The sequence below is a fragment of the Periplaneta americana genome, chromosome 8, assembly GCF_040183065.1.
Source record: "Periplaneta americana isolate PAMFEO1 chromosome 8, P.americana_PAMFEO1_priV1, whole genome shotgun sequence".
Lineage (NCBI taxonomy): Eukaryota > Metazoa > Arthropoda > Insecta > Blattodea > Blattidae > Periplaneta > Periplaneta americana.
The window spans coordinates 179,077,867-179,149,955 of NC_091124.1; the positions used below are offsets into that span (position 1 = coordinate 179,077,867).

Here is a 72,089-nt window from a genome sequence, read left to right on the forward strand (position 1 = left end):
ATTTGAGAAACATTTTTAACTACTTACTTAGTCTAACTACTTATACTTACCTAGCCAAAAGTGCCTTTACCTGTAATAGGGAATACTTAGAAAAGTCAACTGTGCCCTATCTACATTGCATGTGGTATAAATAGATTAACCACATTCTCTATCATAAAGGTGAAGCAGGTGGCATTATCGAAAGATTAGAAAGATGTATAATCTATCTCCGCATCGATTAATTATATATTTATTTTGACTACAGAGTGGGCGGAAAGTAACTCCCTATTAGAAATCACTAATAACTTTCTTAAAAATTAGTGTAGTCTATTGTAATGAAACAAGTTTTGTCGTGGAGTGTAAAATGGTAGAAATCATCTGCAATTAAAATTAAAACTCCACATATGCACCGGTATTTTCCACCAGTGTTTCCAATCTCTTGGGGGATAACCTCGACTGACTTCAACAGGAACTGTTGTGGTAGGTACGTTAGTGAGGACAAGGTGAATGCGATCATCCAGTTCATCCAAAGTTCTTGGATTGGTGCGGTAAACCTCTACTTTTGTCCAACCCCAGAGAAAGAAGTCATATGGAGTGAGGTCGGGACTTCGTGCTGGCCAGTCTGTGGACCACGACGACCGACGCAACGTCCTGGAAAATATTGATCAAACCAGGCACGGACGTCGAGTGCAAAATGAAGGGGGTGGCATCATCTTGCATGAATATGAGATCATTGATGTTATCCCAGATGGAGTCAATAGGCCAAACTTAATTTTGTAGCATGGCTAAGTATCGTTCTGCGTTCATGTTATTTCGAAGAATGAATGGACTCACAACTTGGTTAAATATTATTCCACACCACACTGTAACCTTAGAACGGCTTCGTGACTTCTCATTCGTGGCTCCCGGATCCTCTGGTGCCCAGTAGTGACAGTTATTAACCCTCCCACATGAAAAACGATTTCGTGGCTCCAGATGATGTTGCTAAACAACTGGGGCTAGTCTTCGACCAACCATGCATGCTCTCACCATACTTCCACACTCATTTCGATGATCACAATCTTCCGCCGACAGTAATGCGGCTTCCACGGACGGAAATTTAATTCGTTTTTCAAAACATTTTGGATTGTGAAGCGGGTAAAATCACTTTCACGAGCGGCCTGTTGTGTTGCCTTTTTCGAGCTTCTGGTGAACATATTCCTCACCATTTGCAATGTTGCCTCTGTCCTGGATGTCGAGGGACGACCACGTCTGCAAGTATCCACCATAAATCCTGTGTCCAAGGGCTTCTAATGGCAATTCTTGATGGTCTTGGGATCCAGTGTAGCGCGAGGTCCGTGCACTGTCCGCCACCATCTCTGCACCGGTACAACGGAACGCCAGACTTCATAACGGGCTGCCACCTGAGCCCTTTCCCGCATATACCATTATGGATCACTTTCTACCTCTATAAAGAAACTGTGCACTAAGTTTCATAAAATTATTAATGCAGAGTGATTCATTATTACGTGTAAATACTTTGTGTGTGAATTGTAGAGGTGAAACTAAGACTAAAACGTTCTATACAACTTTTTCTCAGAACCGTTAATTCCAGAGTTCCAGTGGATAGCACCTACGTCGTAGTAACTGCATAGGCATTACTGTTCTCCCACACATTTGGTGTGGTATTGTGGGGAATCAGTTACTCGGACCTCGAGTTCTACTTCCGCAGTTGAATGGGGATATTTACCGCGCATTCTTGGAACGCGAATTGCATGGTCTGCTACAGGATATCCCTCTTGCAACGCGAGTGAACTTATGGTTTATGCACGATGGTGCTCCTGCGCATTACTGCCGCAACGTATCTCAATGCTGCGTATCCAGGTCAATGGATAAGGGCCAACTCCTTGGCCAGCCAGATCACCGGACATGAACCCTCTGCCTTTGGGGCCGCCTGAAGTCGTTTGTGTATGCATCTGCTGTACGTAACGTAGAAGTACTACAACAGCGAATTGGACATGCGTGTGGAATTGTTCGTAATGAGATGTACGTGCTGTGTAACGTTCAGAGATCAATAAGGCGGCGAGCACAGGTATGTATTCAAGTTGAGGGACAGCACTTTGAACATGCATTACACTAAGAATTGTGCAAATGTGTAAAGTCTAGAAGAAATTGCTTTACATTCTTTACTGTGTTTGGTTTTAGTTCACAATAGTAATATGCGTTAGAAGAGCGGTATGTTGACGTTTTCATGTTCGAGGAAAAGATTGAAAAAGCGAAACGTAGTTGGCTTTTTTAATTTCCGAGAACATGAAAACAAACATACCGCTCGTGTATCGTACATTATTTTGTGCGAAGATCGTTTATTACATACCTGAAAGACGAATTTCTAATTAGTTGCAATGAAATCACCATCTTGGTTTCTGTTTAATGACTGCAACTTTGGAATACCAAAATATCTATCTTCAACATTGTTGCTATAAAATGTTTTCTGTGTTTACTATACTGCAGCAGGCCGTGATATACGTCTGTCTTTTTTTCCCCCAGTCTATAAATGCGAACTTAAAACAAACGGTTAGGTTATGTAATGATTTATTTTTCATTTTAATATTTTAACAATATTATTTATATAACATATTGCAGTAATAACATCGGCATCTGGAATCTTGTTGATTTTTTCACGGCTTCCTTAATGTTACTTGCATCAGGAATGCAATAACTTTTGTGGAGTAGTACACTTTACTTAATTTTTGCAAATATTTAAAAACAATAATTAACATTGCAATTTAGGTGAAATTGCAGTGGTAAGTTTCCAATTTATAATTATTACTATGTTAAACGTCTCTAAAAATAATATGTTAAAAGCCTAAAGCAGTAAAATGAATATGGCGCTTAAGCAGTAAGAAGAGGGAAATTGTTATGTGTGTTACGTTGGGAATACTGAATGTGGTATTTCACACTTACCGCGTATTGGTTTTGTGCGGAAAGCAAGCAAATACGCACGATCTCGCACAAAAGTACATAAGTAGACTGCCGAGGATATGGATTTAGTAACTTTGGTTGTTTTTGTACTGAAGTCCAAATGCACTGTACGAAAGTGATAATTAGTTTACATTTGGTGTGTTATCCTTTCTTCGTTTGGAAGCGCAAATTCCACGCAAAGTGGCGTTAAAGGTTTTGAGAAAAAGTTGTATAGAACATTTTAGTTTTAGTTTCACTTCTACATTACACACACAAAGTATTTACACGTAATAATGAATCATCCTGTATATACATAAGTTATAAGCATTTTACAATAGGGAGTTACTTTCCGCTATGTATATTATTGGGGTTTACCTTGATATGTCTCTGCCTTGGACGATCAGATCCAACAAGTTGTAGTCTGTAGATTTGTTACTAACTCCATATGTTATTATGAAAGGGCGCACAAATGCAGACATCAAAACTGAAAAACAATGCCATATGCAGTTTCTTTATTACATATCTCTTACAAAATTAACCTTAACAAAACATATTTACAAAACAATATGGCGGCGACTTGGTGGTTATGGGAATGAGTGACTCGAGTAACAGTAAAACAGCCCGTCTTCCAGATATGAAACCGTCGTGAGAATGATCGCTGGATCTCAGAAATAATCAGTTATGGACGCTGGGGTTAAGTCTTCCTTCAGTTAGCATGATGCAGTGACCTCTTCCAAGGATGATGCTGTCATACTGACCTAACCCCGACCACTAGCAGCTTTGCTGTTAAAATATTTTATCTCTGAAACAACAAGAAATTTAAAATTATTCTCAAGTTTTGAATACCCTAGTCTTTTAAAAAATATTCCTCACTTTCACGTTATGTGATAGAAGGTGATGCAAGGAGATTCCTGAAATTTTTGTCTTTATCTAAAGTGTCGCAGATCTTTTTGGCACTTGTGAGGAATAAGATAGTTAGCAAGCGAACCTTTATGGTGGTGGTCCTCTGCAAAGATGGGTCAAGCAATGGGCTGGGGTAGACGGGGGATGAACAACGACACTAAGCAAAAGTATGCTAAGTTCCTTAGAAGAAATTGACCACTACGTGAGATGCCGCCGATACCTTTTAAATTAAAATATAGCAGGGGATGAACAAGAGAGATCGTTCTTAATTTATAAAATTTTATGAAAAAAAAAATGAGCAGAGTAGTCAAAAATAAGATACAGAGAGTAGCAGAGGAAAACAAAGGTGAAGAGGATTTTACCAGAACAGAAATAACATGGAGGTGAAGGGACATCAACGAGTGCATCAGGAAAAAAACGGTAGATGGGGAAAAGAGCGCTACCAATATTGATGGCTTTGAGATATGCGTGATACAACGAACGATTCACAAATTCTATCTTTTGCACAATTCAAAGTTATTACCCATTCTATGTGAAATCGCCCATCATTGATTTCGGAGGCACTAGTTTAAAAAGTATTTTAAGAGAGAGTTCAGAGAAAGGTCTTTCCATCATCTACACTACAGCGAAGATAACTATATATATATGGTTTAAAAATTTATATGATCCATAATATATTCCTCGTCCAATGTGTAAGTAGATACAGATAAAGAATATTGATGCTCCATTTGCGTATATACATACATACATACATACATACATACATACATACATACATACATACATACATACATACATACATACATACATACATACATACATAGAAGTCACAATGATAAGAGGTTAGGATGGAGATATTAATAATAATAATAATAATAATAATAATAATAATAATAATAATAATAATAATAATAATAATAATAATAAATTTACAGGAGAATGGAGAAAGTTACACAACACAGAACTGCACGCATTGTATTCTTCACCTAACATAAGTAGGAACTTAAAATCCAGACGTTTGAGATGGGGAGGGCATATAGAACGTATGGGCGAATCCAGAAATGCATATAGAGTGTTAGTTGGGAGACCAGAGGGAAAAAGACCTTTTGGGAGGCCGAGACGTAGATGGGAGGATAATATTAAAATGAATTTGAGGGAGGTGGGGTGTGATGATAGAGACTGGATTAATCTTGCACAGGATAGGGACCGATGGCGGGCTTATGTGAGGGCGGCAATGAACCTTCGGGTTCCTTAAAAGCCATTTGTAAGTATGTAAGTAAGTAATAATAAATTGCAATGAAAGTGGTAGTGATAGTGTAGTGGAAAAAAGTTCCAACAATAACAATAAATGCACTAGGAAGAGAAGGCATATGTCACTGTTGATAGTGAGTCGACCGGTCCGTCGGATGGGGACATTAAGCCTGGCGGCCCCCTTGGTGCTATTGGACAATAGTACGCTATGTGCCGGCACCGGATTTCCCCTTCTCCCTTCCTCACCTTGATCAACCTTACTCATTCCCTACATTACACTTACACGAACACTTACACATAAACTCACCCTAGTACACGACATAACTCTTCACTCATAATGCATCGTTTACAATGAAGCGACATTATATAAATTATGGCCATATAAGAAATCAGATTTCCATGACGTCACGACGCAGGTCGCGATGCGACGAAAGTTGAAATTGAGTTAACTTTTACCGCGCGACGTTACCGGAACGCGTGTGTGTTTTGTTTATGTTGGCGTCGTCTGCAACAAAATTGAATACTTTTTCAGATGAGATGTTGATAGAATTGGTTAAAGGATGCCCTGAATTGTACAGAGTGAACCGTGACTAATGCCATTAATTTCAAGAGGTTATTCATTCATATATATTTCAAACAAATAACTTTAATACAATTTTGCTCGTTTTTGCTTCATTTCCGAGAAAAAAATTATTTTATATTAAACATTTCATGGCGTATTTTGGGAAAGCCATTGAATTAACTTAATTCCCAATATGCTTAGTCAATTTAAGAGAGCAGTGTATTACGATAAAAAATTAGTTTTTGTCGTTTACATATGCAGAAATGTCATCTGAACAATTGTAAATTTTCGTTCTGAAAAGGAATTTTAAAACTTTACATTTGTTAGATCAAATTTCTGCGTATTTATTATGAAAATACAGTGCTCTCTTAAATTTACTGAACATATTGATAATTAAATTAATGGTTTTTCCAAAAGACGGTAAGACATGTTTCATATAAAACAGTTTTTATCTCGAAAAGGAAGCAAAACAAAAAAATAATCATACTGTTTTTTTGTTTAAAATATCTCAAAGAATAACCCTATGAAATTAATGACTATTTACGGTTCACTCTTTATATTACTGTTTGTGTACATGAAATACACAAATATTTCCATCCATGGCTCCCATGAAGTTCGGAAAATTTACTTTTTTCCTATATCCTTCTTCCACCTTCGTGAAATTGTCCTCAGAGAGCTTCCACTTAATGAGTTTTTTTTTTTTAATTTATCCCAGATTAGTACTTGTTTCTAAAACTAATGGACATTGTGAAAGTTACAATACGAAAATCGTAAAGAGAGAACTTAGGGAGAGAACCAAGTTCTTAAAGGGAAATATAACCTCAAAGTTACGCTTAGACGCTCTGCTGGATGCCTCCCGCATTGGAAGTTTTTGTATTTGAGGGCCAATGATATGCAGGAGATCATCAAACTGCAAAGATGTCATTCGCATAGGGTAGGGTGGAGTTAGTTGAATCAAGGAGCTAGTAGAATCAATTTAAGCATTTGGCCTACTGCGCACAAACTGTTGCACATACAGGCAGCCATTACCAGTGAGAACTTGTACAGATCGGTTGGCCGTGTTGTTCAAGCGTTTTTAAGTCATTACATACATTTTTCAAGCTTCAGGAGAACTTCAAAGACATTTAGGTAAGCGCCATTTGCTTTGTTTTTAATGCCATACAATCTTCAAACGTTAGTAAATAAGGCTTAGTGTTAAAATTATGTAGTTATTCCGTATAACCTATCTGTTATCAAGTAACCTACTACTTCATTCGTTCTTTTACGGTACAACTAGCGCATTCTGTTGCGAAACGTAGGAACTACGTGAGTTATACGTAAATCTAAAGGATGTGGTTAGTTGAATCATTTTTACTGGGGCTACTTGAATCATATGAAAAATATGATAAAGAATAATGTAAACAGACAAAAGCAAGCTAATTCTCATCTGACATCCTCTGAAAATATTGAGAAAACCAGAGCGAAGAGAAAGTTACAATTAGAGAAGAGCACACCTGTTAAGGAATCAAGAAACTAATCCACAAAAGGCAAGAAGATAGTTTGCAAAAAAAAAAAAAAAGTAAAAACCAGCAGTTCAGATGAAGAATCATCACAAGAAACGACTGAAGATGACAGTGAAACATGTGGTTTTTGCGGGGTTAATTATTTTGATAAGAATTCATTCACGAAAGGTGACTGGATAAGATGCCAGTCATGCAAAACCTGATACCATGAAATGTACGTAGGAGCAGCCGGGCGAAAACAATTTACTTGTTATTATAAGCAGTTTGACGTTCTGAGTTTATAATATTTTTATATTATTATGATTTTATTAGTTTATAACATTGTGGGTTTGCAGTTCAGTACAGTTTTGCAACAAAACATGTAATCCAAATAGCCCCACTAGTGATCCAAATTACCACACCTTTTGCGAAAAATCAATATTTTGACATGTTCTATAATATATTGTTTATCTTGGAATATACTTGCGTATGAAAACTAAATTTATTATTTCTTAATAGAAAACACCTCACTGCAATGTAAAATGATGTTCCAATTTTGAAAATGGGAATTCTGTAGCTGTGAATTGAGACTGAAGTAAAATTGATTCAAGCAGCCCCACCCTACCCTATAGTTATGACAAGTTGATTTCTTCTACTCCAAAAATAGAGAAGGCAGGCATCGTTTCATTTTAAGTTTCCTAATCAACATGAACCAGCGATTCAAGAAGCGGAGTTGTGAACACCATTCCGCGTCGCATAACGTGGCCCGCCGAAGTGATGTGCAGCTTGAAAATGAATCACAGACCTGCCATCTGTCCGCAGTATGCGAAACCCGAATCACTCAAGTGAAGTGGGTAGATATTATATACACACATAATATATGCACTGCCTGCAACATTTTATTAGATTTAGTGTTCGTGACTTATTGGCATTACAGGTCTATTTGCACGAGTTCTCAGTAATACTTCTACTGTCACGGCGATTGGCAGACGGGTATCAGTTGGGGGCTGCAGCTGGTTGGGAGACTGCATACAAGGAGGATAGTGACTCGCTTTTTTGCTTAATATTGAACATTTCAGGGGCCAAAAAGATCTGCGATATTTTTTATTCCATAAAACATACGAACCCCTGATAAATATTCACTGGACAACGAAAAAGCTCATACATAAGCCGAAGATGAAACACGCGTCATTTCACTTTGATGTTACTGCTTACTATTGTAGTAATATCCTCACATTTTGTATTTAGTTTGGCTCTTCTCTTCAGAAAACATTTTGAAAATTATTTTTGATATAAACTTTTTTTATTATCCAATTACTATCAAGACACTCAATCCTCCGTTTGTGGAAATGAGATTTCTTTTCAGGGCAATAATAATAATAATAATAATAATAATAATAATAATAATAATAATAATAATAATAATACATTTATATTTTGAAAAACTAATAAAAGAACATCCAGAAAAGTTATAAATTATTCAGAACTTGCTTATGGGGTTAAAGAATTGCACAAATTTTATTGAAAGCTGTGTCGATATCATTTACAATCTCTTCTGTGAATTGATTTATATTTCAAGAACAAAAACTACTGTGAATCATGCAAAACTGCTGATGAAAAATCGTTTTTAAAGACAAGAAGAAGCACCCTTTTGGATATTGCACATATTGCTAATAAGTTTATGACTAAGGATCAATAAGTAGTTGCTAAGATTATTTGCTTCTGTTATTTAAATCATGAAAAATAACAATGAGATATAAATAGTAATAATAATAATAATAATAATAATAATAATAATAATAATAATACTTACTTACTTACAATTGCCTTTTAAGGAACCCGAAGGTTCATTGCCGCCCTCACATAAGAACGCCATCGGTCCCTATCCTGTGCAAGATTAATCCAGTCTCTATCATCATATCCCACCTCCCTCAAATCAATTTTAATATTATCCTCCCATCTACGTCTCGGCCTCCCCAAAGGTCTTTTTCCCTCCGGTCTCCCAACTAACACTCTATATGCATTTCTGGATTCGCCCATACGTGCTACATGCCCTGCCCATCTCAAGCGTCTAGATTTAATGTTCCTAATTATGTCGGGTGAAGAATACAATGCGTGCAGTTCTGTGTTGTGTAACTTTCTCCATTCTCCTGTAACTTCATCCCGCTTAGCCCCAAATATTTTCCTAAGCACCTTATTCTCAAACACCCTTAACCTATGTTTCTCTCTCAGAGTGAGAGTCCAAGTTTCACAACCATACAGAACAACTGGTAATATAACTGTTTTATAAATTCTAACTTTCAGATTTTTTGACAGCAGACTAGATGACAAAAGCTTCTCAACGGAATAATAACAGGCATTTCCCATATTTACTCTGCGTTTAATTTTCTCCCGAGTGTCATTTATATTTGTTACTGTTGCTCCAAGATATTAATAATAATAATAATAATGATAATAATAATAATTTCTTTTTCCGTGTTAGGTTTATTTTTGTGTTAGGACTCCATATGAAGCTTGTCTCTATTTTGAAGGATTGAATAATCATGCGCGTACGACCGCATAGGTTTAAGGGCCAATTCACAATGAAAATTAAACATAACGTGAGTGTTAGCTTAAAAATGTAAATGTTACTGTAAAATCAAAAAGTCATACCATCATTCACGATGGTAGCATAAAAATAAGCACAAAAATACTTGGTAACTATGAAAACATAACAACGACGTCATTTCATCATATTCTGTTGTATACTTCAACGCTGTGCGATTGTGTGTTGTTTCCAAATCACGTAAGCATGAACACTAAAGTGTGTAGTTTGCAAACTTTCATGTTAACGTCTTACGGTAATGTTAATGTCAGTGTTTATGTGAATCATTGTGAATGATCCCATTTGGTAACATGACCGCAAACTTCTGTGTTTACGTAATGTTTATGTTTAATTTTCCATCTTGAATCTTGCGTACACTAATTTTAACACTTAAATATAAATGATTGGTTGATTGGCGAACTTACTCGTGTTAAATTATACAGGGACATCATTTTATTTTTACTTCAATTTTTATTGTACCTGAGTTTTTTAATGTACTTCACTCCCACCCCTTCTACTAAGGAAGTTTCAACTCCACACAGAACCAAGACCGCAGATAGTAAGCAGTACTGAGTTACTGAGTATAGTACGTTCCAGAAATATGTTCGCGTTTTCCAGTGACGAAAGAGCTTTCAATATTGAATCATATTTTCGCACAGGTACTGTCCGTTTGCCTACGTCGCATCCCGATTTCCCCCACCTGCTTCTGCTCGCCCCTCTGTAAAAGCTGGGCTGTCTTAGCTCTTTTCTGAAAACATTAATTTCTCTTAGGAATTGGACGTTTACGTAATGTTATACAGCTGTTTAATTTAACTTAAATAAAAGGGCCTCGTTAAGTAATTAACTGTCACGTGATTTCCTCCCTTTCTACAATCCTGCGGCATAACCACTTGGACGGACAGTAGATAGCATGTCTGAGTAATTTTATATTTTCGGGTCGGGCAGAAGTGAAGATTGAATTCACAGTACGTAGAGTAGGTACAGAATTATTTCAACATGAGTTACTAGTACGAAGGACGAAACTGGCATTTGGAATTAGATGCAATAGTCTATAGTGCGATAATATGCACAAAAGAAGTGAAGCCTGTATCGAAATGAACGGCCACCATTTTCAAAATTGTGTTTAAATATTCATATTATGATTATTTTTCAATTTAACTTCTTTCTCTATATTGTACGCTAATGTGCTGTAGACAGTATAATATACACTGCATAATGAATACGTTCGCATGGATAACTCACTTCGTGAGTAAAAACACTTATTCTTAATACAGTACTGTACTTTGATTGAAAAAAACCTAATGAAAATTATCAAACTCAAAATCGCGGTATTTCCTAGTTTACGTAAATGGATGAACTACTTTTCTTCCTTCCTATACCTAGTAGAGCTATTTGTGTTTTACGTCAGTATCATCGAACTCCAGTCTTGGAGGGGGGAGCAAGCGGTGTTTCCGGTTCTCTAAAGATATAGACAGGTTAATATTAAAAATACTTGTAAAAATAAAATGATGTCCCTGTATAAGCACGTGTGGCTTACAACTGTTTCGGAGCTTCTTCACACCATCCTCAGAGCCTACTAGATCTCGGCGTCATCTCGAACTAACCAGAGAATACAATACATCTACATCTTTTCTCAATCGTACTATCAGGGACTGGAATGCTTTACCTGCAGACTTACTATAGGCTTTACCAACAACCAAAAATGTATTTAAAAATAGGCTTAAGGACTTTACTAATAAACGATAATTATACACAGTATTTAAAGGGTGTAATTGATATTTTGTTATTGAAGTGTTCTATCAGTGAAGAATTATGTTGTGTCAGTGAAGTGTGTTGAGTAAGTGAAACGTGTTCCTGTCAGTGAAGCTTTATAGTTTATAGTGGCAGTGCAAAGTATTTGAACAGTGAAATGTTTTTGAAGTGTTAGTGAAATCAGGATAGAATCAGTGAAATGTGTCGTAGTTCCAGTGCAGTGATTGAGTTGACAGCGAAATGAGTGTAATGTTGAAAGGTACTTGTGCAGATATGAACATATCATACTCGTGGATTTTAGTTCGAACTTAGGTTTAAGGTACAAATTAGATTTACTTTAAATGTTATTTTAACTTAGGATGTTCCCTGTTATTATTATTATTATTATTATTATTAATTATTGCTAGTATTAATTATTAGTATTATTATTAATTTATTTTTTATTAATTGTGTTTATTATTGTCTTTATTGGGTGTAATTAGTTACCACTGCCACCGGGTATATACCCATTGCAGTGTGAATAAATACATACATACATACATACATACATACATACATACATACATACATACATACATACATACATACATACATACTCAACGCATATTTTCATCGATTTAAAATCAAGAATAGTGCGACATGTGTCTGTGGGGATGGGGATCAGACAGTGGATCATATCATTTATGACTGTACGAAATTAGGAAAGGAAAGAAGAACACTAATCCAGTCTATACATAAATGTGGTGGAAAGTGGCCTGTGGACAAGACAAAATTAGTGAAAAGTTATGTAAAATATTTTATAAAGTTTGCAAATAGTATAGACTTTGAACAACTACAGTAGGCTGGCTAGTATATAAGGATAAGTTATTTGGGAAGATAGGTTAAAAGTCAGAATTAAGTGATAAGGGTCAAAAATAGGTTACTTACATTCTGTAAATAAGCTACAATATTAGAGGGTATAATTTATCTGAAAATAGGCTGATCAAGAGATAGTAAATATGTAAATACTGTAAATATTTTAATGCTAGAATATGTAAATAGATTCTTGTACTTCATAGGTTAGGAATAGGAAAATAAGTTAGATTAAGAAGTACCAATATTATCTTGGCAGTTACACATAGTAGATGAACTACACTAATCCATATTTAATCTAGAATGGCAACATAACAATATATAATGTAAATGGATTATGTACTTGAAGGTAAACCTAGGCATGTAGTATTACTTTCCATTTGTAATGGAACATGCTGCTCGAAAAAAGGAATACATACATACATACATACATACATACATACATACATACATACATACTGTACATACATACACATACATACATACATACATACATACATACATACATACATACATACATACATACATACATACATACATACGCCGAACACATAACTAATGCTAACCACACATACAATAACATAAATACAGACATGGAAATCCTACACATACAACCCAAAAATAAAAAATTCAACACACTAGAACAATATGAAATACACACACACACACACACACACACACACACACACACACACACACTAAAACACACCCTGATCAAATTCTCAACACACAGATCAATTTCAGAACACACACACTATTTGACTCCACTTTTAACGCACCCCCACAACAGGCAGCCTAGTTCGAGATCTCGCCGAGATCTAGTAGGCTCTGAGGATGGTGTGAAGAAGCACCGAAACAGCTGTAAGCCACACGTGCTTATATAATTTAACACGTGTAAGATTGTCAATCAACCAATCATTTACTTTTCATTGCGAATGGCCTTTCACTCTTATTTCGGTAAGTGATAATTTTGTCGGTTGCTAATTAATGGAGAAAAATTTGTCGTGGCACCGCGAATCGAACCCAGGACCATCAGCTTGGCGCGCTTGAATGCTCTTGCCATCTGAGCTATGCCGAGACCGCGAGGTCCTAATATAAGAATAAGAATATATTTGTCTATTGATTTCTTTTGGAAAATGTATTTTTATTATATTTCGAAGTAAAACCTGGGAGCAGAGGATTTTTTGGCCGTTTAAATCCGACTTTGCTTGAATCTTTTAACTTGGTCTTCGTGAGAAACTCTGCAGACATTTATATTGTCCAGTGATTAAGAACATACAATTACATTTTCTACTGAAAACCATCAGAAACCTAAGATTATGCCTACCTATTAGCTGGTGTAACTAAGTGTTTTCAGCCCTTGATATTGTGATACGGTGGCAGCAATGGACTCCTCAGTCTGTACGCCACAGTGCCAGATGATGACGCCGTCTGTTGCTGATGTTGGTGTGTCTGAGGCTGGGGCTCCTGGGCGGGTTGGTGGCTATATGTCTCGGTCTTCTGCGTTACCTACAAACAGCATTCATGTAGGAAAATATTGTTGCAACCATAAGAATTTCTGCTGAAGTAATTAAATTTGATATAGAAATTTTATCTGGGGGGAGATATTCTTTAAAGCAACCGTGGCGAAAATGTGACTCGAATTGATAGCTATGCATTTCTCTTGCTTCCTGTCTCCCACAACCCCCACCCTCTCACTCACTGGAGTCGAACTCCGTTCCATTTGCATTTGTCTCTGACCTGCGAAAGGCGTATATTCGCAATATCTCTCTCGAAACCATACACCTCTACAAGAACGAAAGTTTCAAGTAGGATGAGAGGACGAATTTTTTTCCTGCCAATATGATGAGAATATTAAATGTATGATTTGTTCACAAGTATTACGAGGAAAAAGGTTGTATAACATAAAACGGCATTATACTACATGTTACTGATGAAACATTAAAAGGTTAAGTATTATTGTTATTATTATTATTATTATTATTATTATTATTATTATTATTATTATTATTATCATCATCTCTACGTCGATCCTTTTTCAGCAGATGTACGAATAATGCTGTTAGATTTTCAATTTAAACTCACAGATTTACAATGTGACGTTAAAATGAAAACTGTATGTAAGGACTTGACAAACGTTGAACTTTTCAAATCTTTGCCAAAAAATAAATATCCGGAAGCTTCGTTCTTTCGCTTGCTCTGTTGAAACCATGTTCGCTACAACTTACGTTTGTGAAAAATTATTTTCAACAATGAAAATTGTAAAAACTAAGTTTAGATAACGACTGACAGATAAATACCTTCGTGATCAACTACGACTGGCAGTAAGTGACATAATTCCTGACTTTGAAACTCTGTCGCAGAGACATTCTGAAGACAGTTAATTTTAGGTTATGATAATGTGTCCTATGTTTTATTGTTTATTTTTTTCTTCGTTACACGTACTAAACATTAGTTTGTAGCCCTGTACTGTATAAAATTATATTTAAATGCTTGACGTAAGGAAAATGAAAATCCGTTAATAAGTCAGACAGTTGCTTTACTTCCCCTTCGGGTGTCCGCCTCCCTCCATAGGTGCTATGCACGTTGCAGGTTACACAGTGGCACGATCACATTTTCGCCACGGCTGCTTCAATGTTATACTTGATATTTGCCATTTTTATGCATGCTTCATACTTCTACCAACATTGATCTCTATAGATGCTAATAGTAAGTAACATAGTGTAGGTTAGATATTCGAGATTGACATTTTTATAAATTAATTCAATTTGTTTATATGGACAAGATTTCTAAGCTCGAACCTGAGGACTCAAGTTGTAGTGTGATACAGGCGGGATGAGGTAAGCCAACTGCTGTCGCTGGATGACATAGGGAGCGGAAGGCGATGCATGGTAGCTGCTCGTGCCTGTTGCACCGATTCCTCCTGCTGGAAGCGTACCGGTACCGCTGAGGAATGACAACAAGGCACTCTGTCCTGCTGGCGAGTTAAGGTAGTGTCCTCCTGGTAGAGTAAATGTCATGACTACGGGCTGAAGGCTGTATGAGGCACTGTTGTGGTGTTGGGGTGCAACTGCCTGCTGCTGCACAGGCACCAGGTACGTGGGTGCCTGACTGAAGTACTGGTGACTCGGAGTGTAGTACTGGGGAGTTGCCAGTCCTGGGAATGTGTGGAAGGCGGTCGGCACAACGTACTGAGTTTGTGGTGTCAGGGAGTTTAGTGAAGGCGCCGAGCTCTTCAGTGACTGCTGCTGAGTCTTCGACACGAATTGATACTTGGGCGAAACTGCTGTTTGATATTTAGGTGGCTGAACATACTGATACTTGGGTGACTGAGTGAATTGATACTTAGGTGTTTGCTCCTGATATTTTTGTGGCTGAACAATCTGGTATTTGGGTGACTGTTGTTCAGTTTGGTATTTGGGCGTCTGAACAATCTGGTACTTTGGAGACTGTTGTTCTGCTTGGTACTTGGGCGTCTGAACAATCTGGTACTTTGGTGACTGTTCTGCTTGATATTTTGGAGTCTGAATAGTCTGATAATGGGGCGATGTCTCAGCTTGATACTTAGTTACTTGCTCAGCTTGATATTTGGTGGCTTGCTCAGCTTGGTACTTGGGTGTATGCTGAGCGTGCAGTTTAGGTAGTACATCCACCGAGTGGGATATATGCTGAGCTGGAACGTACTGGATGGTGTATGTGGTTTTCGGAGACTGTTTCGTGGTCTCAGCAGCTTTCTGAGGCACGTAGGAGACCTGCTGAGACTTCGTGGCCTGCAGCTGCTGCACATATTGCTGAGGAAGATACCTGACCGCCTGGTCGTCATCTGAGAACGTGTAATCGATGTTCTGCGGAGATGCCTCCTCGGACGTAGTGCGCTTCTCCTTCTCAGACTTAGGTGGCGACATATCGGGAGCCATTGAAGTCGATGTCGGCTGAGCTGCAGCTGTCGTAGTGGTTGTTGCAGCTGTCGGAGAAGGCGTCTCCCCAGTTGATAGCGACAACAACGTCAACAAGAACTGCAAAAGAAATTGTATCATTTTATGAACTTCGATTATTTCAAGAGAATAGAAATGGATATGCATTATTATTATGAATTTCTCACCGTAATTACTTATCACTTTTACATAAAAAGTATTTATATCACAGAAACAGAAAGTAGACAAGTCATGTTTCCTTTCTTGTTCTTCATATTCGTTACTTATTACTACAATTCTACTATTAATGTTGGAACTACGGACGTAGCTCAGACTAGTACGTATGCCTGCACTCGGGCGCAGGTTCTATCGCGCATGGACTCATTACCTGATTTGGTTTTTCCCGAAATTTCTTCGCTTGTCAAAAAGTCAAATACAGATAATATCGCTCTCAGATGCCAAATATAATTCCGTTATCACCATTTCCATCCACGCAAAATAACCTAGTAGTTGATAAATAGTTTATAAATAACCTACTAAAACCAACATCGATGTTAAAAACCTTCGGGAGTTGAAAATAGACCACTGAAGTAGAAAAGAAACACGATAAAATATCTGGACATTGTACCAATATAAAGAAAAGCATTCATTGCGAAGCCACTAGTTTGAAGAAATGCATGATGAAACGCTGTAAGCGACTGTCCATTATATACGGATATTGTTGTTTAGTGAACTGTCCGAAAACAGGTCTCAACCTTACAAGTGATATCAATATGGCATCACTTATGAAGCAACTAGGTCTGGAGATAATGGGATGTCCACACCTATGGAGTAACGTTTAGCGCGTCTGGCAGCGAAACCAGGTGGCCCAGGTTCGATTCCCGGTCGGGGCAAGTTACTTGGTTGAGGTTTTTTCCGGGGTTTTCCTTCAACCCAAATTGAGTAAATGCTGGGGAACTTTCGGTGCTGGATCCTGGACTCATTTCACAGGCATTATCACCTTCATCTCATTCAGACGCTGAATAACCTAAGATGTTGATAAAACATCGTAAAATAACCTACTAAAATAAAAAATAATGGGATAGGATGGCCAGTTCCTTTCCCCCTCCATTGCATACATCGCCAATTAGCTACATATTATACTAATCAAATTTCAGAGACCGGCATTAACCTCTCCAAAAATGTAAGTGGGGAATACACGTATTATACGTCTTCCAGTATGACACTGTTCTGTTTCCTTCAACTTAAGTATAGACTGGTATGACAACACTGTCATAAATGTGGGGGATTTTAGTGCCATTGTATAGGTTGATGTTGGTGTATTGCCATGTTAACATGCGCTGTCATTCAGTGTATTTGATTGTGTGATATGAACAGAAGTAAGGAAAGTGAAATAAGATTGCGCATGGATATATCTAACAGCGCACAGCGGACTGTGATTCAGTTCCAAAGCAAGGAAGGCACAGACTCCCAGTGAACATCTGGCGGCGCATTCTATTGCAACAACTGTTTCGGTTCCAATCGGAGGGATATCAGTTCCTATCCGAAAGTGTTGCCACTGATCAGACGTGGCATCTGTGATTTGATCCCGCAACAATGGATGAATATGGATCACCTAAACCGAAAAAAGCTCGATTACATGACATTTTGTCACACTAACAGTTCATACCAGCATACTTTTGGTCATACATTCAATACATAGCAGTGGATTTTTGGTCATATACTCAATACGTTCCAGTGGGCTTTAGGTCATATAGTCATACTCAATGCGTACCAGCCTACTGGAGTAAAAATATAGGCAATATACAGTTGATTTATTTCAATACCTATTTACAGTTTTGCTGTCTCTGATTCAGAAATTACCAGAATTAACTTAAAAAATTCCGGAAACGTTGTGGCCAAGAACCCATAAATACTGGGTGATATTATCCTCATCACGATAATCTTGATAGTGAGACACACAATGCTCAAACCGCTTATGAACATCGTCATAATTCTTCTTTACAGATGATTTCCCACTTTGTAATTTCTCCGCATCCCGATTAATCCCGGTAGCCTGCAGTGGCGGCTCCTGCATGTTTCTTAAGAGGAGGAAAGAAGTTAACAGCGCAAAATGACACCTTCTTGAGAGAAAAACGCTACAAATTAGCCTACATGCATACATTTAACACCAGGTAGTGTTAGGGTTGGCCTTCTCTTTCGTATAGCAATAATCTGTTGAGTTTCCTAAATTGTCCAAATATGTTTTCACTTCCATTCATTGGTTGATAATTGCACAAATTAACAATTACAAGGAAATTCACAAACTCGCAGCATTTTTAGCGCGCACTACAGCATCACACGTGTTGGTAGAGACTAGCTACTAACATACTGGATGTTCATTTCAAAGTGTGTCATGACGTCACTGTTGTTGGGTCACCGATTTGAAGCGAGTTTCAGTTTATATGTTAGAGAAGTTGCCTATTATTTAAGGCGTTCTTCAATCTGAACTTGAGAATGTGTACGGTATAACTTGAACGTCGTAGCAACAGATGGCGGTCTGTACGGTCTGTGTGCTACCATAACCTCTTTCGAACTGTGTTTTGCGCCAGCAAGTCGTAGGCAGGGTATTTGTTATCATCGGTTGCGTATGGTAACATTCCACAACACAAATCAAATGCTCCGTGTCAATGTTGACCGTCGAAGTTAATGTCAACAAATACGTAAGTAATCGTCTTAACCCTCTCCCCATATCTCGACAGTACGTATTTCCAAACAGTTCACATTCCTGCCACTACCGGCGTTACCGTACGTATCGGCACGTACTCTTCAGAATGAACGCCGTACTTGCTAGCCAACTTCTCTGCCTCTTAGATTATACACCTGAGCTGCGGAAGTGTAGGAAGATTGAATTCTCTAGGCTCATCAGCTAGCCACATGACGGCATGCAGCGAACCAAGACATATTTTGAACTGAACACCCAGTATAACCAGAACCGTTTTACGGAAGTGGGAATGAGAAATAATCTGTTAAGAAAGCGAGAACACTGCACCCACTCACATGGTCTGTGTTGCTACATGTACATTTTACAAGTTCAGTATCACATGCTTTTGAAGAATGTCAGTTCTTGTAAAGTCATACTACCATTATTGCTCAAAGCTGCAAGTGGCCGATTAATTTTTGGTGTTAAAAATAATGTAGTTTGGAGTACTTTCAATTTCAAATATATTTGTACAAAACTGACAACTTGGCTGTTATCCTATCTAGTAGACAATGAATGGAAGTGAATTTCAGGGGCCAAAAAGATCTGCGATACTGACGTAGATACTAACGTAGAACTACTTTCTCTTTGTTTTATATAAATCTAACTTCAACTTTGAGATATCCTCGAAAGTTTCAAACCATGAGTAGTTGCTTATTTAAAATGCAATGAATAATATATTTTGATTTATGATTTTAAAAATGTTTGTATGGTGTTTTTCATAGCTTTGCGTTAAAACTGTTTTTATTGTGTCTCCTCCTAGATGTGTTATAGTCTGGTTGAATGCAGCATCGTTAGATGGCAGCGGTAGCGAGCTTGCTGCAAGACCAGTTGGTTTCTATTTCCCGCCCATGCGCTGATTCAGAGGAGGATCTCCTCCCTATCCGTTCATTTACTTGTTTTAAAACTCTGCTTCTTTCTCTGGCCGCTAGATCGTTGTTGTCTATGTGTGTTAACTGCAGGAAAGGAGGAAAGGATTTGCTTTCCTCCACACAAACAATCTCGCATCTTTCTCACAGTTTTCTAGCGGCACATGAGCGCGCGTCGTTTAAAAATCGATCAACCGAGGTTTTCTTATACCTGTGAACTTAAAAATTATCGAATCTTCCTCGAATTTCAAGGCATATATTTCTTTTGGTATTTACTTTCAAAAGAATAAAAATGTGAGAAGGACGTTCCTCCCTTCCCTCCCCCGAGAAACCGCCACTGATAGCCTGCATTTCTAAGTAATTACGGTACTCAAGAGGACAAAATAAAGACGGATGATCTTTCAAACTACCTTACCTTATAAATCTCATTATGCTATGCTTTGTATACAACAGGAGACGTAAAAGAGTCAATCCTGTGAAGTTACTTAGGAAACGTACACATTTGTACCAGTGGCATTTTTATTTGTGTGACGAAATGTCCCAGTGATTTTCTCTTTTGTGACGAAATGTTCCAGTGACCTTTTTCTTTTGTGTGACGAAATGTCCTAGGTGCGAGTTTTCAGGGACTAAAAGTCCCGATTCAAAAAGCTCATTCCGCCGCATGATTTAGAAAGCCCTTGCTGACAGTCTTTGTTAACGAGCAGGGTCTCCTGTTGTTGAACTGGCCGAAACCAGGTAGCATCATCCTTTGTACCCATTACTGCGAGTTCTGCATGCTTTAGGAACAGCCATCATGTTCAATTGTCGAGGAGCGTGTTTTCGGAGAATTCTTCATGATGCAACAATTCAGATTGTTAGATGGAACAGCCCCTATACAGTTGTGATTTGTTACCTGATGACTTCCATATCTTTCGACCAATGAAGATTCGTTTGAAGGCATGTCGGTTCAACTTCAACCAGTAAGTGAAAACACAGTGGAACAGTTATTTCAGCAGCAATCGGCAAGATTATTTGCATCTGTTACCGAAGGACTAGAATACCTTTGGGATCATTACCTTAATGCTAGATAGGACTAGTTCTAGGCCCAACTGGCCTTATGACATCTATACAAGATATAAGTGTAATAACCCTGCAGATTTTCATGTTGTATGTAACAAAAATTGTAACCTCATATTGTGGAGAGTCCATAGTTTTCTCAGAAAAAATAATGTTTCTTCCGAAATGTTTAACATCCTTTTATTCAGTAACTATTTCGAGTAGGATCGTGATTTTTGTCCGTATCGACAGAAAAATCTAATAAATAATCATTTATTCTTCTGGCGTATTTCAATAGCGTAGACGGTTTTCGTCTAAATTTAATTTTAAAACCACTAATTTCAAGCCACTGACCGATGCGACCAGCTTGCAACATTGTAGGCAAAAAGAGAGATGGGAGGTAGTTCACTAAGGCAGACAGACCTGAGTTCGTTGACCTCTTACATCTGTATTACGAGAAGAAGGAGGGGGCGATGTTGACAGACTCCTGGAACTTCCAACTCAATTTTCTAATTAACTCTGCATTTAACCACAAAAAGGGATATAGATTTTCTATTAATTTAAGTGTATCCTATCGTCCTTTTCAGTCTGCAAGATTATTTCACTTCCATCCTGTATATAGACATACATATTTTGACAAATTGTATGAAAGTATGAGTTGTATTTCATTTGAAGGAAATATTAACTGTACTAAGCCAAGGAGATTGTCATTGACTAGTGAAGTAGAAACTTTTAGGAATTGGATATTCTAATATTTATCTTTGTGATATTTATTAAATGAGATAGGAAATAATAATTTCCATCTTTATTAGAATTTAAATATGTTATGTATGTGTATATATACATATATATGAATATTTAAAACCATTTCCTTGCATTTTCGCTAGGTCGTATAGGATTTTATTTTATTTATTTCCCCCATTTTAAGTGAATACATAATTTCAATTCAAAATACATTAAATATTAATCAGCAGTTGATTTAATTAACGCTTTTAGATGCAAGTTGTTGAACTTCGAAATCCATCTTGGACGAAATACACTCACGGACAAAAAAAACCGGACACTTTAATATTTGCTGGTATTTTGCAAAACATTATCTTCTCATACAATATTATGGTAGTCATCTGTTGTTATGGAGACGTGTATACAATGTTGATTGTTTTTTGTTTTATAAACAAGCCAATGCAACCAAATATTCCAATTTTGCTTTCCGAGTCTCAGCTATAACAATTTTGTCTCAGCCATTTAGTGCTTCATTATCATCATTATCGTTATTTCTTTATTTTTACATTTTCTGAGTTTAAGTGGGGTTGTAACATTTGTCTTAAAACAAGATGCGACCTGAAGATGTGGCTCGAGCTGTAGCCCTTTACAATGATGGACGCAGTGTACGTTACATTGCAAATGTTATGAATATGGCTAGAAGCACAACCCATGATGCCATAAAACGGTATAGAGAGACCCTAGAATATACCAGAAGACCAGGTTCGGGTCATCCAAGAGCTACAAATCCAAATGAAGACAGGTATATGGTGTTGAGAGTTCTTAGGGAGCGCAACCTGCCAGCTACTAGTGTAGCCCAGCAATTTGTTAACATGCAAGGACGCCCAATTTCGGCCAAAACAGTTAGAAGGAGGTTGAAAGCAAGTGGACTGATATCAAGTAGACCTGCAATTAGTCCCAGACTTCTCAGGATGCATCGAGTTGAACGACTGCGTTTTGCAAATGATCACAGGGATTGAAGAAATGGACAGTGGAGCTGTGTTCTGTTCACCGATGAGTCCCGTTTCAATCTGTGCTCACCTGATGGGCGTGAAAGAGTTTGGAGAAGGAGGGAAGAACGATTTTCACAGTGTTGCATTTCCGAAAATGTGCCGTATGGACGTGGTGGAGTGATGGTTTGGGCAGGAGTGTGTACGGATGCTCGTACAGAGTTGGTTTTTGTTGAAAATGGAAGACTAACATCTGATAGGTATATAAATTAATGTTTGGCTGATCATGTTGTGCCATTTGGCCAATTTGTAGGCGATAATTTTGTTTTAATGCATGATAATGCACGGCCTCATATTGCCCATGCCGTCGGAGATTATCTCCAAGAAGTGGGAATCCATGTTCTTCCATGGCCAGCAAGGAGTCCAGACATGAACCCAATTGAACACGTGTGGGACATGCTGGGACGGCATGTTAAGAATAGTCGACCGAGACCAGAATCGTTACAAGAGTTGAGGCGAGCACTTGGTGAAGAATGGGAATTTATTCCTCAAGAAGACATTGCTAACCAAATTGAGAGCATGCCAAAACATATGGATGCAGTTATTCAAGCCAGAGGGGGTAATACCCGTTACTAAAAAGAGTTTTTAATGTTTAAGGCACCATAAAATGAAAAAACAGTTAGACCAAACAATGCCATAGTTATACGCCCTTTGTAATTTGTTGTAAATTTTCTCATCAGAGATTTTTTTTTTCAAATGTTGTCGTATAAGGTGCTAAATGAAACATTATTTTGTTTAAATGGGTTTTGTTTCATTTTGAAATAATTGGCAACAAAATACAAGCAAATATAGAAGTGTCCGGTTTTTTTTGTCCGTGAGTGTATTATGACAGACATATTGTCTGAAGTCCTTTGTGAGAGATAAGATTGTTTTAAATTGCGTATATCAATGACACGTGAACATAGCTTTTACTTCCGTTAGGAGTTGATTGTCCTTTAAAATCCACCAAATATCTCGAATCCAATGCCATCATTTAACCACTACAGCACTGAGTACAACTAAAATCAATCAGGACTTTTAAAATACAGGTGTTGATCTTATTCTATTCAGTCTAGGGTTGTCCAGAGAACCGAAAATGCATTAAGATAACGATTGTATGTTTTTCATTCTTTCCGATTCGATTTCTAATTATTTTACTATTTATTATTGACATTTAATGACAACGGTGGAAACCCCTTTCAAGCTAAATTTATTAATTTATCATAACGAAAACACGATATTGTTCCACGAACTCAAATAAATATAAAAGAGATAAAAGAAAGCTTAAAATAAAAAGTATAGAATTAATATCATTACCCAAAAAAATAACACAGAACATTCATGTCTTGAAAAACCTGAACCCAATAAAGCCGAATAATATGTCATTATTAAATAGCTATTACTAATAATTATAAAATAATAATTAAAGTAACTAACTAGATCCTTTAAAATCAGGATATAAGAAATATTAAATAATTCGAGAAGTTGATACAGCGTACGTTAATTCAGGACAATTTAATGTAGAAGTAAGAACACACAGAATATCTGAAAAAGGCTGAACGGATTTTAATAAATGGCCCTTTATTTTGAAGCTTGGAACCCAAAGTTTTTCGGAAAAATAGTAGTTTTCAATGAAATGTCAATTTTCCTACATCATTTTCCTTTTTTCCAAAATCCATCTTTCGTCAGATTTGAGAACTAATTAATTGCATTCACGGCCTACTTGATGTTCGCTTCCTTAAGCGAAGCGAGTATCAAGTCGGCCGTGTTGCATTTCAGAATGAAACAAAACACACACTACAATAAACAATAGGCTATTACACGAAGGCCATGACCTACAGGATTGCTGACATAGAGTTCAGACGGCTCAGATTCTTTCCCATCATAATGCCAATAAGTCGATCTTCATTTGTGCAATTTTTTGATAACGTATAAAAAATAATTTACAGGTCTGATTCACTAGTCTGTAGTTTTCCGAGTACAGCTGTGTATTGGATTTTAAGAACAACAAAACTTAAGAATGTTTGATGACATTATTACCATTAAAAATGAAATATTATTATCGTTAATGCAACACATAATGCTATACTGATATATGAAAGTGAAACCTTTTGGGGCTTTATCTAAGTAGACGCAGGGAAAAAAATATTTTATATTAGGTCTTCATTTCTATAATTTATTGAGTAACGGCAATAGGCCTATATAAACTTATGTTACTGAAAACTATAAAAATTACGTAAGGCAACAATATTGTTATTAAAAATGAAATACTTTTGCAATTATTAATCAAGTGGTGTGGGTCCTTTTCATACATGTAATGGCAGTGTGATATAGATATTTATATGTCTGATTCTCTAACTTTCTTTGGTAGTAATTGAGTCATGCTTCCTATTTAGCTGCGTCTTTAAACTGCATCAAAATTATTTTCATATGTCTTTGGTTTAATTGATTAGATTTGTGATCGCTGCCAAGCATATTTTGTTGTAGGGAAAATAGCATGCCATTTCACTTCTTGCTACCGTGATGGGTAAGTTTATTTCCCGCAACCAGCAACAAATGAAACACTGAAGCTGCTAACGATTTACGATGGACAATTTTATTTAGGGCGCATATGAGATTCTACAACTCTGACATATCATTCGCCTCATTTTCCACATCTCAGCAATAAATTTCTCACAACTGCCTATATTACAGAAAATATACGAAATAACATTCATTGTTACACAAATTAATCCAGCAGTATTTGATAGATTAGTATTGTCTGAAAGAAGCGCAAAAAATTACAATTCATAAGAAAAGACCAAAAGGTATTACTTATTGATAAAGTAAGAGGCCTACAAGATTTTGTAGTCTCTTGATCACCTCAGCAAGAGCTCTTAGTGGGAAAAAGTGATTCTGCCCTCTACATTTCAGGGTAGTTCACGAACCATGCAGCAGCTATACCAAGATGTTAAGTCCTTTGTTCAAAGCAAGACAAACCTTACATTTTCTTAACTTTCACATATAATCCGCAATGACCCGAAATAGCTACTGCAGTACTCCCACATGGAAAACCCATTAATCATCCTGACATTGTTATTAGCGATTTCGCGTTGAAACTCAAGAACTGAAGACGGATAGGTTCAAGGAAAAGTATTTGAAAAAAAAAAAACATTCAGAAGGAGTATGTTTCACTATTATGGAAGCAAATAACTATCAAAATGTCTGGTAATCTTCATTGAAAATAAATCTGAACAATTTTTATTTGAACTTTTTATGGACTTAGTTTGCAGCAATTGCTGCACAAGCCACTAGTTTAGGCCTAATTCTAATTTGAAAGAAGCGTATTTATTAAGGTCAAAATATTGGTCTTGTTGTGATTTTTTGCTACTTGCTCCGAGATGAAAACAAAGCTTGTTACAATAATCGATACTCTTACCTAATGACAAGACAAAACCGCAGTTATAGGCTTTGTTACATAAGAAGCGTAGCGTGACCCCCAATATTTGCGCAAAAACTTGCTGACCGCGAACACTTTGTCTCCGTTAATTCTTCGACGTGTCTGTTCCTGCACCGTGACTAATAGAGCACCACGTGCGGCACTTTCTAACTCAATAATTGTGTGTTTCATTACCAAACAGTCAGAAAGCGCGATAAAACAGTATTTCACACTTATAAGAAAGTAAATCTTTGCAGCAATAAAGGGAAACCGGTGATAAATAGCGTGTAATATGATGCTCACCTACAAATTTTGCTCACTCTCACCTGTGGAATTGTAGAACTCTTCTAGAGCAATTTTATTAAAATCTAATGCATCTTATAAACAAATTGGCTGGGAAACTGACTGAGAGCACCGACGTAGCTCAGGCAGTATCGTGTTTGCTTGCTGATCCGGAGTTGTGCTTAGCGTGGGTTCGATTCCTTTCTGGTCTGGTTATCTCGTTGGGTTTTTCCTGAGGTTTTCTGTAACCGTAACTCGAATGTCAGGTAATCTATGACAAATCCTCGACCTATTTCCCCAAATACCATCACGCGATCAACAATTCCATATACCCTAGGTATCCTGCTAGTTGATACAGCGTCGTCAAATAATGAAGTAAAAAAGAACTTCTGCATAGGACAGACAGGCAGATCGTTTCAAACACGTAGAAAGAACACATCACAGCCATAACAAAATTATAAAACACCTCCACATATGCAGAACACATCACAAATGCTAACCACACCCACAGAGACATCAACACAGACATGGAAATACTACAAATCCAACCAAAAAGCCAGAAACTAAACACACTAGAACAATATGAAATATACAGACACACAAAAACACACCCCAACGAAATTTTCAACACACACCTCAACTTCAAAACACACACACTCTTTGACTCTACACTATACCACAGGAACACACCCTCACAGGAAACAGAACAAGTGGCGCCAAGACCAACAACGACCAGTTCTGAAGATGACCCATAAATAGGTCGAAACATGTAAACGAAGTACATTGAAATTCAATCAGGAAAGTATTACCATACATATTCCGAAGTAAAAAAAAGAATATTAAGATATATGGATTGTATGCGGTGACTAAGAGGAAAATTGATTGGAGAATGCTGGGTTTGCAGTGAAAGATCTGCCCTTGGTCAGAATACTATGAATGAATGGAATTAGTAACTATGTTTTTTATTCTCATGTTTTCTTCACTTTGGATATTTTAGTGTTGTATTATTTTCCATAAGATAGGGAGAGGAGAAAAGGAACTGGCCACCCTCCCAATTATCTCCTGGCCTAGTTGCCTTATGAGTGATTCCTCATTGGTATCACTTATGAGGTTCAGACCTCTCTTCGGACAGTTGACTATACAACAAGATAGGAAGTTGGCCTCTCTTTACAACCCCGAAACCTGAAGAACTGGGTTATTTCTGTTCAAGGTTTTGTTCCTCTAACCTTTGTCAAGACATTAGGTAGACAACATGAAGAAAACTATTAGTAACCGAGGTTGATTTTTTATGAGATACTTTCGAAAATCAAGGAGGAATAAAGTTAGAAATATGAGAATTTGAGAAATTATGGATATTAAAAAATGTTTTATGTTTGAGGTGATAGAAGAAAGAATATTAAAATGATTTGGATATGTGAGAAGGACAAATAAAATACCAAAGATGATTCTGGAGTGGGAAGCAGAGCTCAACAGAAGACGGGGAAGATCTAAGGTGCAATGAATGAAATAGTTGGGGCCTGAAGAATTGCCGGTTACAGAGGGTTGGCTGAAGAAGAGACGGATGATAGAAACTTAGAGAAAAACAGAATTTCTAACAGGGTGTAGGAAAAGCCCTGTAAGAAAAGTCCGAAAGAATATAAAAAAAAGGCTTTCACGGTGTTAAACTTGTTATGAAAATTTTGGGCGTTTGCTCCGATTCATTGATCTACAGACATCCAAAGTTTTTGCGCTTCTGATCGGCACTGTCATCAGGAAAAGCAAGAAAAGGAAGTTATTTTGTTGTATGTGTTTTTCTAAAGTGAGAATAACTCTTGATAAGGAACATAACAAGTAATATTTACTTTTTCCCTGGATGCTCTTCTGATGGAGGCGATACGAAGCTCCTACTAGGTTATTTAGCGTCGATAAGATTGGTTATAGCGAGATGGTATTTGGCGAGATGAGGCCGAGGATTCGCCATAGATTACCTGGCATTCACCTTATGGCTGGGGAAAACCTAGGAAAAAATCCAACCAGATAATCAGCCCAAGTGGGGATCAAACCCGCACCCGATCGCAACTTCAGACCGGCAGGCAAGCACTTTAACCGACTGAGCCACGCCGGTGGCTTAGTGGTTATTTAACGACGTTGTATGAACTACGAGGTGTTAACTTGCGTCGACGGAATTAGTGATATGGTATTTGGCGAAATAAAACCGACTATTGGACACAGAATTACCTGACGTTTCTCCTTACAGTTACTGAAAAACTTCAAAAATAGTCAATCAAGTAATCAGCCCAAGCGAGATTCAAAGTCTTGTCCAAGCAGATCCTGAGAGCATGAATCGCGTTCCTTAAACCAGAATTCGCCAGGAATTCATTACTTTTGAAAATCGTAAAAAGATAGAACACTATTGCATAATGGAATGAGTGCTTTCAGGTTGTGAGGTTATCTGATTTGATATTATATTGTAAATCGCAGATGATTTTCTAGAGCAAACGTTTTCTTATAATTTCTTTATTGAGGTGGTCTCTTTTAAAATATCATAGGTGGCCTACTAAAGACCTGAATTATTACATTATTCAGCCATGAAATGTCACTCAACTGAAGTACTTAACTGGACTGCTCAACTTAAAGTTCCTTCAGCATGTCTTTAAATTCTTCATGTGGCTGAGAGTCAAGGGATCAAATCCGCATGAAAATTGAAGCGGTGAGATCAATAACCATTCAAGTCCACTTTTGATCATTCATTTTTTGCAAATTTGAAATTAAATTTTGGATATTTCCACAAGTGTAAAAGTTGGTATACTACTTTGTATTGATGTCTAAAATAACCAGAAATATTACGTCCAAAAATATTAATTAGGTAAGAAAAAAAAAAGTTTTTGCATTTTTCTCAAAACTTGTGCTGTTGACTCAGGAGAAGACGAGCGCAGAGTGAGGAAAAGGGGTGGTTAATAGATAACGTTACGACAACACGTGCAATACTTGTACAGGGACATCATTTTATTTTTACTTCAATTTTTATTGTACCTGAGTTTTTTAATGTATTTCACTCCCACCCCTTCTACTAATGAAGTTCAGCCGTCCTCCACACAGATCCAAGACCGCATATACAGTCATAGTAGCCTTACTGTACGTTCCAAAAATATGTTCGCGTTTTCCAATGAGGAAAGAGCTTTCAATATTGCATCATTTTCACACAGGTACTGTCGTCCATTTGCCTACATCGCATTCCGATTTTCCCCACCAGCTTCTATTCGCCTCTCTGTAAAGGCTAGTGGCTGGGCTGTCTTAGCTCTTTTCTGAGAACATTAATTTCTGTTAGGAATTGGACATCTACGTAATATTATACCCATACAACTGTTCAAAATAACTTAAATAAAAGGGCCTCGTTAAGTAATTAACTGTCACGTGATTTCCCTCCTTTCCACGAGCCTGCGACATAACCACTTGGACGGACAATAGATAGCATGTCTGACAGTGGCGGCTCGTAGTCAAATGTGCAGGGTAGGCAAAATTTACAGAACATTTTTATGTAATTCCCGCGACTCAATGACAGCTCGCTTTCATCATGCCCCCCGAAAACTTAACTCTTGCTTACATAACAATACTGTTACATCAATGAGCCGTCTCATAATTTGTCGGTTTTTTTCTAGTTTATTGTTATACTGTTGTCTTGCAACCCTTGTTGTTCAGACAACATTTCCGAAATTGGATAAACATTCTTTTCAAGTCTCTTTAGACTTACCGAGTTACAAATATGATCTGATTCCAAGTACCTTCTTTAGATTACAATAACAAACGTGACCACCTACAGCTTAGCTTTAACTTCACTTCCTGTTAGCCATTTATGTGTTTCATACCATACTTACTTACTTACAAATGGCTTTTAAAGAATCCGCAGGTTCATTGCCACCCTCACGTAAGCCCGCCATCGGTCCCTACACTGAGCAAGATTAATCCAGTCTCTATCATCATATCCCACCTCCCTAAAATCCATTTTAATATTATCCTCCCATCTACGTCTCGACCTCCCCAAATGTCTTTTTTCCTCCGGCCTCACAACTAACATTCTATATGCATTTCTGGATTCGCCCATACGTGCTACATACCCTGCCCATTTCAAACGTCTGGATTTAATGTTCCTAATTATGTCAGGTGAAGAATACAATGCGTGCACTTCTGCGTTATGTAACTTTCTTCATTCTCCTGTAACTTCATCCCTCTTAGCCCCAAATATTTTCCTAAGAACCTTATTCTCAAACACCCTTAACCTATGTTCCTCTCTCAAAGTGAGAGTCCAAGTTTCACTACCATACAGAACAACCGGTAATATAACTGTTTTATAAATTCTAACTTTCAGATCTTTTGACAGCAAACTGGATGACAAAAGGTTCTCAATCGATTAATAACAGACATTTCCCATATTTATTCTGTGTTTAATTTCCTCCCGATTATCATTTATATTTGTTACTGTTGCTCCAAGATATTTGAATTTTTCCACCTTTTCGAAAGATAAACCTCCAATTTTTATATTTCCATTTCATAGTGTTTCATACCATGAAGGATTAAATTATTTTGCACCTTTAGCACTGACTTTATGAACAACAGAGCTTAATGCAGGAGTGGGTCGTCCATTGTCCAAATACTTCTCTTTTCAATGTCATTACGACGCGAAAACTGACAACGTAACAGTTTACTTATTATATCAGTCATAATATAATATTATTGTTATCACTTACATTAACTATAAATCACCAAATATACGTAACATTAATATACAGTACGTACTTGCAAAAATCACATTTTCTAAAATACACTGTTAAAAAAAATATTTTAAAACACACTGTTTAAAAACTGTTATACTACTCGTAACAATCTACGTTCCAACTCGTGAAACTTTCAAACAGAAATTTCGCAAATCGTAGGTGTTCGATAATGCTCGTGGGTTCTCGTTAGGGCAGGCAGAATTCTAGCGCGCTGGCTTAAGCATAGAACGCATGCGCTAAGAAAGCATTTATAATAGCGATCTCTTTTAATGCTTACTCCAGGGCCAGCTTTGAAGTTACGTGGAAGGTCGGCTAACTTCGCTTCTGCCTACCTTCTGACGCATCGTGATCTGTCCAGTGTATTCTTGTCGCATAAATCGAACTGCCAGTAGTAAGCAACGTCCAACTAACCCTAAAAAAATCCCATTCATAGTTAATTGAAGAATTTCTAAGCATCTAGACAAGAGTATATAATTATATAAGGTTTTCCAAATGTGTTGGGGTAGTTAATAAATATCCACTTTTAGGTATTTCTAAATATGTTGAGGTAGGCTTAGCCTGCCCTGAGGAGCCGCCTCTGATGTCCGAGTAATTTTATCTTTTCGGATCGAGCAGAAGTGAAGATTGAATTTACAGTACGTAAGGTACTCTTTTACAGAGTAGGTACAGAATTATTTAAACATGAGTTACTAGTACGAAGGACGAAACTGGTAATTGGAATTACACACATTAGAACTGAAGCCTGTATCGAAACGAACCGCCACCATGTTGAAAAATGTGTTTAAATATCCATATTATGATTATTTTTCAATTTAACTTCATTCTCTATAGTATGTATGTATTTATTCACACTGCAAATGGGTATATACCCGGTGGCAGTGGTGTACGCTAATGTGCTATAGACAGTATAATAGTCCACACCTGTGGAGTAACGGTCAGCGCGTCTGGCCGCGAAACCAGGTGGCCCGGGTTCGATTCCCGGTCGGGGCAAGTTACCTGGTTGAGGTTTTTTCCGGGGTTTTTCCTCAACCCAATATGAGCAAATGCTGGGTAACTTTCGGTGGTGGACCCCGGACTCATTTCACCGGCATTATCACCTTCATCTCATTCAGACGCTAAATAACCTAAGATGTTGATAAAGCGTCGTAATACAACCTACTAAAAAAATAGACAGTATAATATACACTGCATAATAAATACGTCAGTTCGTGAGTAAAAACACTCATTGTTAATACTGTACTGTATTCTGATTAAACAAAAACGTAATGAAAATTATCAATCTCAAAATTGTGATATTTCCTAGTTTACGTAAATGGATGAACTACTTTTCTTCCCTCCTATACCTAGTAAAGTGATTTGTTTGTATATTACGCCAGTATCATTGAACTCCAGTCGTGGAAGAGGGTAGCAAACGGCGTTGATCCAGAGGTATAGCCAAGTTAAGATTAAAAATGTTAGTAAAAATAAAATGATGTCCCTGTACTACTAGTAACATTATTTCCACTTACTAACAGTACAAGTATTGCATTATTGTCGTAACATTCTCTATGAACTACCCTTTTTCCTCACTCCGCGCTCGTCTTCTCCTGAGTCACAGACTCGAATGGTTATTGATCTCACGCTTCAGTTAGTTTGAGAAAACAATATTTTATTTTTAATTTCCTTCCATGATTAATCATTTATTTAAATTATATAAAATTGGCCGTCGTCCATTTGTTGTCCCTATAGTAGTGGGCTATCTGAATCATCTGTAATACTAAGTAAAATTAAGGTCATAATATCAGCCAAATGACTCCAGGGTCTAGCCTCGAAAATTACCCACCATTTGCTCTTAATTTGCGAGAATACCACGGAAACCATGTAACTTGTCCTAACCAGAATTTGAACTCGGGTCCGCTTGTTTCACGATCACGCATGTTAACTGATTTATAATCCAATGAGATGTAGGGGACGGTGCATATCTCTGGAGATCACTTGACAAGTACACATTGCAGGCTTTCCTATTCCTGCATTATTAGTTTTATTATTATTATTATTATTATTATTATTATTATTATTATTATTATTACTACTACTACTACTACTACTACTACTACTACTATTTGCATATTAGTATTATCACTTTCTTATTCTTCTTCACCACCACCACCACCACCACCACCACCACCACCACCACCACCATCATCATCATCATCATAATCATCATTTTTATCAGTTTTATACAGAGTGCGTCAGAAAGAACGGATGGATTTCACATGGCAAGAAAATTGTAAAGATTCATCAAATCAAAAATTTATTGTTATCAACATATTCACCAATACATGCAGTTTATTTATGGAAAACAACATTATCCATATGATGTCCTTGGCTTTCAATACAGGCATCGAGGCGTTTTCTGATGTTCGCCATCACTTTCACAGTCATAGCTGGTGCAATTGCCACGATTTCTTCGCGAATCGCTGTCTTCAGTTCGTCCAGTGTATGTGATCGATGTTTACAAACTTACGCCTTCAAATGGTCCCAAAGAAAGAAGTCGCAGGGCGCGAGATCTTACCGTAGCCTCGGACAATCTCAGTGCAATAGAATTTCGTCCAGGTGATTTCTTCTTTAATGTTGAACCTGTGATACGAAATGAAGCCACCCACCGCAAAATTGTATTCCGAGTTGGAATCCTAGCGTGACATCCGATGTCGAAATGAGTCCTGAGTGGCGATCACAGACTCTTCATTTTTCAAAAATGTCTCTACGATGAAAGCACGTTGTACACCAGACCAACACCATATTCTCAACTGAAACTGCATTCTATGGCTGACCCAACAGTCGTGGTCCCCCTCACTATATCTCTCTCCTCGTTGCGTATCGATAGTTTGAAATCCATCCGTTCTTTCTGACGCACCCTTTACTTGGAACTTTGAACATACTGGTTGAAACCTCATAAGTGAAACCAATAAGACATCACTCATGAGGCAACTAAGCCAAGAGGTAATGGGGTAGGGTGGCCACTTCCTTTCCTCCTCCATATATCGCTGACTAATAACATAATATTCACTATTCCGATTTGAGATGTATGCAACAATTGTTCTTCCTCTGACACAAATCGTCAAATGAGATAGATGCACTACCTGATAATAGAACAGTGTTGGGCAGAATTATGCACTCTGTGCTTGCACGGTGTACTACTAGAGAAGTGTGCCTATAGAGTGCACGAAAACCGGTTTATTCAAGTTGCGGTACGTACTGTATGTTTCAAAAGAAAATGTTATTCTACCAAACTAAGTAAGAACACAAAGTAATGAAACACTTCCTTAAACACAAAACAAAACATGTCTGTTGCACATTAATTCATATCACTCAATTTCTCAAGATTTGGAGAAACTGTATTAGCACAAGCTATGCGAAGAACTGCCGTTAAAAGCCTATCATTTCTTGTTTGAGATTTGTTTATTTTCGTAATAGAAAATAACTGTTCACATCTATAAGTGGAACCAAATAAACACAAAACTTTCTCACACAGCTTATGCAGATTGGGAAAGTGTTCTCTTGGGAATCCGTCATAAAACAGCATAAGACTCGACCTTGAATCTTATTTCGCTCGCATCTCTCGATCACATCGCAGGTCAATCAATTCACACTATAATGAAGGGGGGACGTTATAATCAGTTGGAATCAGAACATGTAGCAAAAATACGCAAATCCATTTCCAGGCAATCTAAATCGTGGAACCTTGATGTAAATTCCTCCAATAGACCGGATAGAATACATGCGTACATTTCGAAATTTTCATTGTTCAAAATTTTTATGCGCTTAGATAAGGATGGGAAATGATATATTTCGCCCTTTTGCATTTGACGTATCCATAACAGCAATTTCTCCTTAAAAGCTGCTATTCTATCTGCAAACTGTGTAATAAGGATTTCTTTTCCCTGAAGTCCTAAATTTAGCTCAATTAAAAGCTGTAAGATCTGTTATAGCTTTTGGCACACTACAGCGCTACACTTGGAATTCCCCGTGCGCGCGGAGGGCAAATGCACTCAAACGTCCATCGCTGTAATAGAACCTCAATCAGAGGTGAACATTAACAGTAAAATTTCGAACTAAAAATATCAGGAATTATTAATAAACTAACATTTCAGACTCACAAATTACTAAATAGTACAAAAATAAAATTATACAAAGAACTAGATCTTCCTGTGGCATTATGTATTAATGGAAGTTTGACTATTACAGCCAAAAATAAATCAAGTCTGAAATCTACCGAAATAAATTTTATGCTCGACCATGCCGAAATGTAGTAATTATACACCTGGTAGCAGACCTTTAATGTATGTCATTAAAGTACACCTACTCATTAAAGGTCAGGTCTTTCAGCCAATGACGACTCAGGTTACAACTGTTCAGCCAATGACAGGTCAGATTTCTACCGTTATAAAACCGCAAGTATCGATTATTCTCGGATATGCAATCGAAAGAGAATTAGCGAAAAGTCACGGAGGCTGGAAATCCAATACTGTCGCAGAAGGTTATGTTCTGTTATTACCCAGAGACATCATTTATTTTTACTTGCATTTTTATTGTACCTGCATTTCTGAATGTACTTCACTCCCACCCCTTCACTAATGTCCTTGCTCCCGTCAGACACACAAACTTACGGCCGCTGTTGCATTCGAAGTCTTCAAGCAGTGAAGTAAACACTGCAGTGTATAGTGTGTTTCATAAATATGTTGCGTTTTCTATAGAAGAAAGATCCTATATTAATACTATCGTACTAAAAAGTTATATTCAAGAAACGATAAATTCAATTTCAGAGAATATGCTTCAAAATGTTTTTAATAATATGCGTACTGAATTGAAGCCTGCATTGCAATGAACGGCAACCATTTTCAGCAACTTGTTTAAAAATTCAGATTAGCTTTTTTTTGAATTGAGGTGCTTAGGAGCAAAGGAATGCTAGTGACATTTGTAATAACATGAGTTAAGTGCATCCAGTGTAAGCTAAAGTATCTAAAATTTTAGTGGCAAAGGGATATTTTAATCGCATCACACATTAAAATTTAAATAAAAAAATTTCACCGATTTTACGAAAGCTTAAATATTTAAACCCCATTTTCTCAAAAGTAACTTAAGTGCACTTCCAGCCCTTTACTTATGACCCCCTCAATTTAAATGGACTCTCTATATTTTATGATAACATCAATAATTAATGTGCTAAATAAAGTAGACATTACATAACGAACATAGCCGCCTCAAAAGTTGAGTTTTTTTTTTTTTTAATTGTTACTACTCTACTGTATTTTGATAAATTCCGTAAAAGTGATGATCAAACTGAAAATCGTAATATCGTATTTCCCTACAACATAGATGGATGCACTACTTTTCTCTCCTCCTATAGCTAGTAAAATGATTTGTTTACATATTGCACTAGTAACATCAAACTCCTGTAATGGAAGGGGGCAACAGTGTTTCCGAGTATAGCCAGGTTAATGTTAAAAATGTTGGTAAAAATAAAGTGATGCCCCTGTATAATAATTAGCGTTAATTGTAAATAATATTCAAATAAATTCAATTTGTCATCTCGTTTTTCAATGTCTAATTTAATTTTAATGTTATCTCTGTAGGTTCTTATGGCCTAGCAAGGTCAATGTGAACATCTGTTCCTCGGAAAAAATCAATACTTTCGCGTCTGCGCACATCTCACAACATACGGGACATTGGCCAAGGTCAGATACAAAGAAAATTAATAATATCAAGTTAGAAATATGGTCGAGCATAAAAAGTCGTATGAAACTCGCCTATAATGGTAATTAAGAAGCTCGTATGAAAATTATGAAATTCGCTTGCGCTCGTTTCATAAATATCCATACTCGCTTCTTAATTACCTTCATTATAGGCTCGTTGCATAATGTACTATTATGCGAAATTAGCAAACCCAACGCCGATGTTTTGGAAGAACTGAAAGTAATGAGTAATATCCAACATAAAACGAGGAGTTGAATTGAACATTTAAAGCGAATATACAGATCAAAATTCCCAAAATTAATAATGGAATATAAGCCTGCTTCAAATGGAAGAAGACAACAGTGCGATCAATGAAGAAATTGACGAATGGATTCTGAGGCCAGAACAGTTCAATAATGATCTAGATAGAAATAACGTGATCCGTCTTGACTGGACTTGATACATGCCTAAAGCTTAATTATTCTGTAATTATCATTGCCATCATCATATTTATCTTTATTGTTACACTGAATTAATAGTACATTATGCAACGAGCCTATAATGGTAGTAATTAAGACCGAAATATGTTTCTTTATGAAACGAGCGCAAGCGAGTTTCATAATTTTCATACGAGCGTCTTAATTACCATTATAGGCAAGTTTCATACGACTTTTTATGCTCGACCATATTTCTAACTTGAAAGTATTCAAAATTATGGTTATGTGCGAACTGACCTGAATTGTGAGATGTGCGCAGACGCGAAAGTATTGATTTTTTCCGAGGCCGAATGTCATTGACCTTGATAGAGAATAAGATGAACATTACTCTGATATAACCTGGAAATTGATTTAGAATTGAAAAACGAGATGACAAATTGAATTTATTTGAATATTATTTACAATTAACGCTAATTATTATAGTGACAGAACATAACCTTCTGCGACAGTATTGGATTTGCAGCCTCCGTGTCTTTTGATTGCATATCCGAGAATAATCGATACTTGCGGTTTTATAACGGTACAAAGGTGATTTTTCATTGGCTGAACACCTGAACTTTAATGAATAGGTGTACTTTAATGAGGTGCATTAAAGGGCTACTGCCAGGTATATAATTACTACATTTCGGCATGGTCGAGCATAAATTATTTTAATAGTGTTGAATATTTAATAACTGCATATACTCTTTTGTAGAATTTTCAGAAAAAGTAACAGAAGTTTCACTTATGCAAAAAGCTCTCCTATTCAAATAATAAATTCGAAACAAGTTTATATCATTTCCACGCTGAAAGATTTCATACCTGTTTCAATTATAGAACTACCACAGAAAGTAATTTCTGCTAATACAGTTTTTATCTCAAATTATGAAAAATATGTTATAGCCTAATTTTTATTCATGAACTTTCTGGTGTATTAATAATGATGATTTTATTTTAATAACTAGCCGTACCCGTGCGCTCCGCTGCACCCGTTAGAAATAAATATAAAGTAATTACATAATTAAAATAGGACATTTGATCCAGGGAACATTCGTGTTTGATAGAAGGATAAATCGTTTAATATGTTATTTAATTTAAATTGCATCCAAATAATTAAATTGCGATCATTTTGGTCCAGAGACACTCATTTGGTGCAATGACAATTCCTTTAACATGTTTCTTAATTTTTATTACATGCAACCATAGTTTAATGAAGATTGACATCATTTAGATTATTATATCAGAAGTTACTGTAATAACATTATAGCATTATGTCCATCTAGAGAAACTACACTTTCCAATGGTGAAATAATAATTAATTATACAAATCGGTTAATTTAGCTTCCGATATTACTTCATACAAACACAGAAACATTCTCTTTAGGCTATCTTTCATAACTTTCGATTGTTGCTGTCCAAGGCCCCTTATAAACGAAGTAATTTGTTTTTTAATTCATTACACGGCCTTAGATGGCAGTTATTTTAATTTTAAAACTCATTTATCTCATTAAATATCAGTCCTATCAAAATTTTTAAAGGAATACAACTTATCGAAAATTATTTTTAAAGAAACGTTTGTTATGTAACTTTTCACAAAAATCAATAATAAGCGAGATATTTCGATTTATTTAATTCAGGCGCCCTTATGACCCCCCTTTTAAATAATGTATTTTGAATGCCATAGAGCCTAAAATCTAAGTTACTACGAACTTAATTTATATTCCAATTTTCATCGAAATCCGTTCAGCAATTATCGCGTGAAAAGGTAACAAACATACATACATACATACATACATACATACATACATACATACATACATACATATATATACATACATACATACATACATACATACATACATACAGACAGACAGACAGACATACAAACAAAAATTTCAAAAAACCGATTTTCGATTTCAGGGTGGTTAATTATATATGTTAGGACCAATTATTTTTGGAAAATCAAAAATTACCAGAAAAATTTCGGCTACAGATTTATTATTAGTATAGATGATTTATTTGAGTTGGCAGAGTTAAGGCCGTAAGGCCTTCTCTTTCGCTCAACCAGCAAAAAGTATTGTGAGATGTTTCAAGTAAAAAACGCCTAATAGAGAACAATAAATAATAGAAATTATAACTTTTCGATAAAAGTAATGGCATTTATTTCAGTTCTTTTCGGCCATAAAGTGTGCATGCATATAATCTAATCTTTCACGAAGGAATACATACATGTTCTTTATCTAAAATCACCTGAAAAACTTGTTTTGTAAACACGAGTTCTTCTACTACATGTTTTTTTTTTTTTTTTTTTTTTTCCACAAGATTTTTTTTTTTTTTTTTTTTTTTTTATTAAAACAGATACAGAACAAAGACTTCATAAAATTATTTTAGAGGTAACTTAACCCCAGATATAGATGTCATTCTGCAAAACCGTTCTACAAAAGGCATTATGGTAACAAGCATTCTGAAAATTAAATTTTTTCTCTTATATACCTTGTAAAAAATTCTCAACACACCATTGAAAAGTGAATCCCGAGACAACAGTAAATCAATGTTCTCTCTTCAAACTCAATTTTACATATCTAATCGTCTTAGAAAGATCAGAAATTTGACACTAAACATAATCTCAATAATATCTTATCTTTCTTACAACATTTTCTCAAACATTATGTAAACTGAAACAGTTTCACATTATGTGAAACTTAATTCCTACAAGTTCATAATTACTCTTTTACATTCTTAAACTGTGTTGCAAGAGCATACTACATTGCTATCCTAGATGCCCAATGCAATCTGATAGTATAATTATTTTGAAACTTATCGTCAATAACCTCAGTTAACTTCATGGCTTGAACTTTTCACTCTAATTCATCTTCATTGTCAAAATATACCATATAGTTTCAATAGTTAACAGAATTAAAGTTCTATGCTATTAACTGTAAAATTAAAATTACATAAAATCATACTGTAATTCCTGGCATATCATTATAGCTACATTACGAGAACCTGTGATGTTGAATGAATAAGTTATATACTTACATTATTTTTTTTAAACTGAGAATAACTGAAATTAAGTTAATCTATTACCTCAAAATTCTCCTTATTTCACTAATAACAACATATTTACATACATTTAAATATTGAATATAAGTTGAGGTAAAATGTACACTAAATATTGTTCAGTGTTGGTTTAATATTACCAATGAGCGAGCATGCAATGGTTAGAGAACAAAACAACAAGGGGAACACGTTTGTAATCCCTGAATTAAACTAAATTGAGTGAGCTATTCAGTTGTAATAGTTTGAGTTCTTTTAAAATTTGGGATGATTTGTCGTCCTTCATTTCCAACTTGGCTGCCTCTTCTTTCAACATATGTAGGAATTCTTCCATTTTGTGCAAGGACTTTGTCAACTGGTAGTGCAGGAATCCTGAAGCAAGCCATACCGTTACAAATTTGTTTTGTTTTATTGGTGGGTCTAATACCAATAATGTTTGGAACCAATCATGTAGTTGCGAATCTGGCCATACTTTTACTAGTAAAGCTTTTGCTCCTTCCCATATGGTTTTCGCAGCACCACAATTTGTGACACGATGTTTCAGTGTGTCTAACCACCCACACTTTTTGCATGCCGGGGAGTCTGTTAAATTATGGCGATGTCTCTTTTCTTCAGTCGGTATAATCTGGTTGAGATAGCAATATACTGTTGTCTTCCATGCAGTCGGGATGTTTGCCATATGCAAATTGCGCCATATATTTCCCCATTTTTGGTTTGGCAACTTTTCCACGATACGTGGCGTTTGCACGGCTTTCTTCATGAGGTAAGTGTAGATAGTCTTGGTGTTTTGATTCTTTTCATTCGTGACTGTTGTTGGTGGATATGACTCTATTATTTCCCAAATCATTTTCAGCGAGTGCGGTAAGGTGGTAGTTTTACTGCATAGTAGTGGAATGTGGTCTTGCCAGAATTTGTTGTCCATGGGATCGCTTTCATCGTGTTTCGCGCGAAGAATATTCCGTGTCAAAAGGGCCTGACTTTTCTCTTTTATTGCTGTCAGCTGTAAACCTCCTTTCGTTATTGGTAGATGCAACTGCGTTTTCGGAAGCTTGTAAAAATATCCTTTCCAGACATAGAAGCTGATTGCTCTGTCTAGCACTGTGGAGTATTTGGAAGAAAGAGGCAAAATCTGTGCTAGATACCACAGTTTGGACAGGCAAAATACGTTTATGTGCCATATCCTCTCAAGGAGATTGAGGTTTCTATGTATATGCTGAAACATTGTTGCTCGAGTTCTTGCAGACGTAATGGACCAATTGATGTCAACCATTTCTTTGAAGGATGCACATACTGTCAATCCTAAAATCTTTGCTTTTCTTTTTATAGGGATATGATTAACAGTGTGTGTAGCAGCCCAGTTGCCTAATGGTACTAATGATGACTTCTGTACATTTATTTGTGCACAGGATGCCATACTATATGTGTGTAGAATCTGTGGTAATTTTGTACACTCGTCTTCATCTCGGAGTAGGATTACAACATCGTCTGCATAAGCCCGGATCGTGAACATGTTGCACGTGGTTCGTCCAGCTTGTAAGGTGTTATGTGACATTCTAATAAGTGGTTCTATACCAATAGCGAATAGGCACATTGATAGAGGGCATCCTTGTCGTACCGATGATGCAATTGGGATACGTTTCGTAAAGAAACCGTTCACTTGAATTTTGGAGTATGCACTACCATACAAGCTACTTATAGCATTAACAAATTTTTCTGGTATACAGAAGTGTTTCATAACTCGTTGTAGATAGAGATGGTTCATTCTATCAAAGGCCTTATTAAAATCTATTGATAACAGTGCTGCTTTTTCATCCGGGAATTCTTCATAATATAAAATTGAATCACGAATGGTGGCAAGGTTGTGAATTATTGATTTGTCTGGTACACTGCAAGTTTGGCCTATTTCAATAATATCCGGAAAAGTTGTTTTGACTCTGCACGCTAGTATCTTCATAAATAACTTATAATCTGTGTTCAAGAGTGTAATTGGACGATATTCCGACACTGTACGTGGATTTGTAACCTTCGGGAGAAGTATTACAATCCCATCACTGAACCCCTCAACTACAATCCCTCTATCAAAAATGTAATTGAACAAGTCCACTAATGTGTCTTTAATTACATTCCATTGCATTTTGTACAATTGATATGTAAGTCCATCAGGTCCAGGGGCAGAATTCTTGGGTGCAGTTTCTATTGCCCTAAGAATTTCTTCTTCTGTAATTGGTAGCTGGAGATCGTGTTGCTGCTGCAGATTCAAGTGTCTATTCACGTGCTTAAGTAAAGTGTCTGTTTCCGTTGCAGATGTGGGAGATGCAGAATAAAGGGCTCTGAAGAAGGTTTCAATTTCTTTAATACAATCTGAATTAGATGTTAATTGTGTTCCTTCCGTTGTTTGGAGGTGGGATATATATTTAGTCCTAGCGTTGCGTTTTTCCTTTACAAGATGGTATAGGGCGCATCTTTCATCTTCGCTTACTGTTGGCGTTCTCGCACGTATCTTTACACCGTCCATGAATTTTTGTTGAAGAGCACAAATAGTCGATTTGATGTTCAGAATTTCTTGCCACTTATTACCACCCGCCTGTTGTACCGCATACAATTCATTTAACAACTGATAATAAAAATTCAGTGTGTCTCTATTTGCTTCGGCTCGAATGATACCTGCTTGTTGAAAATAAGTTTTTATTCCAGGTTTTATAATGTTTACCCACTTTTGCATGATGTTGAGTTTGGATTTGTTGGCTTTGCTTTTTAATTTTTCAAATTGTTGAGAAAATTGTTCACTAATTTCAGGAATGTGTAGTAAAGTGTTGTTCAGTTTCCAAGAGCCCTTACCATATATGGGAAGAGTAATATCAGTCTGAAGTGAGAGGAGGACACAGTCATGGTCAGAAAATGGCGTTGGAAAAACTTGTATACGGTAAATACATTTACTGTGTGTTCGAGTGATATAGAAACGATCTAATCGCGATGCTCCATTTTGTCGGCGAAAAGTATATTCGACTCTATTACCATGGAGAAGCTCCCACGTATCTACTAAATGTAAGTCTTGTGTTAGGTTTGCTAAAACCGGAGATGGATTATACTGGCCCGTTTGATCTTTCGCGTGAAGCACGCAGTTCCAGTCCCCACCTATCAATAGACAGTCATATCTGTGACGAAGGAAGAAAGGGAGTTCCTTACTTAGAAAACTTTCTCTCTGTTGGCGATGATTAGTTCCAGAAGGGAGATATACATTGAGCACCTGAATGTTATTAATCTTCATGGCTATCACTCGTCCGCTTGGATGTTTTTCGATGGCATCAACCGTAAGTCCACAACGATAAATAACTGCCGTACCACGATTTTCATCACCAGTGTTAACAACATAATTGTACTGCGGTCCTATGAAATCAAAGTTTTCGGTATTCACTTCCTGCAACAATAGAATATCTATGCTATTTTGTCTTATGAATGCATTGAGTAACGACTGTTTATTTTTACTTTGTAAACAATTTATGTTTAATGTTGCATAATTACGTAGTAGCACCATATATTGAATTAAATAAAGTAGTACAAGTACTGACTTGCCGTAGGATATGGATATCCCCGTCTGCATATTCTACGTCCCAAAATTATTTATGGCTAACCGTCGTTAAGGGATTCTCCAGCCCTAACGTTTTTATCCTCCTTCGGAAGAGATTTTCCATCAGGACCGTCCTTCTTACTGCCGTCTTTGGTGCGACCGTAGATTGCGTAGGGGTGAGGTCTTGGACTGTTCTTGACCTTATTGCTAGGATACGTGGTTGATGTGTTCTTTTCGCTGGAGCTGCTGCCAGACGCCGCCCCATCTTCGCGACTTCTCAGACGTGGGTCCCGTGTAAACTCATTTTGCGCCATAGGTTTAAGTTTCTTAGATGGTGTTTCGTTCGTTTCGGTAGGTTGCCCTATTTTTTTTTCTTCGAGATCGAGTGTGGATTCCCCAAGATGCAGAGGTGTTTTTATTCCAGATGAAATATTCGTTATTTCCACGTCATCGGCGATAACTGCAAGTTGTTCCATATCCTGTGCACGATCAGCTGCATCATTTGCTGTATACTCTGTGGTGTCCATGATATTTTGTTCATCTTCGGTAGTCACTGTTTTTGTTGCCTCAGTCTCTGATGCGGTGTCGGTTTCCTCTTCTACAGGTGCGTCACGTTGCGTGGGCCGTTCCGTCGTTTGCTCCTCGCGTTGCTGAACGACTGTTCCCGAAACAATGTCACTTAATAACAGTTGTCTTGGTTTAACATTAACATTAAAGGTAGTTTTCCTCTGAGGGCAGTCTTCTTTTTTATGATTGGGCTCATGGCACACATAGCACAAAATTGGTTGTCCCACATACGTGATGTGTGCGTTATATCCAGCAATGGCTATCGATCCTGGAATATGCTTCTTGATTTCCATTTTTACCGCACGAACGCCATTGTTAACTGGGAAAGGATAAGCTGTGCTCCACTGTTCTTGTCGCACTGAATGAACTACACCATACGTGTTTAACACTGTTTGAATTAATGAACTCGGCACCTCCGGGGGTAAATTAAACACTCGGACAGTTACGGATGGAACATCTGCCTTGCTTACTTTCACTTGCGTTTGTTCACCATTATTATATTTGAAATCCGTTGTACCTTCATGTTTGTGTATCAGTTTTTCGTATATCGTGGGCGATATCACTTTTATGTATAATGATTTTTCTTGTGTATTTAATTGCAACATTTCTACCTGTTCTGTGTTTAATTTGAGAGTTTGTTGTATCCAAAGATGTACATCCATTGCCATAGGACGAGTAGCACTACTGTCAAATTGTACTTTAATTGTATTTAGACGTCGAATTGTAGACATGTTTGGTTTTCCTGTTGTCACTTTTCTTTACTACGAAGAAGAAGAAGAAGAAAAAAAACTAAAAAACACGCGAAAGTATTCGTAGAATGTAAACACTGCACGAAAATACTCCGGTGTAATGCAACACTAGTCTACAGTATACACACACTCCGCGTACACGAACTCACTAGATAACCGCTCCCGTAACCTCGACCTTACTCTGCCGTGGTTGAAGCGAGACTCGCAAACATGTTCAACCGGTTGAGAAAAAAGAAAGTGATCTCAGATACAAGAGCACTCAATACAGAAACCTCAGTAAGTAAATTCTTATGAACGTGTTATGTTAACACTGCTCTTCAGTATTTCCTTTTTATAGTTGTTTTAACACCACTTTCGACTTTACAGGTTGTATTTTATCTCAGACATTGCTAGAACTGAATTGCAAATACGAACAGAAAAATAATAATTGTTAGCGATGGAAGCGTTATCACTGTTATTTTTTTTTTGCAACTTTATCTCATAAAAAATAAAATTATGAATTATCTCAATCACGTTGATCATTTTCAGAAATTAAAAATGTGGTCGTTATTGTATTATGGATGGACGATATTTCTTGGAGTAGATAAGAAAAAGTTAACTCTAATACGTTGCTTCACTTTTTAACATGTCTTTCATGCTCGTAAATTTATTCCAACAAGAATGCAGAGCTGTTATTCCAGCTTGTCTTCGTTGTCGTTGACATTCTGTGCTACAACTTTCACATCCTGATCTGTTTGAAATTTCACTCCAACCAGTATCCTTTGAACTGAGGAAAAGATGCAAGTCTGAAGGAGCTTAATCTGGTAAATGAAGTAGGTAGGTGTCCAAGCGGATTTGGAAAAGCAGCTGTCAATTTTACACTTCACAGGTACAAAACTGGAGTATTTTGAAAGTAAAGACTGCAATCATAATAGTACATTATGCAACGAGCCTATAATGATAGTAATTAAGACGCGAGGTTGTTTATGAAACGACCGCAAGCGAGTTTCATAATTTTCATACGAGCGTCTTAATTACCATTATAGGCAAGTTTCATACGACTTTTTATGCTCGACCATATTTCTAACTTGAAATTATTCATAAGTATTCATGTTATTGTTATGTGACTGAGGAGCGAACTGACCTTGTGCAATCTCGTAAATTGTGAGATGTGCGCAGACGCGAAAGTATTGATTTTTTCCGGGAAAAGAATGTCGACGACCTTGATATAATCTAGAGAGTAAGATAAACGTTAAACTTGATATAACCTTGAAATTTAATTCGACATTGAAAAACGAGATGACAAATTGAGTTTATTTGAATATCATTTACAATTAACGCTAATTATTATAGTAACAGAACATAACCTTCTGCAACAGTATTGGATTTCCAGCCTGCGTGACGTTTTGCTAGTTGTCTTTCGATTACATATCCGAGAATAATCGAAAACCTGAACTTTAATGAATAGGTGTATTTTAATGATATGCATTAAAGGACTGCTACCAGGTGTATAATTACTACATTTCGGCATGGTCGAGCATAAATTTAATTAAAAAACTACAGTGTATTCAATTGAGAAATTAAACAGAAGTGAACACAAAGATGTGGATTAGACGTCATTAGTTACTGAATTCATTGCTTCAAAATAATTACGGAACAGAGTTCTGATTTATATACCGGCTGTTATAATGTTGTAAAATATGAAATTATTAAACAGATGTTTCAAAATATTATGGTTCAAATTTTTTCAAGTAATACATACTTAAGAGAATTATTTCAATGAAAGACGGGAAGCAAGTCTTACACCTAGGAATAAAAAGAGAGGTTACTTGAAGGAAAAACTGAATGAGGTAGAAACAAATAGTAAGAATAAAAACATTCGGGATCTATATAAGGGTATAAAGGAATTTAAAAACGGATATCAGGCAAGGGTAAACGTGATCAAGGATGAGAATGGTGACTTGCTTGCAGACTCATTCAATCCTGAACAGATGGAAAAACTGTTTTGTGCAACTACTAAATATACATAGCCCAAATACAAATGTTCGGGACGAAATTCAAACACAAACTGCTGAGTCATTTATACCCGAACCAACAATATCTGAAGTAGAAATTGCGATAGAAAATCTGAAAAAGTACAAGTCTTCAGGTATTGATCAAATTCCAGCAGAATTAATCCAAGGGGGTGGAAGCGCATTATCTAGCGAAATTTATAAACTTGTACTTGCTATTTGGGAAAAGGAAATTGTACCAGAAGAATGGAAGGAGTCCAAAATCATACCTATTTTTAAGAAAGGGGACAAGACTAATTGTAGTACCGTTCGAGGAATATCACTTTTATTGACGTCGTACAAAATTTTGTCGAATATCCTCTTCAGAAGATTAACTCCTTATGTAGATGAAATTATTGGGTATCATCAGTGTGGTTTTAGGCGTAATAGATCGACTATTGATAAGATTTTTTGTATTCGACAGATATTTGAGAAAAAATGGGAATATAAGGGTACAGTACATCAGTAAAAGTAATATAAATCATATGATATTCTGCACCTATAAAAATTAAATAATAGACCTATAACAAATAATAAAGATAATTAGTTTTATCTTATGCAGTTTAGATAATGAGGCCTATTTAATTAATTGTTATGTAATATTACACATTATGCTCTTCTATTATTATTATTATTATTATTATTATTATTATTATTATTATTATTATTATTATTATTGTTAATAGATAACATGTTACACTCATACAAAAATTCAACAAGATATCAAAGCATGTTTTGCAGCTTATACCTCTCTAATAAATAAGATTAATTATAAAATACTACAATAAATGACAAATCTAGACTCTCCTTATCTTATATATTTGCAGATAATAATTACTAGGCCTATATAATAATAATAATAATAATAATAATAATAATAATAATAATAATAATAATCATCATCATCATCATCCGTGGCGCTATAGCCCGTGAAGGACCTAGACCGACCAGTCGGCTGCTGGCCTCACGCCCACATGCCGAAGCAGAGGTGGACAATCATCGAACCAGAATGGAGGTATCGTGTGGTTAGCACGATGATCCCCCCAGCCGTTATAGCTGGCATTCGCAACCTGATTTCGCTACCTATCGTAGCTCCCCAAGTGCATCACGACGCTGGGTGGGCACCGGCCCCATACACTGGCCGAAATTTCATGAGAACAATTTTTCCCCCATGAGGACTCGAACCAGCGCGCATTTCGTAACGCGAGTCCTAGGCAGGATGACTTTGACCACGACGCCAAGGCGCGGGACTCACCTGACATAATTAGGAACATTAAATCCAGACGTTGATATGGGCAGGGCATATAGCACGTATGAGCGAATCCAGAAATGCATATAGAGTGTTAGTTGGGAGGCCTGAGGGAAAAAGACCTTTGGGGAGGCCGAGACGTAGATGTGAGATTAATATTAAAATGAATTTGAGGGAGGTGGGATATGATGGTTGGGACTGGATTAATCTTGCTCAGGATAGGGACCAATGGCGGGCTTATGTGAGTGCGGCAATGAACCTCCGGGTTCCTTAAAAGCCAGTAAGTAAGTATTATTGTTGTGATTTCCTGCTGATAAATGTAACCCATAACCTAGCTGAGAAATAACAGCCTGTTCATAATATGTGTATAATATTCATGCGCAAATTTGATCGTGTAACACCATTCCTCTAGCTTCTGTTATGGGTTCGCCACGCCTGATGGAACGCATTCATGTACACTTCTACTTAAACTCTTGCATATCTCTACTCCCAGTTACCTGGCAGCACGATTTCAGTTTCTCACAACAGTACGCAATCAGAATCAAGCACTTCTTTCTATCGCTCATCATAGAATGTCTTTATACTTATTTTTCTCCACAACATCATTACATCGTCTATGGAATTCTCCACTTAGTGGGATCAGGGATTGCCGAACGCTATGGAAATGTTGTCTAATGAAATTTATTTCATAACTGGTATTGATACGTTACAAGATGTGTTCATTACAGCCTTTGTCTAATAGTTTTTTTTTTTCACTGTTGGTAACTCTATAACATCTATTAGTGTTTTATGTTTGTGCTAACAGATGGAGTTACTTGTCAACAATGTGACGCTGAAACGTGTGTTCAGGTTACTGCCCAGCGACAGTCCTGATATATTGTGTTTTATATTTTTGATAATTGGATAATTAATATTAACCCAGCACACTCACATTTGTACAAATAGTAGTTTATAATTGTATTTCTTGTTTGCATTATCATCAGTTGCCTTCCTCGTTTATTAAGATTGTTGTTGTTTAGTTATCTGTCCGAAGACAGGTTTAAACCTGATAAGTGATATCAAGAAGGTACCACTTATGAGGCAACTAGGCCAGGAGATAATGGGGTAGGGTGGCCAGTTACTTTTCCCCTCCGTTGCATATATCGCCCACTAGCTACATATTACACTAGTCAGACTTCAGATGCATAAAAACAATTGTTCTTCCTCTGACACATATCGTCAAGAGAGATGTACTGCCTGATAATAGATGTACTTATCAGCCAGAACCTCAATCAGAGGATTATTTCGATTAATATTATTATTATTGATTTTAACTTTTCTCTATTTGTATATAGATTGAACATTTGTAATGATTTGTGTTCTTTTTGTTTCGTTTTGTATTGCTGTAATTGTAAATGTTCTTGTTTTGTGTCTTCGTTTTTGTGTAATTGAACGTTACTAATATTATTTTTCTTCGCTGCTGCCCATAAATGTTGCATGTGTACATATTGCTGGTTTTGTGAAAGAGAAAGCCTGATGGCCTTAATGCCACCAGAATAAATAAATAATTATTAAATTATTATTATTATTATTATTATTATTATTATTATTATTATTATTCTCTCATATTCTCTGATATAGTAATTCAAACTATTTTATATTTTCTCTCTAAACAAAATCTTTTTAATTGATTCTTTAAAATAAGGAGCATTAGCAAATTGAATATTTCGTAATTTAACTGTTATCTTATTATAGAGCCTTGAACCGAAGTTGCTACTCTGATTATAAGCTACAGTTAAGATACAATATCTGTTTTGAAAAACCATACACCTGATATACTATATGGTTTAAGCTTTATGTTTTTCATACAATTTGTCGATATCCTTATCCTTTCGCTTTTCATCATTATATATATATATATATATATATATATATATATATATATATATATATATATATATACAGGATGCAAGTGAAATAATCCTGCAGTTTGAAAGGGACGATACGGTACACTTAAACGAATAGGAAACCTATATTAGATCTTCCGATTAAATGCACAGTTAATGAAAAACTCGAGTTGGAAATGTCAGCAGTCTGGAAACATCGCCGCTAACACACTGCTCTTTCTTCTCGTAATACAGATGTAAGAGGTTAACGAACTCAGGTCTGCCTTAATTAACTACCTTCCATCTTCCTTTCCCGGCTACAATGTTGCAAGCTGGTCGCATCGGTTAGTGGCTTCAAATTAGTGGTTTTAAAATTAAATTTACATGAAAACCGTCCACGCTATTGAAATATGCCAGAGGGATAAATTATTCCTTGTTAGATTATCTATCGATATGCACAAAAATCTAGCTATAGTTACTGAATAAGATGAAGTTAAAAATTTGGGAAAAGAAAATTTTTTTTTCCTATTTTCTGTCTGTCTGTCTGTCTGTCTGTCTGTCTGACTAGCAATAGTTACGGATTAAGAGGGTGTTAAACACTTGGGAAAATATATTTTTTTTTTCTGAGAAAACTATGGTATTACACTTTTTTGTTACATACTTCATGAGCTATTCGCTCCGAAAATCTGGAGTGTTATTTCACTTCCACCCTGTATATACATATATGGAGAAGAATATAGCGCGTAAAATGGACAGAGAGGAAAAAATGAAACTGTGCTACAAATAATGAGTGCTAGATGATGTTGAAACTGATCAGGAAGAGAAAAAGGAATTGGTTGGGTCACTGGCTGAAAAGAAACTGTATACTGAAGGATACACTGAAAGAAGCGGTATACGAGAGAGAAAAGTTGCATCAAAGACATACTCAATAAAATGAAATGCAACAATTATGAACAATTTAAAAGAACAACAAGTCAAGAGGAACTTGATTTCAGGCACAAAGTGCAGCCCTTATAATTGATTGATTGATTGATTGATTGATTGATTGATTGCATGTTTACAAGTAGTGAAACTTCCTTATGGTGTGGTAAGCTTAGCGAATGATTACCGCTTTGAACGTCAAAAGAACTCGCATCCAGTTCAAATGAAAAGGAGGCAAATTTTCTTTGTCGAGAATCGAACCCGGGAGTGCCAGAAACGTAATCGCTGTAACTATGCGGAAGAAGTTGTAAATGAGGTGTATCCAAGCAAATTGGTATTTTTTCTTCCCCGAAATAGGGGCGCAGACCACCGACAATCACTGTGCATGCACCACTTACCAGCAGCTTCATCGTGGTCTTGAGGCTCACTCCCCAACGTACGTGAATATAAAATTGGACATTATAGCCGCTGCTGGCCCCGTTATATAGCCTCCTCCCTCCATCCCTGCTGCACATAAAAATTGTTCCCTGCTTCAGACTTACTTTCCACCGCGGCCCCTCCCTCCATTCGACGCGTGTTTTTTCACCGCCACGCCGTTTCGGTTCTGATGAGGCAGGGAGGGGACGACGGGTTTCACTGCGCCCCCGGCCTCGCCTGCTTTCTGCCTCTCACCGCATCTCCACCGATGTCTTACTGATTCAATTTCGATTTCATTAACCCTACGCTTTGTTCACAAAAAATATTCATCTATGTTCAGAACCTTCAAATACTGGCCTATATTGCCTTTTATTTACTGAAGCGGTTTTCAACCTATGTACGCGTACCACCAGTGGTAAGCGAGCCCCGCAAGTCACCGCTCGGTGGTACTTGAACTCTGAAGTAAAAATATAAATCGATGGGTCAGTTCAAAAGGGAAAAAACTGAAAAATTATAGTTCTGAGAAAACGACATTTCAAAGCTTCACGTTGTTGTGAAAAATCCAATTAACACACTCTAATTTGAAAATTATAGTCTATAAAACATTATTAACAGACGTTGAAGTAATTGTAATGATTCTTGGATTTTTCACAGCAACATGACGCTTTAAAAAGCAGTTTTCTAAAAAAAATTCAAATTTTGTTTCCCTTTTGAACTGGTTCTTCGAAATTATCATAAAATATGAACAAATATAAAACTGTTCTCTGTATATTTTATGGAACACTACTTTGAATAATTTGAAAGAGCAAGTGTCTCTTAATTAAACGCGCCTGAATAAAGAAATGCGTTTTTCGTATTGGAGCACTGAAACGGTTTATTCTGACCCCGGGAGCGACAAATGATGTTTTCCTATGATAAGCTTGGTTAGTGGTACGGTATTGCAAATTTTCTAAGTTAAAAATAATGGTACGCCATTAAAAAAGTTTGAGAATCGCCGATTTACTGTTTTCATTCTTCTACATTGTGATGTCTAACTGTAGCTGTAAATAATTGAACAGCGAATAGCGAAAGAAATACAGTAATCTTCCTATATATATATATATATATATATATATATATATATATATATATATATATATATATATATATATACTGCATTTTTCACCATTACTACACTCCCTTGATCAACAGAGTAATTTATAATTATAGTGTTTTTCTTATAGTCTTTATTTAAATTTCGGTTTTTGTAATCGTTTTATTACATTACAATTTCTATATTTTTCCTTATGTTTTCCCTCTTAACTATTTGTACTAATTGAGTTACTTATGTTGAACTTCACGCTATAAATCTATATTTTGTTTTCTTCAATTATGGTACTATTTTCATTTTGTATTGTCTCAATTTTGCTAATATTTCGTAATCTATACTAATAATAAATCTGTAGCCGAAATTTTTCTGGTAATTTTCGATTTTACAAAAATAATTGGTCCTAACATATATAATTAACCACCCTGAAACCGAAAATCGCTTTTTTGAAATTTTTGTTTGTATGTCTGTCTGTCTGTCTGTCTGTATGTTTGTTACCTTTTCACGCGATAATGGCTGAACCGATTTCGATGAAAATTGGAATATAAATTAAGTTCGTTGTAACTTAGATTATAGGCTAAATGGCATTCAAAATACGTTATTTAAAAGGGGGGTTATAAGGGGGCCTGAATTAAATCAATCGAAATATCTCGCTTATTATTGATTTTTGTGAAATATGTTACATAACAAAAGTTTTTTTAAAAATGAGTTCTGATAAGTTTTATTCTCAGAAAAATTTTGATAGGACTGATATTTAATGAGATAAATGAGTTTTAAAATTAAAATAACTGCCATCTAAGGCCGTGTATTGACTTCGTCTATAAGGGGCCTTGGACACAACAATCGAAAGCTATGAAACATAGCCTACAGACAATGTTTCTGTGTTTGTATGGTAATATCGGAAGCTAAATTAACCGATTTGTATAATTAATTATTATTTCATCATTGGAAAGTGTAGTTTCTCTGGATGGACATAATGCTATAATGTTATTACAGTAACTTGTGAGTGAATTGAGGACAGGTAAGATTAAAATAGCTTCTTATGCACAGAAAACTTGATAGGTTATTCTGTATATTCATTTCCTGTATTTCTTATAATAATATTTATGAACATATTCATTTTTATCTCAGAGAATTAACGAACAACGAGAGTGTATTGATTTAGTATGCAGTAATAGTACGTTAGCTTAGCAATCCATTATTTTATAATTCAAATTTTAACTATACTCAATTGAATCGTGTTAAAATACATAAAATACATATGCAATAAATGCAATGCAAAAAATTGCGTAATGAGCGAAGCAGATTATGTTGCGCTGTTGTAAAACTTGTTCCTCCTGAGATTCAAGAGCTCCCACAACAAATTAAAAACTTTCTAATTCGAGTACATCCGTTATCAACACACTTTTCATAATATAATATAATATAATATAATATAATATAATATAATATAATATAATATAATATAATATAATATAAACATAATAATAAATCTGTAGCCAAAATTTTACTGTTAATTTTCGCTTTTCCAAAAATAATTGGTAATAACATTTAAGAAACATGTTAAAGGAATTTTCATTGCACCAAATGAGTGGTCTCTGGATCAAAATGATCGCATTTTAATATTTTAAATACAACTTAAATTAAGTAACATATTAAACGATTTATCCTTCTATCAAACACGAATGTTCCCTGGATCAAATGTCCTATTTTAAATATGTAATTACTTTACATTTATTTCTAACAGGTGCAGCGGAGCGCACGGGTACGGCTAGTATATTAATAATTTTGTTTTGTTCGCTTTTCATTTAATCTCACTACTTGTATATTTTGTAACCTGGTGGAGCGTAGAAGAACGCCCTAATGCTATAACTCCGCCAATATAAATAAATAAATAAATAAATAATTCAAAATTAAAAAATAGCCGTATACTCGTATTTGGGTCAAGTGTTAGCGCGCTGGTCCTCCATTCAGGCGGCCTGAGTTTGAACACCGGCCAGATCGTCATGAAATTTGTGATGGACAAAACTGACGTTGCGGACGGTTTTTCTCGGAGTAGCCTACTCCCGTTTATCTGTATCTTTTCACTAACACTCCACCTTTCCTTCACTTCATCTGTCGATGCTGATACAGGAAAGATATGATGCTTCGGGTGCTCGAGCTCATCAGATACTCCTTGGCGATGAGACCTGGTTCCCTCAGGGCGGTGGCAGGATGGCCCACATATCAACATCGGGTTCACGAATGTCACCCAAACAACATGAAAATAATACCATAATAGAAAAAAATAAAGTAAAATGCATTGGAATATAGTGAAAGCAACTCATTTAGTACAAATGGTTGATATGGAAAAACGTAAGGAAGAATATATCAAAATGGAATGAAATAAAATAATAATAAGAAAGAAAAGAAATACGAAAATTAAATAAAATTCACGCTAAAAAGGCTATGATAATAAATTCATCGGCTGATAAGGAGAACAAAAAAGGGGAAAGGAAGGATAAAGAAATATATAGCCTATATTTTTACAAAACTATGGCAGAGAAAAGGGCTTATAACTGAAAGGAATCTGATTCAAAAAGTGCAATTTTAATTTATTTTTTAAACTAGACAATGTCCGACAGTCTCTGACATGTTGTGGTATAGAGTTCCAGAGTTGAGCTGCAGAGACGGTGAAAGATGAAGAGTAGAAGGATGTTCTGTGTTTAGGAATGGAGAGTGTGATATGGTGTTGTGAGCGAGTATCTATTTCGTGATATGAAGACAAATGTTGAAAACGAGAAGCTAGGTAGCTAGGGTTAGAGGTTTGAAGAATATTGAAGAGTAAAGTGAGAGAGTGAATAGTTCTTCGCTCTTTGAGACGGACACAGGACAGCATATTTAGTGAAGGTGTGATACGGTCAGATCTACGGACGTTGCAAATAAATCGAACGCATGCATTATGAACACGATGTCCCATTATAATTCCCTGTGATTTCTCAGAGTTCAATTTCAGTCCAAACTTTTTCATCCATGAAATAATTGATTTTAGGTCATTGTTAACTCCATTTATTGCGTAATTTAATGCCGATATAGGTGCAGAGATATATATTTGTAAGTCGTCAGCAAATAGGATATGTCTACTGTTCAATAGACTGTGATATGTCATTTATGTAGATCGTAAAAAGTAGAGGTCCAAGAACTGAACCCTAAATTTCGTAAAGGTGGAAAAGATCATTGGGTCAAAGACGTGTGGTTCATGAGTTGCCGTGTGGCTCGCCGAGTTGAAAATGAACTCTGTCATTACCTGGTGGCGACTCTGTGATTTAATTCCAACAAGTGAACGTGCTGAAGGGCCTGATGACGAGGCTTTATTCTTTATTGTGGCGCTGGACTTGACCCACAAAGTTGCGCCCTTCTCTCGTCATACGTCGGATAAGAAACTTTTTTCTTCTCATCGACATACAATTTCTTCTTGGTGAGTTGGATGCATTCGTTCCAAACGTCAACTCACAGCGCCTGCACTTTCTAAAGATTGAAGATATTGAAACCTAAGGTCTACGTATGTAATGCTTCGTTAGCAGAAAGTAATGTTTGCATGTTTGGATTGTGTAGAGTCCGATGAACTTTGAAAGCAATACGTACTTTATAATACTTAAAGTTTGTAACTTCATGATTGTAAACTTTCTTCCTCAACTACACGAATTCCAATGCCGAATACTTCACATTTCTGACATTGGTATCTCTCAGCCAGTCTCGACTTTATTAAATAACTATTTTCTCTCTTCGTCTTGCGATGGTGACTAATAATTTCGAGCGAGAGCTATTTTATGCCCGCTGCGCGCGCGCGGAGCTCTTTTATCTGTAAACATTGCTAAAGGATGTACAGATCTTAGAACACAGCGCATCATGATGGAACGGAAGCGCTTAAAGCTTTCAAGGAAGAGTGGCAGATACAATATTTATGCTTCGAACATGCTGATAAAGTCCAGTGTTTGTTGTGAAAAAAAAATAATAATTTGCAAAAAAAGCAACATGAAACGGCATTATGAGACGCAACATGAAAAAAAAAATAATAATAATGATTTATTTTAGCTGGCAGAGTTAAGGCCGTAAGGCCTTCTCTTCCACTCAACCAGCAAAAAGTGTATATACATATGCATGAACTTACAAAGAATTCAACAATTTGATTTAGATGAGAGTTACGTGTATACAAGACTTATTTACGAGTTAAACAACAAAATACTATGAACTATTAATTAAACACTGAAATAAACTGTGTAGCAGAATTAAACTAAAATACATAGAATGTTAATATATTTCAAATAATATTAGATAATAGAAAGAGATTATTATGAGAAATTTTAAAAACACAGCACAATCAGGATGATGTCTAAAAGAAGGAGTAATAATGTAGTCAGTGATAGTTTAAATCAGTATGATTGGAGTGAAATGCTAATAAGGTTATCTTTTAAGCTGTTTTGAAGGTGTTTATTGTCTTGCAGCCCCTAATACTTTGTGACAAGGAATTCCATTGACGCGAGGTGGATACTGTAAAAGATGATGAATAACAAGATGTTCTATGAAGAGATATACTTAGCGTGCCACAGATAAGTGATCTGGTATTTAAGTCGTGGTTAGAGTATAGATAAGAGAAACGAGACGAAAGGTAATTTGGTATTGAGGTGTGCAGAATTCGAAAGAGTAAAGACAAAGAGTGTAAAGTTCTGCGTTCTTTAAGTCGGAGCCACGAAAGACTTGCGAAGGACGGTGATATGTGATCATATCGTCGGATGTTGCACACGTATCTGACGCACATATTCTGAGCTCGCTGTAACTTGACTGACAGTTCAGAACTTCGGTCACTTAACAAAACGTCACAATAATCGAAGTGCGGCATTACTAGGGTTTGTGCTAGGGTAAGTTTTAGTTGCTGGGGCAAGAAGTTTCTCAAGCGACTTAAACAGTGAATGGAGGAAGAGATTTTTTTTATCGTTTCTTTAATTTGAAAATTCCAACTTAGATTATTATAAAAAAAGAAGCCAAGATTTTTTTACGACAGATGAATAAGGGATTAGCGTGTTGTTGAGGGTAACAACTGAAAGATTACTGTTATTAAGAGAGTTAACTAAACGCTTATGTCCAATAATTATAGCTTGAGTCTTACTTGGATTAAGTGCGAGTCCGAAATTGGCCGCCCAAGTGGAGACAGTGGCTAGGTCACGATTTAACTTGTCAGTCGATTCATTGATCGTATTGGGTCTGGAATGTATGTAAAGTTGTAGGTCGTCGGCATATAGGTGATATCGGCAATACTGTAAGTAAATATAGGCATTATTCAGGAGAAGAGAGAAATAAATTCATTTCGGAATTGACATCGAAGGTAAATTAATTTACATTTGGGTCAGTAGATTGTATCTACATTCCTTTTATTTCTTTATTTTAAATGTATTGTTGATGTTTTATTTGTTGCTTGTTTCTGGATATTTAATTTTATTAGACTACGTGTTGATTTAATTTAGAAATAATATTTATCTTTGATTGCACTTTAACTTATACTATTACTAAGCTCAAAAAGCTAATTCACTTTTATTCCAATAACTATTTTCAAGATTTTGAGCAAATATGAACTAAACATTTCGAAAACTTTGACGCAAGGAGCTTTTTTAGTAACGTCAATATAAAATATACTTAAAAATATAATTTCAAAACTGTTAGACCTAATTGCACAAAATTTTGTACAGATGATGTTTATCATAGACCTGTATATATAGTTTAAATTTCACAAATTTTGGCCGAAAATTGTGGAAGTTTTAAAAGTCATACATATCCCCTTAAATGATTGACCCCAAAAATTACGATGGCTCTCAATATCTTAATTTAATCAATTTGTTTTTTCGTGTTACGTGCATCTCACAAATCACTTTAAGAAAACTCATTACATAATCACGACTGGAGAATAAGGACTACATTTTCACAACCACACAATCAATATACTCTATTTCAATCAATATTGCCATTATTATTTTTTCAACAAATACTCAAAAGTGCTTAGAGATCACACACGTCGAGCAGGTAGACCCTATTAGTTTCTCCTAACCAATGAAGTGAAGTATTTACATAATAAATAATTGCTTTTAAGAATAAAATGGATTACATACAATTAACTTTTCCTATCTCTCTTTTTGTTCCTAAAAAACCCTTCCCTTTGCGATTTGTTTATATATGTACATGTATATTAAATAACTGAGTAATTAGCCCTATTACATAGCCAGAAATTTAGTAACGCAAGTTATTGTAGTAATTGCTGCCTTTATTCGCTGCATGTGCATGTACATCCCTGTGTCTACGTTACAACGCTATGTAGCAGAGACCCATGGTGCAGAGACCTGCATCAGAGCGAGCGCGGGATATCGTTATCAGTCCAGGAAGGCACCGACACGGAATGAATAGCGATCATCTACGAATATTTCCGATAAATCACGAAGTAAAGAAACACCGAGCGATCGGGTCTGAGGACGAGCGCTCGGTGTTCATTAGAGATGGGAAAAGTTGTTATTTTCTCGTAACAGTTCCAACTGTTCCAGTTCCATGAAAATACTAGGTTCCAAAAACAGTTCCAAAATAACAGTACCACCATATATTATATAGCCTACGCCGAAGTTCGCTCCACAGCACCGGATCGAATCCCTCCTCCAGTGTTTTTCCCTTTGTGGCCTGACTCCATGTTGTTACCATAACAGATAAATTCTGTAGGATCAGAAATTATTTTTTACATTACATATATATATATATATATATATATATATATATATATATATAATTTAATGTGGAAACTGTACCAAAATAAAACACACCAGGATTGAACGAAACTCCTCCAGAGTCAAGTCCCTAAATTCAGTTCTGTCATTCTGTGAAGCGTGTGACACAATTTATTTTTGTTAAAACCCTTTAGTCAAAGTAGTTTATGCAAACATTTGGGAAAAAAGGCAAAAGTATAAGTCGAGGGCCATGAGAAAGTCCAGAAGTCATACTGACAGTATTGATACCACGAAACCAGTTACGTTATATTTATGCACGACGCCAGTTCAGGATTAAAAGTTGGTACTGATTTTGTCCCTGAAAATTGTTAAAATTAGCCAGATATAGTGACAAAGTCGCTAACGGTTGTCAACGGTGTTAAACTTTAAAACGTCTTTGGTTGGCATAATGTAGTTCTACATACGGCTGACTTGATGCTAGCTTCGCTTCATTTTTGAAAGCAAAGGTATCATCAAGTCGGCCGTGTTCCATAATATCGAGTATATTGTAACATGTAACAGCAAGTATTTTGTATAACAGGTACAGTACTACTAGTATGTAATGTAACAGTGATGGTTTGGAACAGGCCGTTACGTTATTTTATAGTCATGACTCATAATGTAGTTCCATAACATCGAGTATTTTTTGTAACAGCAAGTTATTTTTTGTAACAGGAGTATTTAATGTAACAGTGGAAGAGCCACGTACTACTAGTACGTAATGTAACAGTGGTATTTAGGAACATGTACGGACGCTAAATGATCACATACTTCCCTGTTTGGCATGTGATGCAGTACGATGTCATAATGAGTCGAGATGTGAATTCCTGGAAATGAAATCTTTTCTAATGCTAAATTGAATTCGTAGATCAGGTTTGTTCGAAGCAGGAAATGTAATGTAATTTTAAATTATTTGTAAATTGGTCACGAAATCGAAATGGATCCCAGTGGTAAATAAAACCTAACCTATTCTTCCTCTTCTGCTTAGCTGAAGGTCACAGTAGTGTTAAATTTCTCCAAAAATGCGTAAATAAAAGCTATAATCATTTCGGCTGTGCTAAAATTCGTATTAATAATGTACCGTCATGAAGAATAATAATCTCATTGTAATGAAATATGAAAATTTACCGTTGTACTTTTTTTTTAAACAAAAGAACTTCAATAATACAGTCATGTTTCAACAGATTTTAGTTTAATTTCAAGAATTGGTAATGAAACTAAAACTTTAAAATATTTGGAAATGAAACATAACCTATATATTTTCATCTCCCTTGATAAAATTCACAATGTAGTTACTATAATACAGGCATTATATTATTTGATAGAATCCTATACTTAATTAACATCAGTTCCAAGATAATGTGTACATTTTTTAAAGACTATCTTCGTATCTTTACTATTTATCTTTTACTTCAGTTTCCAACATTTTTTTCAGTACGACGAAAGGATTCCCAATTCTGCTTTCAAACTGTGGCGCCAACTTATATGGGCTCGTGGAATCCGAGCCCACCCAATAATTTATCGTGTTGTGAGATTTATTTAACTTAAGGCTCGTCAAATGTTTGAGCCCACCCACTGTTTTCCAAAAGTTGGCGTCACTGCTTTCAATAGTACCAAACATGTTCCGTTCTGTGGAACAGGCGTTGTCATAATGTAGTTCCAAAGTGAAACGAGTATTTGTAACCGCAAGTATTTCGTACTAGCTCAGAGCAACACTGTTATTTTGGAACATAGTGTTCTAAGGTGCTGTTACTTTTTGGAACAGTTCCAAACAAGGAACGGTTCCAAAATAACTGTTACGTTATTTTTTTCCCCATCTCTAGTGTTCATGAGTGCTCTTCCGGTAGCAGTAGGTGAATTGTAGGCTTGTCTAATCAGTACGTTTCATCAGAACGAATGTTGAAGATGATTCAATAGTATCGACGTCGATCTCAAGCAGAGGCTCGGACACCGTCTCTGTTGATGGTAAAAGATTACAAGACACGATGTCAAAAGTATATGCCGAAAATAAAGTTAAATCAGCAGAGTCAGAGTAGTGGAAAAAAAGGGAAAGCAGTTACCTATTAACTCTGCTTGGACTAAATTCGGAGAAGTAAGGGATAAGAATACCTTAAAGTACATAGGATTGTCCACACCTGTGGAGTAACGGTCAGCGCGAAACCAGGTGGCCCGGGTTCGAATCCCGGTCGGGGCAAGTTACCTAGTTAACGTTTTATCTGGGGTTTTCCCTGAACCCAGTACGAGAAAATGCTGGGTAACTTTCGGTGCTGGACCCCAGACTCATTTCACCGGCATTATCACCTTCATTTCATTCAGACGCTAAATAACCTAAGCTGTTGATAAAGTGTCGTAAAATAACCTACTAAAATAAAAAATAAAAATATTCCCAAGTTAATATGAGTAAAGTTCATATTACGTTCGAGATGAAACAAAATATATCGCTACTAGTTTATTATTTGCATTTCATACTTCGATAGACAGTTTTAGTTATCACGTATTAAATGTAATTTCTCGGTTTTATATACATTTTATAGTAATATAACCAAACATTTCATTTGCATTTACAATATTATTACGATTAAATTTGTGTCTCAGTTTGTTTTTGAAGTTAAATGTTAAACTGAGTAGGAATGAAATATATTTATACAGAAAATCATTTCAGGCTCTTTCAATCTAAACAAAGAAAAATGTGTAATTAATTAAATTTCCACTAAAATATATAATTGTTGAAAACAATCGAATGATTTCTATGATTATTCCATTGTAGGATTAAATCATTCCAATGCATGAATGAATTGTTCAATAACATTGCAGTATGTTGATTACTCATTCTATACGTAGGTCTATAGCCTGAGAGCAGCGCTCTTTTTTCTTATCGCCATGTATGTCAGGTGTTTAATTTAATGAAGATTAGGGTCAGATTCTGGGGCTGTTAGAAGAGTCAGTACGCTACAACCACACAGAACATTCGAAGCTTATCATTCTATTGTTGCGTCATATGATTCTGAACTCGAAGCTCTTATCATTATCATAAAATGGAACATATTCTGTTATGCGAGTACATATTTTGTATAACTTCCTACGGCTTGTTGTGGTGGTAAGCAAAGTCAATGAATAATCGAGTGATATTGTGAATATTTCTATTATTTCGAATGGTTTTGATAATCAAATGAATTCATTCGATTTTTACCAATGCTGAACTACGTAGTACTATAGCTTACTGCTTCACATACAGTGGTTGAAGCGAGCGCTCGTTCTGACAGGGGAGCGATCCCCCGGGCGAGCTCGAGCGAGCGCAGGCCAAACCCGAGCTCGAGCGATTACACACGAAGAGCATTCGGTAAAACCGATCTCAGATATCGTTAAGCATCGCTCTCTTGCAGGTCTCTGCTATGTAGTGGATGCGCTATGCGCTCGTGATCAAGTTCGAGCTCTTCTACCATGATTTGGAGCTAATATCGACTCATCCCTGGTGTACATGAGTGGGTATCGTGATTCTAGAACTAGATGGTTACGAACTAGTGAGATTTTGAATCTGTTTCCAGGAGTTAAGAACAGAGCAATGACGATCTTTGATATACATTTTTTTTTCACCCTCAGTAAGAACATACGAATTAGAGTCAAATAGAGCTAAAATGATACGGTAAAAAGAAATCGGGTTAAATTGATACAGACTTTAAAATGTACCAGACTCAATTTTAAAATGTTTAAAACTGCCATTATAGGAGTATTTTATGCTCTTTAAAGAGTAATATTAAACGAAGTTAAAAAAATTCGTTATCAGTCTCATAAATGTATTAAAATGTAGTTTTGTTTCTTGAAAAAACTTTTATGTGATATTCAGTTAGTTTTGTTATTGTTCTTGAATGAATAAATATAGAATATTTTTTTAATTTTCATTTTACTTAGAATATTATCAACAGTAATCGCACTAGAGGTTTTGATTTATCTAGAGAAAATCAAAACTCGAGTGGGATTTAAATGACTATTACACGATTAGAAGAAAGTATATAAAGATTAGAAGTAACAAAGTACTCCAATACAATAAATTATTAATTGGCTTACGAAAATACAACTGTCTTCAAATGTATTATTGTACCATCTCAACATTACGCTAGATGGCAGTAGTGTTTTATGATTATGATTTCTTATTACCGGTATCAGTTGTGCCAACTATGGAATCATCATTGAACTCTGTGGACTGTTACTAGTCAAGAAGGCTTTGTTGACTCAGTTTCATTTTTATTAAAACATTTGCATTTCACTTCAATCGTCCGGATCACATAATCGTCACTTGACAGATGATTTTTTAAAATAAATCTTAGTATTAAACAATCTCCGATACGTGACTATCCATAATATCATATAGCAGAAGCTACAACAAACATAACCTAAATAATATAAACAAGTGTTAGAAAAGTTTTAATTAGGTATGATGAAATAAACAAACGTTTTAATTAACGATGATGAAATAAAATATAAACATGATTAATTTTAAAAGAAACAATTATTGAAAGTACAATTTTTAAATTTGAATGTTTTATTGGTAGGTGGTTCAGTTGATGTTATATTGGACGTGTGCGTAAAAGAAGTGAACTCGTTGATGTACATGGCGTAACCCTCAACTTATTCAGAATTTCCGAATGGTGCTCTTCATATATGACCAGTGATCTTTATTAATTCTTGTTCTTGAATGCCAATGCGAGTCATATTTGAAAGTGCTGTGCATCGACTGGAGTGGTTTGTAATTTTCTGTTTTTTGACGTCCAGACCAGTGCAGTTTGAAATGTTGGCAAACAAAGAAACAAATGCTAGGGACGCGATAAAATTAAACAAATGCTAGGGACGCGATAAAATTGTGCGATAAGCAGCCATGATTGGTTGAAATACGTCCTTTCGTACCGTTTTATTTGTCAAAAGTAGTATGACGTACTAAAAGTGTAATAGTCAGCTTAATTTTTCTCTAAAGAAAAGTTTAGAGTGTTGATAAGTTTAGCAGTAATTAGTGTATGAATGGGAAGGGCTATTATGATATACATTTTAGGACTATTATGATATGCTAGAAAGGATATTATAATGTTATGTTTACAATGAAATAAATTCTGAAGAAGAAGAAGAAGAAGAAGAAGAAGAAGAAGAAGAAGAAGCTAATGCAGAGGTTCCAATGCGTAACAGAAATTTGTAGAATTACTTACTACGAGTGGGGCGCGTGGTATAGGTCTCGCAAGCAGGGAATACCGACGGAAGGAATGCGAATCAAACAATGCGATGAGGAAGAGCGGGTGACAGGAAAGGTCACGAGATAGCTTGAATGATATTAAAGAGTACAGTCGGAACAGTGTTGCCAATTCAGCGGTTTTTCCGCTAAATCTAGCTGTTTTGGATAATCGCCTCGCGGGTAAAATTATATTATCCCGCTTAGCGGGAATACTAGCGGTTTTTAATCTTTAAAGTTTCTGAAATGAAATTCATATTAGCATTATAAGCGGCTTTCATAATTACATTTAATTCGTTCAGTGTGTGTTCTGTGAAATAATGGATGTGTTAATGTAGTGATAATTCCATGTTATGTATGTTACCGTTAAAACCCGAAATCCGTCAAAACCAGTTTCAACTAGTGAAAACTAGTTTAAGCAAATAAAGATAGATAGGAAGTGAGTTTTCGTATGATCTAGAATCAATGTCAGGTTAGGTTGGTTTGTTTAGGTTTTTGTTTGGTAAAAGCTTTAAAAAAAAAAAAAAAAAAAAAAAAAAACCAAACCTGACCTGTCATTGATTCTAGATCTTACGAAAACTCACTATCTATCTATCTATCTATCTATCTATCTATCTATCTATCTATCTATCTATCTATCTATCTATCTATCTATCTATCTATCTATCTATCTATCTATCTATCTATCTATCTATCTATCTATCTATCTATCTATCTATCTATCTATCTATCTATCTATCTATCTATCTATCTATCTATCTATCTATCTATCTATCTATCTATCTATCTATCTATCTATCTATCTATCTATCTATCTATCTATCTATCTATCTATCTATCTATCTATCTATCTATCTATCTATCTATCTATCTATCTATCTATCTATCTATCTATCTATCTATCTATCTATCTATCTATCTATCTATCTATCTATCTATCTATCTATCTATCTATCTATCTATCTATCTATCTATCTGTCTATCTGTCTGTCTGTCTGTCTGTCTACCCATCTATTTAAACTAGTTTTGACTAGTTGAAACTGGTTTTGTCGAATTTTGGGTTTTAACGGTAACATATATCGTGCACTAAGAATTTAAATTTGTTGTGTCTGTGATAAAAGTGTTCAAAATTGCTTCATAGCGCCACATTGGCAAAGAAAAAAGTGTGCAATATTCGTTACACTGGCGGGTGGATGCTCTATCTTGGCTGTTGTTATTATTATTATTATTATTATTATTATTATTATTATTATTATTATTATTATTATTATTATTATTATTATTATTATTGAGTAATAGGTATACATTAAAATCTAGAGATATTTGTTAGAAAATTGCGGGTTTTCGAAAGCCATGTAGCGGGATTATACGAACAACTGTTGGCAACACTAAGTCGGAAGAGAAATGACATCGATAGAATCAGTCTTGCGTTGTGATAGTTACATTACGACTTTAGTTTGTTCCATTGCATGTGAATACGTGTCTTGTATCGCACGGTATCACTATTTAATTCGTAAACATATGTTGCACGTTTAATTAGCTTCGAATTTTTCTCTTGTTACGTTCTTTATTTCCACAGTGATGTTCTCATCTGTTCATCTTCTTGGAAGAGACAGTACTTCCACCGACCCGCACCTCTCGCTCCCTCGGCGTGCCTACATACACACGTCAAAATAGACAGCAACACCACTACTGCTTTTAGGTAATCGTTCCTTGCGCGAGCTATAGCATCACGGTTAAGAAGTAACTCTGCAAGCCAGAAGGTCAAAAGTTCTATTGCCGATGGGGCCATGGATTTTTCTGTTGCTTTAATCCTTCCAGCAGCACTGTGGCTCTGGGATCTAGTAAGTCTCTAACAGAAATGATTACCAGAGACTTTTCCTTGAGGGTAAAGGCGGGTAGGAGACTGACATCCCTACTGCCATTAAATGCCGGTTGTATATAAAGGTGGTACCATTAACTTCTGGCTACCCTTTGAGGCGATTTGGCCTGTTATGGGGTTGACTTTACTGTGTTTTAATATATTTTCAGATAATTAAGATCTATACTACAATAAATATTTCAAAAATGTTTTTTTTTTTCAATCTAAAACTTATCTTTAAAATAATGGACTATAAAACCATTACATAATATTCAATCAAACATGGACAAACGTTTTCAACCAAGAACTGGTCTTAACATAGAATTTTATGTTCATTCTCGTATCAATTACGTAGACCTGAAGGTGACCATTTCTTGGTCGAAAACGTTTATCCATGTTTGATTCACTGTTATATAATGGCTTTCTAGTCCATTATTTTAAAGATAAGTTTTTAGACTGAAAAATTGTTAAATATTTATTTTACTGACTTGTATCTGACTTACTATGAGTGAATGACAGACTACAAATAAATGACGAGAGACTTTAAAGAATCTTATGAAACTGTCAGTCACAAAGATACAGAGAAATTGAGAGATGATCTATCTTTAAAACGATACAATCCGAAAGGCTTTGTTATTAATAAATATAGGAATTTACCCACAGAGACTACAAGATTAGTGTACACGTAGAGTGGTCGTAAACATATCCCCATTCAATTACTGCGATACACAACACATTTCAGTTGTAACCTGGCCGTACCTCAGACTTCACGTCATTCATGACGTAAAGACAGTCGAAGCACAACTAACCTAATATCATCATGTTGTGGTATAAATTCCTGCCTTTAGTTATTAATGAAGAAGACGAAGAAAATACTGTCAAAATTGCCACTTAAAATTTCAGAAAGTTAATATGGTTTGCAAAGAAATAGGAATTCTGCTTTCTAATACATTTAATACTAATCAAACCAATAACTTTAATATAAACACAAATCAAATTTCCTTCTATCCTCTCTTAGTCTAAGTTGTTATAAAAATTCTGTCCGTTATTCATGTATTAAGGTCTTCAATGCACTGCCTAATTCTCTTAAAGTTTTGAAGGGTCAAGAGAAAAAGTTAACCAAATTTCTACAAACTCATATCTTTCACTCAACTGCAGAATTTTATTGTATATGCTTGTAAATTCAATTAATCTGCATGATATGTATTGCATATTTTTGTACCGCCACCGGTGTAGCTCAGTCGGCAGATACCCATGCATAATGATCCGGAGCTGCGCTCGGGCTTGGGTTTGATTCCCGCTTGGGGTGATTACCTGGTTGGATATTTCCGAAATTTTCCACAACCGTAAGGCAGATATCAGGTAATCTATGGCGAATCTTCATTCTTTTCTCGCCGCAAAAAAATTTATAACTCTTGACTTGTTCCATATTTAAAAGTTAAATGCAGATATAAAATATATCAATATAATAAATGAACTGATATCAAAATGAAATTAGCATGTGATCGGTCACCTCAATGCTGCTGTTAATTTTTATTCTAAGGTAAAGAGAAAGGGAATTTTGTCTTATTTCGAGATTGAGAATATATCATTCAGGTTTGAACACGAGCTCTCCAATTCCTATCCATTCGACCGATCGAATAAACTAAACTTGCTATGATGTAGATAAATAAAAATTAACGAAATAATACATTACAAGGAACCCCATGTCAAGTAATTAATTATCTAACTTTTAATATTTATATATTATTTTAATGTACCGAAGTACATATGATATTTCCATGCAGATATTCTGCGTCATCATACGGTGAAAGAGTAATGGAACGGAGAAAAATTCTCTCCGGTGCCGGGATTTGAACCCGGGTTTTCAGCTCTACGTGCTGACGCTTTATCCACTAAGCCACACCGGATTCCACCCCGGCGTCGTGATTTAAGACGGCGCTTATTCCGTCGGATCCCGGCCAACTAGTCACTCATTACGAGTGCACCTCAGCACATGTGTGGACTTCGTCCTACGTTCATAGATATCTATGACGTAGTGCAGAGGGCGGCCACTAGAGGGAACCCAAGAGTTGGAACTTAAAACTGAGAAGATTCTGTCCGACGCCGGGGTGGAATCCGGTGTGGCTTAGTGGATAAAGCGTCAGCACGTAGAGCTGAAAACCCGGGTTCAAATCCCGGCGCCGGAGAGAATTTTTCTCCGTTCCATTACTCTTTCACCGTATTATAGTATTTAGTTTATTCCTGTAGCCCTTTAACCGATGTCCTCGTAGTGTCAGACCTCTGACCAGGATTCTTCGCGTCGGTTACTGGGTCAAGATTGTGCAATAGCAGAAAGCTTCTCGGTTTCTCCTGAATTCACTGTCCACTTACACATCTGAGTGAAACGCACTCTGTTCACAGGTCAGAGGCCAGTCCTCTTAGCCAGGCTACTTCCTCTCTTGACAGTTTCTACGTTTCTTGTAATGGACGTGCTTGCGGCAGTTACAAGTCCAGATCATGGGAATATTCGGAGACATTGGATCGTGTTTGAAGCAAACGTACCTTTGCTCTGGTCAGAACGGAAAGACTGGCACGGAAATAATGCTGCACACAACTTTATTCAGTTCTTAGGAATTGAGCTTATATTTAACAAGGAAGACATCTATAAAAATGCACGTAAACTCCACGAAATCACTAAAATACTCATATGTTTCAATATGAAAATATATATTAACTTACATTACTAATGATGTTATTAAACTTGTTAAAATAATAATTCAAATGTGTTCACTATGTTAAATGTTGAAATTATGTGGCACTTCACCTAAGTGACTAGTTTAGGAGTGGATCAGGACAGCACGTTTGCACATCTCCTTTTTATGTTAGGTTAGGTTCTTTTCAAACTGAAATGACGAGTGAAGCGTAGGACAGTTAAAATTACTCTAACCTAACCTAACCTAATCTAACCTAACCTAGGTACAGTTAAAATTACTCTAATCTAACCTAACCTAACCTAGGTTAGGTTAGGTTAGGTTAGGTTACGTTAGGTTAGAGTAATTTTAACTGTCCTACGCTTCACTCGTCATTTCAGTTTGAAAAGAACCTAACCTAACATAAAAAGAAGATGTGCAAACGTGCTGTCCTGATCCACTCCTACTAGTTTCGGCGGACTTAACGCCATTTTGAAACTTCTAGACTTAGACTACACGTCTTAGAGCAGCTATGTCAAGGTCAAGAGCACGTAGACGGCCCTGCGTGCGATCAAGCGCCCAATGGTTACGATGAATCTATTCTGTAGGCAGTAGCAGCGAACAAGAAGGGGTGAGCAAAGTGAACTCTATTGGCCTTTCACTGCAAGATGAATTTAACTGTTTTTAAATAATAGATGACGGGTTACATTCATACACGGTAACAAGAAATCAAAACATGTTTTGTACAGTGTACCTCTCTAATAAATGCAATGCATTATAAAATAGTAGGCTACAATAATATAATAATAAACATTCCTTCTCCTTAGCTTATATAGTTTCAGATAATAGTTAGAATATAATTAATTTTTATATAATTATCTAATAATCCACCTAGTATAAAGACACTGTTTTCCTGTTTTAAACTTACCAATACAAAAGTGACAGAAATTACAGGACATTGTGCATACGGAAAAATGAAATAATAGGCCTGCAACAAATAGTATACATAGTATATTTTCTTTATCTAAGCGGTTTTAGATAATGAAGCCTACCTAATTAATTACTATGTAACTGTTACATACTTAATAATGTACTTACTATATGAACAGTACATTTCTAGAAAGAAATTTAAATGCCTGACTTCTCACTAATACAGAAGTATTTTTTCTTGTTTTCTTTCCGATACCAACCTTCTTATATCCGGCGAAATTATGTTTCCTGCAGCATGACGTAGCATAGCATGCTTATTGTCGTCTGATAATCTTGATATTAGTCTTGGTTTTGTGAGATTCATAATGCTCACATACGTGCTTACTGCCAAATATAGAAATAATAATCTGCAGCGCAAATATTCCTACCCTGGATATATTACCCGGAAAAGGGAACTTCCAACTTGGCTCTGTTCACGCAATTCAAAGAACCTAGAGAGAACTTTTCCTCGGCTTAACCAAAGGACATCACAATGTCATGGATCATTGTCAAACTGAAAATCTATGGACGACATATCTTGACAATTTTCAGACAGAATTCGTAACGATTCTACGCTGTTAGCATCATACTTTTCTTGTGCTTTGTTCTGTAAACTTAAATGCAATGCAGTGCGGAAGAACCTCTACAGTACATCTATACCTTGACCAAAACTACTTCCGACTTGACAGTTTACAGAGGAGGGGGAGCAGTGTTGTCATGTTGCCCATCTTTCGTGTAAGCGAGCGCGCTGCCGATAGAGTGCAGTAATGAACGGCTGATATGAACACATACATTTCTAACCAATTTGTTGAACACTAGGCACTAAAATTTCTGTACATTATTATTTTTATTAGTCTATTATAATTAATGGTGGTGGTGGTGGTATTCTTCAATGTAAATACCGTTAGAAAAGCGTGGAAAGGACTGTAAACTGTAAAAATAGGTTTAAATTTAATACAAAGCCTCTACTTTTATGAGTGCCGATATTCTTCAATGTAATATTGTTAGAAAGGCGTTGAAAAAATTGTAAACTATAAAAATATGTATGATTAAAAATCTGCACGGCCTTTTTCTTTTCCAATATCGACAACAGTGCTCTTATTAATTTTAACACAAGCAGCAGTTCTCATTACGACTTGCGCCAAAGGTAAAAGAGGCCCGCCATTATCTTTTTCCCTCTGAAAATACTCTCTTACATAACACACCATCTCTCACGCTTGACTCTTTAACGGGGCACCACCTTGTACTCGTACAATATTCTTTGTTCTCCGCCTGCCTTTCCTTCCTTCCGACATTGCACAAGGCACCTGTTTAGAAACTCTCGCAGAAACTAGAAAATACACATAGCCACACACTCCACCAATGACAGCGAAGGTAATACGTGTAATATAATTTAAACACAATAATTATCGATACGCTAAAACAATAATACAACTAAATAATATTTTTAATTCACACAAAGCACGCGCTAACCAGCCAACTCAAAGTCATTCCGGGCACTGTATTCACCACTAGGCCGTGGTATTCACGTGCAATTTGTAAACATAGACACGGCAACAACGTCCCGTTACTATGGTTACGCGTCTCTCGTGATTGGTTGATTTGAATGGTTGCCATGGTAACATGCTAAAGGCGCCATTTGTCAGGTCGGAAGTTGTTTTGGACAGACCATAAACATATATTTATTGCTATTTAATGTCAGTAAAATAACAAAATTTCAATACATCATTATATACATCAATTAATAATTTCAGGCGTTTCACATTGCTCTTCTTTGTAACTAAATGCTATCCATATATCAGACAAAGCACGTTAACTCCTCTTTCAC

At 36.1% G+C, this 72,089-nt stretch overlaps 1 protein-coding gene across 1 annotated transcript; it reads right to left on the reverse strand.

Annotated features, from left to right (window-relative positions):
- Window positions 1-3,404: 3,404 nt before the first annotated feature.
- On the reverse strand, window positions 3,405-51,752 carry LOC138705279 (transcription factor sma-9-like). Its single transcript, XM_069834124.1, has 4 exons — window positions 51,660-51,752; window positions 15,106-16,320; window positions 13,632-13,813; window positions 3,405-3,721 (listed from the first exon to the last, which is right to left on the reverse strand). The coding sequence occupies exons 1-3, from the start codon at window positions 51,669-51,671 to the stop codon at window positions 13,658-13,660; spliced, it is 1,383 nt and encodes a 460-aa protein (XP_069690225.1). The 5' UTR covers window positions 51,672-51,752; the 3' UTR covers window positions 3,405-3,721; window positions 13,632-13,657.
- Between the last annotated feature and the right edge of the window lie 20,337 nt (window positions 51,753-72,089).

Bases quoted from the DNA above. Each gene is read 5' to 3' on its own strand.
- LOC138705279 (XM_069834124.1), bottom strand. The intron at 13,814-15,105 runs GTTCGAGCTTAG...TGCTGTTTGTAG, and splicing joins ACTACAACTTGAGTCCTCAG to GTAACGCAGAAGACCGAGAC.